At 38.1% G+C, this 61157-nt stretch overlaps 3 protein-coding genes and 1 non-coding gene across 4 annotated transcripts in view; 2 read left to right on the top strand and 2 right to left on the bottom strand.

Moving 5' to 3' along the window:
• Positions 1-11427: 11427 nt before the first annotated feature.
• Positions 11428-21923, bottom strand: LOC145786280 (succinate--CoA ligase [ADP-forming] subunit beta, mitochondrial-like). The gene is made up of 11 exons (XM_082597924.1): positions 21605-21923; positions 20861-21017; positions 20406-20505; positions 19921-20089; positions 17194-17296; positions 16490-16654; positions 16022-16183; positions 15416-15558; positions 14732-14852; positions 14205-14293; positions 11428-12883 (listed from the first exon to the last, which is right to left on the bottom strand). The coding sequence occupies exons 1-11, from the start codon at positions 21659-21661 to the stop codon at positions 12809-12811; spliced, it is 1341 nt and encodes a 446-aa protein (XP_082454050.1). The 5' UTR covers positions 21662-21923; the 3' UTR covers positions 11428-12808.
• Positions 18986-19092, top strand: LOC145765788 (U6 spliceosomal RNA). Its single transcript, XR_014288660.1, has one exon. It is a non-coding gene; the product is annotated as a U6 spliceosomal RNA (small nuclear RNA).
• A 32030-nt stretch (positions 21924-53953) lies between the features above and the next one.
• On the top strand, positions 53954-55534 carry LOC145764300 (uncharacterized). The gene is made up of 2 exons (XM_082575920.1): positions 53954-54356; positions 54522-55534. Exons 1-2 carry the CDS (start codon positions 53954-53956, stop codon positions 55532-55534), a joined length of 1416 nt encoding a protein of 471 aa, XP_082432046.1.
• Positions 55535-59425: 3891 nt separating this feature from the next.
• LOC145764299 (intelectin-2-like) overlaps positions 59426-61157 on the bottom strand; it is a 6541-nt gene continuing 4809 nt past the window's right edge. The window contains exon 6 of the mRNA XM_082575919.1: positions 59426-61157. This exon is cut by the window's right edge and continues 825 nt beyond it. The gene's annotated coding sequence lies outside the window, so the exon portion shown is untranslated.

Here is a 61157-nt window from a genome sequence, read left to right as displayed (position 1 = left end):
CCAGGGTCAAAGGTCAAAACCCAACAAAAATTTTTGGTTTACAAATATCAGTGAGCAAAATGGAACATTATTCCAAACTGACAAAAATTTTAAAGAACATCAAGGAAAATGAGCCACCCTAATAAGCAGTCATCAGTCAGCCACCACCCCATAACAGTAAATCTAGCTACACATTCATACACACTAGTGTGCAGAGGCAGGGGTAGGCCTACCTCTAAGTACCCATTGTCAGGCATTGTCAGGCATTGCCGCATTGTCAAGCATTGTCGGGCATTGTCTAGGCATTATCGGGCATTGTCGGGCATTGTCAGGCATTGTCGGGCATTGTCAAGCATTGTCGGCTTTTTGGGGGGTTGTGGAGCATTTCTAGAGGTTGTCGAGCATTTTCAGGGGTTGTCAAGCATTGTAGAATATAACTACTTTCAGGCATTGTTGGAAATTTCCAAGCATTGTCTAGGATTTCCAGGCATTGTTGATCATTACCAATGGTTGACGGGTTTGTTAGGCATTATAGAACATTTTCAGGCATTGTCGAACATTTTCAGGCGTTGTCGAGCATTTTCAAGGCTTGTCAGGCATTGTAGAGTATAGCTACTTTCAAGCATTGTTGAGAATTTCCAAGCATTGTCTAGGATTTCCAGGCATTGTTGATCATTATCATTGGTTGACAGGTTTGTTGGGCATTATAGAACATTTTCAGGCATTGTCGAACATTTTCAGGGGTTGTCGAGCATTTTCAGGGGTCGTCAGGCATTGTAGAGTAGTTACTTTCAGGCATTGTTGGGAATTTCCAAGCGTTGTCTAGGATTTCCAGGCATTGTCGATCATTATCAGTGGCTGACAGGTTTGTTAGTCGATCATTATAGAACATTTTCAGGCATTGTCGAATATTTTCAGGGCTTGTCAGGCATTGTAGAGTAGCTACTTTCAGGCATTGTCTAGGATTTCCAGGCATTGTCGATCATTATCAGTGGTTGACAGGCTTGTTAGGCATTGTCGGAAATTTTCAAGCATTGTCGAACATATTCAGGGATTGTCGAGCATTTTCAGGTGTCAGGGCTTGTCAGGCATTATAAAGTACTTTAGATTCTTTCTGGCAGGCATTGTCGGACATCTTCAGGCATTACACTTTGCTATAAGTCATGGTAAAAATATATAGTTTTTAGCTTTTAATTCATTGAAGCTTTAAAGTGTTTTATTTTATCACATCTGAAAAGAAAAAGAGGTATTTTTATTGATGAAATCCAAGCAAACAAGTTCTGCTCCTTCTTGTCTTGAGTCTCTTTCATTCCATCATATCTTTAACAATCAATTGATGTATCTAACAAAGTGTCCCATAGGACATACCCCCCTTGTCCCATTAGTCATGTATGTAAGCAACCTATGGAACAGTTGACTGACACTTTTAATGATGAAAAAAAACAATAAAGAATATTACATTCATCACTGTTTTGATTTGATGTTATGAAACAATGACTAAACTTTACAATGAAATTGCTTAAGTTCATAATTTGCTTTAAAATAGCGTTTTATTAGAAATAATGCCATTTTTGTCCCATAGGTGGCACATCTCCCCTACTACAACGAGTATTTAAAATACCCTTTTGCTACGAGATGCAATCTTAACGTAACTTGCATGAAAAACATCTTCATACTCGATAGAAAGGACCGCCAAATATCGAGTGCAATGTTTGTGGACAGATGATCACATTCATAATTTACATTGCATTGGCCACTTGAGGCTTAGCAGGTGCACTGCAACGAAAATACATAGCTTTTGTATTTGTAGATCTTTCTGAAATAAAACGTTTTTCAACAATTTTTTTATGTTTTGTGTTACCATTAACTAAAAAACCTAAAAAAACCTTTTTTGAATTGAATGATTCTGATTGGTCAAAATTTTTGATGACGTCATTGGCTGGCAAAACGGCATCCAAGGTCTATTGTTTTGCGTACAAACACAAGGAACAAATCGCGTAGGCTACCGAAACAGCGAATAATTTTGTGCTAAGGGAGTTTTTACACCCTTAAAATGGTGGCTACTTGTATGGCTCCCGGTTGTAGCCTACTAACCGGGAAATCGTCAAATCTTTCGTCGTTTACCTCTGAATAATGACGACAAGCTGAAGAAATGGATCTCAGCAATGAAACTCAAAAACCCACCTGTAAACAAGCACTGCCGTGTGTGCAGCAATCATTTTCTGGCCAGCGATTATTAACGCGATCTACAGGCAGAGCTACAAGGCACCAAGTCCAAACACCTGCTCATCCCTGAAGCTGTTTCTTCTGTCTTTGATTTTTCACGATATGTGAAAGCCACTGTCAATACAGTACCCACAAAACTCGATCGACCTAGGTACAGGTCTGTGAGTACGATCGGGCGTTTGGATCGAATAGCAAAGCGAGAAAACAACAAGACTTTGAAACAGGTCAGTAAGACAGTAAAACATTGGCAGGGTAGGCAAAGGCATATTAGGCAACTCTGAATACATAGGCTACTTTTACTTGATATAAACCACTTGGTTCAAGCAAATTATTTTCCTGCATTTTTTTCAATGCAAATTTTCCATCCGACTGCTGTCTGAACTGGTGTTGTCAGAGCACGAATCAGAATGATGTTCTTCGCTGTCAAGTCGCCGTCTTTTTGGTTCAAAGAGAAATCCTTGTCTTGTTTCAGACATCTTGTTTATGCTCATTATACAATGACCTATGCGACGTTTCTAAGGCAAATGCATGAAGCTGTTTACTTGGTTGCCAGCCGATCACGTCACAAGACACATAGCGCCATCAGGTGGCCGATTTTCATTTGGTTATATCTCCCAAACAAAAAGGCATATCAAAAAAAATTTTCGAAAAATATAATACTTAAACACTAAAGAATCACCAAAAAAATTTTAATTTTAAATTTCAGGTCCCCTTTAACTAACAAATGTACAAACTTTTAACAAAAAAACTGATGCTAATGAAGCTTGCTCGACCATCTCGACCTCTGAATATGTTCGACAATGGTTGAAAATTTCAGACAATGCCTAACAAGCCTGTGAACTAGCCTATTGATAATGATCGACAAAGCTTTGAAATTATAGACAATGCCTGAAAATAGCTACTCTACAATGCCTGACAACCCCTGAAAATGCTCGAAAATCCCTGAAAATGTTCGTAAATGCCTGAAAATGTTCTATAATGACTAACAAACCTGTCAACCACTGATAATGATCGACAATGCCTAGAAATCCTAGACAATGCCTTTAAATTATAGACAATGCCTGAAAGTAGCTACTCTACAATGCCTGACAAGCCTTGAAAATGCTCGACAATGCCTGAAAATGTTCGACAATGCCTGAAAATGTTCTATAATGTCTAACAAACCTGTCAAACCACTGATAATGATCGACAATGCCTGGAAATCCTAGACAATGCTTGAAAATTCCCAACAATGCTTGAAAGTAGCTACTCTACAATGCCTGACAACCCCTGAAAATGCTTGACAACCTCTGAAAATGTTCGACAATGCCTGAAAAAATGTTCTATAATGACTAACAAACCCGTCAACCACTGACAATGTTCGACAATGCCTGGAAATCCTAGACAATGCCTGGAAATTCCCAACAATGCCTGAAAGTAGCTACTCTACAATGCCTGACAACCCCTGAAAATGCTCGACAACCCTTGAAAATGTTCGACAATGCCTGAAAATGTTCTATAATGCCTAACAAACCTGTCAACTACTGATAATGATCGACAATGCCTGGAAATCCTAGACAATGCCTGGAAATTCCTGACAATGCCTGAAAGTAGCTCCTCTACAATGCCTGACAAGCCTTGAAAATGCTCGACAACCCCTGAAAATGTTCGACAATGCCTGAAAATGTTCTATAATGCCTAACAAACCTGTCAACTACTGATAATGATCGACAATGCCTGGAAATCCTAGACAATGCCTGGAAATTCCTGACAATGCCTGAAAGTAGCTCCTCTACAATGCCTGACAACCCCTTGAAAATGCTCGACAACCCCTGAAAATGTTCGACAATGCCTGAAAATGTTCTATAATGCCTAACAAACCCGTCAACCACTGATAATGAATAATGATCGACAATGCCTGGAAATCCTAGACAATGCCTTAAAATTCCCAACAATGCCTGAAAGTAGCTACTCTACAATGCCTGACAAGCCCTGAAAATGCTCGACAATGCCTGAAAATGTTCTATAATGACTAACAAACCTGTCAACCACTGATAATGATCGACAATGCCTGGACATCTTAAACAACGCCTGGAAATTCCCAACAATACCTAAAAGTAGCTACTCTACAATGCCTGACAACCCCTGAAAATGTTCGACAATGCCTGAAAATGTTCTATAAAGACTAACAAACCCGTCAACCACTGATAATGATTGACAATGCCTGGAAATTCCCGACAATGCCTGAAAGTAGCTACTCTACAATGCCTGACAAGCTCTGAAAATGCTCGACAACCCCTGAAAATGTTCGAAAATGCCTGAAAATGTCCTATAATGACTAACAAACCTGTCAACCACTGATAGTGATCGACAATGCCTGAACATCTTAGACAATGCCTGGAAATTCCCAACAATGCCTGAAAGTATCTACTCTACAATGCCTGACAACCCCTGAAAATGCTCGACAACCCCTGAAAATGTTCGGCAATGCCTGAAAATGTTCTATGATGACTAACAAACCAGTCAACCACTGATAATGATAGACAATGCCTGGAAATCCTAGACAACGCCTGAAAATGTCCAACAATGCCTGAAAGTAGCTACTCCACAATGCCTGACAACCCCTGAAAATGCTCGACAATGCCTGAAAATGCTCGACAACCCCTGAAAATGTTTGACAATGCCTGAAAATGTTTTATAATGACTAACAAACCCGTCAACCACTGATAATGATCGACAATGCCTGGAAATCCTAGACAATGCCTGAAAGTAGCTACTCTACAATGCCTGACAACCCCCGAAAATTTTCGACAATGCCTGGAAATCCTAGACAATGCCTTGAAATTCCCAACAATGCCGTGGCCGAGTGGTTAGCGCGTTGGGCTTGCGGTCGAGAGCCTGCATGTTCGACTCCAGCCACCTGCACTTGCTGTTGTTTCTCTGGGCAAGAAACTTTACGATAATTGCCTCTACCCAGTGATCGATTTCGAGTAATAGGTAGCCTAGTACCAAATTTAAGTCATAAGTAGAGTAGACAACCCGAAACATTCATTGCAGTCGGCTGCAGCGTGGGTCAGGTGTAGCCTACGTCGGAAGGCGTACACCAATGCATAGCGCTCAAGTCCGCTTTCCCGCAATGCAGGATAAAGATATGACAAACAAACAAACAAAAGTAGCTCCTCTAGCTTACAATGCCTGACAAGCCCTGAAAATGCTCGAAAACCCCCGAAAATGTTCGACAATGCCTGAAAATGTTCTATAATGACTAACAAACCTGTCAACCACAGATAGTGATCGACAATCCCTGGAAATCCTAGACAATGCCTGGAAATTCCTGACAATGTCTGAAAGTAGCTACTCTACAATGCCTGATAACCCCTGAAGATGCTCGACAACCCCTGAAAATGTTCGACAATGCCTGAAGATGTTCTATAATGATTAACAAACCTGTCAATCACTGACAATGATCGACAATGCCTGGAAATCCTAGACAATGCCTGGTAATTCCCAACAATGCCTGAAAGTAGCCACCGTACCGTACTCTACAATGCCAGACAAGCCCTGAAAATGCTCGACAACCCCTGAAAATGTTCGACAATGCCTGAAAATGTTCTATAATGACTAACAAACCTGTCAACTACTGATAATGATCGACAATGCCTGGAAATCCTAGACAATGCCTTGAAACTCCCGACAATGCCTGAAAGTAGCTACTGTACTCTACAATGCCTGACAACCCCTGAAAATGTTCGACAATGCCTGAAAATGTCCTATAATGACTAACAAACCTGTCAACCACTGATAATGATCGACAATGCCTGGAAATTCCCAACAATGCCTAAAAGTAGCTACCGTACTATGTACTCTACAATGCCTGACAACCCCTGAAAATGCTCGACAACCCCTGAAAATGTTCGACAATGCCTGAAAATGTTCTATAATGACTAACAAACCTGTCAACCACTGATAATGATCGACAATGCCTGGAAATCCTAGACAATGCTTGGAAATTCCCAACAATGCCTGAAAGTATCTACTCTACAATGCCTGACAACCCCTGAAAATGCTCGACAACCCCTGAAAATGTTCGACAATGCCTGAAAATGTTCTATAATGCCTAACAAACCCGTCAACTGCTGATAATGATCGATAATGCCTGGAAATCCTAGACAATGCTTGGAAATTCCCAACAATGCCTGAAAGTATCTACTCTACAATGCCTGACAACCCCTGAAAATGCTCGACAACCCGTAGAAATGCTTCACAACCCCCCGAAAAGCTGACAATGCCCGACAATGCCTGACAATGCCTATAACGCCTGACAATGGGTATTTAGAGGTACCGGAGGCAGACACACTACTTCAATGAATAAAAAAGGTTTGCCACTGAGATTGAGAAACAACTGCTTTTGGTTTGAATCTCAATTCTCACACTGAGTAAGCCGAGGATGAAGTCTCAAACCAGCGACCAGCAATTAACCAACAACCAATATGTGATTGTGTGCTAGAATAGGCTACAGCACTTGCGAAAGCTTTCCTGAAATAAAGGGGATAAACTTGAATACCTCCACCGAATTGCAACAATTATTATGCAAAACATACAAAAACAGGACAATCTGATACTACTGTACACTGTAGAGAACAAAGATTAAGAAGTACCGGTACGATACGATGATATACTGTAAAGGTAGGTTATCCTTTGTATTGAGCACTTAAGGTACGCATGTATATTCATGTAACAGCGATGAAACGGTAAAAAAAGGCCAAATGGATATTTACCTGTTTCTATCAAAGTAATATCTAATATTATCTATAATAGGCTATTCGTATTTATTGACAGCGGATTTTAATAAATTGTAGCAAAAATATTTCTGAAAGTAGCCCGAAGAATAACAAGTATAAAAGAACTGTAGAGGATGAGTTTTAATCCGCTACAGTGGTGACATGTGGCACCACTAGCTGGCTTAGAGGGTGAACGCAGTCTGACTCGGCGCTGGCGTCACATTACGAGTACGGCGTAGAACAGGGGTGACGAACCTTTGTGCGGTCGCGGGCCACTTTGTCAATTACACATGAGTTATCGGGCCACACAACTTTTTAATCGTAACCTACTATGAAAACTTTTAGAAGCGACTCAAGATATTATTCATGAAAAGTAACAAACTGCAGATGAAGGTAATAAAACCTACACAGTTGAAATTATCTTACGCAGAATCGAAACATACAACAGTAAAAAATAAAAACAAATCAACTTGAGCAAAAAGGATAGAGCAACAGTAGCCTACTTGCACTGATAATGAAGACAGTTTAATTTTCGAAGCGTTTGCTTTCATATGAGTATGATTTATTCTTTTTTTGGCTCTATCCTTTTTGCTTAAGTTGACTAAATGTTTCGACCATTATGCTCCGAAACAACAAATCGGTTAATGAAATTTCTTTTTCAAACAACAAATAAAAGCCCATGCGAATCATAGGCTACAGCTGAAGCTATCTCATGCAGCATTGAAGCATAAAATATTAAAAAATACCACTGAAGCATTGAATATTTTTGCTTAGTGGGATTTTTGGAAAGTATTTTGCTTGACTAAGCGTTCAATATTAGGTCAACCAGACGATGTGGCAACTCGCAACTGTATACTAAGATTTTCATCTGTCAGCCTCGACCTGTAACAATTTTTTGTAAAGTGCATTTTAGAAAAGAACTGTTCGCATAGGTACGTGCTGCCGAAAACAGATGACCATTTGAGAGCGTGAGCTCTCAAGTTTGGAAACTAGGGACAGTAGAACTCTTCCTTTGATAAACATACACGATAAAATTCAAGCAACGGCTTGTTCACATACATCGCTTTTAGCGTGTCATCATTCTGTAGTTTATGAGTTCAAGTTGGAGCTCATAGGGTGCAGAAGCAGGTGTAACATTGAAGGGGATAGAAAAGAAGGAAAGGTGTACCAGTAAAGGCATAAAACAGCTTTGAGATTTCTTTTGTCTTTAATGCATGAGCGATTGTCAAGTTGTTTTGCAGGCCGCACAAAATCCTTTGACGGGCCGCATCTGGTTTTCTGGCTTCGTCACCTCTGGTATAGAACAAGACAGTAGGCCTATAGAACATGCATTAAACAATGAACAATGGTGAATATGGTTTTCATCTGGTAAGGTTATGATATATGAGAAATATTGATTATTATGCATTTTGAAGAATAAGTTTAAAAAAGGCCAAATTTAAGGCCAATTCTAGAAAAAGGCCAAATGTATAATTTCTAAGGCCAACAGACTCTAAAAAAGGCCAAATTCGAGAAATTTGGCCTTAAAAAGGCCAATCTGGTAAGTTGTGGTAACCCTGAAAAACAAAGTAAAATTACACATGAAGAAACTCTGTTTTGTTTTATTGGGTAAAGTTTTCACTCGCAGTGAATTGACAAGTTTTCAGTCGGGTTAAACACAATGATCAATGATCATCTATGGGAGACTTTTTGCAACGTTGCCTCTCTCCAACCCTTCAATAAGCACTTTGTAGGCTACAAGTGCCGAATCGCACAGAAAGAAAACGAAAAACAATCCTGTCAAGTGTGTCTTTTCTCCGGGTGCAACCTAATTCGTACGGTACCATGAACAATTCGTACCGTCAGTTCGTACCTTGAAAAGATCGAGAGAAAAAATTAAAAAAAGCCGAAGTCGCTGATCGCAGTTTCGGCAAACATTTTAAAAGGGTTAGGGTATCGGAGTATCTATCACTATCAGTATCCACAAACAAACAAACTGAAAAGATCGATAGAAAAAAATAGAACATCGCTGATCGCAGTTTCCGCAAACATTTTAAAATTTCTTGTAGGCTAATGATCGTAAGAGATTGCCGAAGTCGCTGATCGCAGTTTCCGCAAACATTTTAAAAGGGTTAGGGTTGATCGGAGTTTCCGCAAACATTTTAAAAGGGATAGGGTTAGGGTGTTTCCGCAAACAAACAAACTGAAAAGATTGAGAAAAAAATAAAACAAAGCCGAAGTCGCTGATCGCAGTTTCCGCTTTTCCGCAATCATTTTTAATTTTCCGGTAATGATCCTAAGAGTTTGCCGAAGTCGCTGATCGCAGTTTGTGCAAAACATTTTAAAAGGGTTAGGGTTGATCGGAGTTTCCGCAAACATTTTAAAAGGGTTAGGGTTGATCGGAGTTTCCGCAAACATTTTAAAATTTCTGGTAATGATCCTAAGAGTTTTTGTTTGTTTGCGGAAAATTTTAAAATGTTTGCGGAAACTGCGATCAGCGACTTCGGCTTTTTTTAATTTTTTCTCTCGATCTTTTTAGGTACGAACTGACGGTACGAATTGTTCATGGTACGAATTAGGTTGCATCCGAATTTAAAACTAGAACATTGAGCAAAATACATCAGAACTAAAGGCTAGCATGCCCCGAAACCAGAAACTAAAAACAACGCTAAGATGCACTGCATTACTGAAATCTGAAGTCTAAAGTAGTAGTTTTGAATCCCAGTTTTGATTGGAAAAGTAGGCTACTGCTGGGAGCAATCGGAGCAATTCAATCACTATTTATGAACACACAATGTAAAGAGTAGTACGCAAAAAAACGTATGCGTGATGTACTGCAATTGATTGTAGCTTCGCTATAGTCAATAGGCTACTCAATAGGTATTTTATTTTCATGTGGTCAAGTGGTCTTTTGTTGGTTTCGTGAAAATGCTTCTCATGATGTGATTTTGAAAAGTGGTGACAATGTAACATTCCTGGGGTGGCTGACAACGACACTAGACTGTTGAGATCAGGAAGTACATCTTGTATTACGCCACGTGTTGAAGCGATCAAGGCGGATTCAGAAACGTCACGTCATTCCATCAGAAGACAACAGTCGGTACAACAACGAAAAACTGTGCTTGGAGTCAGACCGATTATAACAAAACAAAAATACAACTCGACACAGGCTACTGCACCGCTTGTTTTTGCAGCTCAATCTGAATCTACTAAATGTTGACTTGATCTTATAGGATATTTTTTTACCTTTGTCGTGTGATGTGAAGTTATAGCTTAGGGGAAGGGAACTATTGATTTTAGGCTGAAATGAAAGTCTGATCCCTTACACACTTTTTAAAAACATTTTCACTTTTCTATTTTTGTTCCTTTTTTTTAATTGAAGTTTCAAAAATGTCACTCAAATTTATCAATTTACCTTCCACGAAAGGTAAATTGATACACCCGGAAGGTAATTTGATACGGTACAGTAAAACTAATACAGAAATCCCCTTTGACAGCAAAGCAATAAATGAAAATTTAATATGTAGTTGGCGTGCTTGGATGCAAAGATGACTGTTGAGGTCCATGTGAGCGGCGAAGCTTCTGCTGCAGGGTGGACATGGGAAGGATGGTAGGCTGGAGTTCTTATTCAAGGTTCGGGCCTTACGTTATTCTCTTTTTTTGACAGGAGATAGCGTGTAGGCCTACAAAAGCCTATATAATAGCTGTTTCCCAAAGTAGCAGGTCTAGTTAAAAAAGAACTTATTTAAAGTAAACTATATCAATGACAACATTTATTACAGTGACAAAAGAGAATTTAACACACTGTATCAATTTACCTTCTGCACCGGGTTTAACATTTTTTTATTAACTTCACAATGTAGGCTAGATCTTAACGACCTGTTTTAGCCATGCTTTAGCCAGTCATGTGCAGTTATGCTGTGACATGACTAGGAAACAGCGTTGCGAAAGCTAGTGCAACTCGCTATTACCACAGCGAACTCGCAGCATCAGGCTAAAACAGGTTGTTAATATCAACATTGTGAAATAAGCAACGATCATGCTGCTAAAAACGAAATTCAATCTATTGCATTTTTTCATTAAAATGAGAATTAGCAGATAAATCTGACCATGCACAGTAATGGCAACACTTGTTGAGGTTGTGCTGTTCAGTCTGGAGTATCGTTGCATTCAGATTTACCTTCTAATTCTCATTGTTATGCATATGCAGATTTAAAGTAACTCCTGATGAGGACACAAGTACGTGTCGAAAACGTTTGAGTGTATTTTAATTAGGGCCTATGTTGTACTTCTTTGTGTAATCAAAATAATAAACCAGTTGAAGTCACCTTGTTTTGTGTGTGTCGTACAACAAAGCGAACACTCTACCAAAGATTTAACTTCTTAAAAAGTTTAACTTCGAAAATCAAATCGAAAATTGCAGTCGCTCTGTGTCTTATCACTGATGACTGTTTTTTACGCCACAGTACCACCAAAGTTTTCCGGTCTCACTTTATTGATAGCAATTTGAAAATAAATAATTGGTATACGGAGAGCTTTCTTTTATCTACTCCAAGGGTGGCCAAACATTAAGCTTCATCAAAGCAGTTGAAAGTGGCACAAACGCTTGAGTTTCGAAACAATTGAAAAAAAAGGATATTAATAAAAAGTTTTAGACAATTCCTATACATTTCACTTGTCGGCCACCCTTGAAAACGCTTTGACGTACAAACGTCAACAATGCTGCGTCATTCACACCACGCGAAGTTTCAACAAACGTAATATTACGTCAGAACGAAAGACAAGAACTGACGAAAGCAGTAGGCTTTCTCCAGCAAAAGTAACCACCGAAAACTTTCCTATTTCAATTACACATTACACAAATAATTATATGTTGAATAAAATAGAAAAGCAAGATACAGCAATTTTTATTTTGAGGCAGAATCGTCAGTTTACAAAAGGAAAATGTGCCAACCGTGAAACAAATCTTAATAAAATTTAGGTAGCTCAATGGGCAGTCGGCAAAATTTTGTGTAGACTACAATGCTTAATGCCATTAATCTGATTTAATGAAATAAAAATGTTACTTCTCTTATATTATGTTTCTGTTTTCAAACCTGGTGCCCGTAGCATTTCCATTTTTATCACATGCTTGCAATACAATTGAAAAACTCTGAAGACAACGTCAAATTTAAGAACGACCAAAATCTAGATCGTGAAGAAGCCCACGAGGCAGTAGACCTCCCGAGGACTTGTACCCGTAAAAGTACAGTGTTCAAGCAGTATTTACTTTCTTTTCCAGTGAAAACACCATGAGTACAATAACAACTCTGCATCACATCTGTCACCGAAAATTCAGGTTCTAATCAAGTCATGGATATTAAATATATCTACCGTCATATTGACATTCGCCACAACAGATATAGTGAGGATTTTGCAAAACGGCTCGACAAAAATGTATAGTAAGAAGCTACTGAGTTGAGCAGTGGTGTTGCACGTTGATAACGTGATCTGATAAAAACACAACTTTCCAGCAACAGCAAGCATGGGTGTCACAAGCTTTGACACAGCAAATCCCCATAAACGTCATTTGCGTGGATGCGTTGACGTATTAAGTGGTGCGTCAATGACGTACCTTATACCTATATGTATCATTGAAGTGCACCATTCGCAACAGCGGCGGATCCGTGAGACCTACGCTTGTGGTAGCATGCGATACAGTTCAAAGCGATTCATTGAACCTGGCAACTGAAGGACAATTGAAAACACTTCATAAAAATTTATCCTACGTCATCATAAGATAGTGACGTCGCACGCTGTAGTAAACGTCACTTCCGCATGATATCAGGGGGCAAAAATAAAAATAGAACATCTGAAGATAAATTTTAAATCGGAAGTTCAAACTTGACGTCAACCGAGGCTTCTCGGGCGAGACCGACAATGTCCGAAAGTTTGACGATCTGCAAATCAAAACAACTTTTGATTATTTCAGAATGATTAACCATTGACCATTGTGGTGTATACTTGGCGAGTGCGGAACTTTCAAACACTGCCTGGAAACCTATAGGTAGGTTTCTTTTAACTTTTAAGACAGTTGAATTACTTATAAAAACGTTCATTTGATTATTTTTTCTCATAAACTTTATTTGTGTTTGTACAATTTTTTTTCTTGCCAATAACAACAAATAAAGTGAACTACCTTCCTTGAAGAACCCTTTCAAAAATGTGTTATTTAAATAAAAATTTGTTAAACAATGAAGTTTTGCATTTGTTCAACGACATCACGTGTTATCACTCAATATTTGGTTGCATATTGACGAATAAACATGAAGGCAAAAGAAAATTCTAGTTGTGCTGATGAATCCTATTGGAAGAAAACCGGTTCATACAACATAAATTATAACTTTTATTGAAATACTGTTGTGCGTGTTAGCCTAGCCAAATGTTTTGAAGGTTTAAATTGTAGAAAAAAAAACTATTAATTTGTTTTCAAACATAAAGGCATTAAAGATTTAACAACATAATTGTTGAAGTCCTTCACCGAGCAAGATGAAGCACTTAGCTTGCTGTCATTGCATTTCCAGATGTTGGGACTAGAAGCTTGAGATAATGCCAAAGTTGTCAACAAAGTTTTATCAACAACTGTCATGTAAGTTCATCGCGCACTGAAGGTGTGTTTAAGGTTCGTTCGTTCAGACAGTCGGTTCTTATTGCGCCAATAAAACTGTGTATTCATTATGTTCCCACATATTAAATGAAAGCAGGGGCGGGCAACATACCGCCCACGGGCCGGGTCCGGCCCGCGACGGGATTTTGAGCGGCCCGCAGACAGTTTCCGGTGTTTACATGATAATGTGGCCCGCGGCCACACTCTTCCGCAATCCCACACTACTTGCTTATTACGTCAAATAATAGTGACTGTTATTCTTTAGTTCTTTGTTTTCGGTTTTTAGTCAAGTGACAAGCATATTATGTTCAGTCATAAACGGGCCCTTCCATCATTTTTCTTTGTCTCTTGTAACAATCTTCTTCAGCTTGAAGCCGGAAAATAGATCTAAGTGAAATTTGGCTGGTTAGTGTAGGCCTAATAATTAAATGGGGAACGTATACAAATAGTAGTGATTGTTGGTTATTCTCTGGTTGTTGGTTTGTCTAGGTAAATAAATACGCGATTAATGTAGCGATTCATGAATCCGGCCCGCCAAGTACTTTATTTTCCCATATCAGGCCCGCCAACTGGAGAAGTTGCTCGCCCCTGAATGAAAGCATAATTTTCCTCACCATCTTAGCCGCTTCATTTAAACTGTCGCAAGTTAATATCTTCATAGGAGATTGCGCAATTAATGCTTTAGCGTCTTCAACCTTTGTACCTGAAAAGGTCGTACAAGGTCAAGTTGGAGCAGGCCACAAGCTACATCATGCCATATACCAGGCAATGAATGAAAAAGATGTGAGGTCAATTAGCTCCTACTTAACTTTCTATCTTGCAACATGTACGCAAAGAGTCAGAGAAACGTGTTGCAGTACAAATAAATAACAATAACGATAAAGTGATAATGTAAATTTTTAACATACCGTTAAAGTAATCACACAGATATGAAACTTGTAATATGACTACAAAAAGATCGTTTCTATTGAGAAAGTATTGCGGATTTATGTCGCTACAGGTCGTTAATATCTACACTGTAAAGAAAGTATTGCGGGTTCGACCTATTTGTGTATTCGTTGCTGCATTAATATTTTGCTAACTAGACTAAAAACTTAATCCAGTCCAAAGAATGATGATAACCACCACTCCAAAAACTCACCTTGTAACCTGACAATAATAGGAATCTTTAATTCAAGTTGTTCGGCGGCCTGGATAATACCCTGCGCTATAACGTCACAACGCATGATGCCCCCGAATATATTGACCAGAATGGAGTTGACCTAATAAGAAGTTTAAGTGTGTCGTTAATAAGCAAAACCTACATACAACAAGGTGAATTGTCGGTAGCTCACTAAGCGAATAATATAACTGAAGGTTCTGTAGGCTGCCTGGCGGAGACGAGTGGGCTGGTACGACGTTTAAAAGGGCGTCGGTGCCACACCTACCAAAACTATTTTTCTTTTTTGTTCTCTCATTGTAATTGCCTCTTATTTCTGTAGTTTTTCCTTATTCGTATGAAGGTGGCAATAGATTTCGTTGACCCTATGGTCTTTCGCTGTCATCCTAGTGCCAGCACCATACTCAAAGTATTCATGCATATTGTATACTGTATATCTGTGTAGCTTAATTGATGTATATTGTATACGTACTGTAGTACTAAAACAAATAAAAAAGAATCTGAATCTATGCGGCTGTGTCTTTGGCAAGACACTTCGAAACATGCTCGTAGAAAATGAGTTTTAACTACTTGGAAACAAAATAAAAGTTTCGTGAACCACGTTAAAAAAGTCAGAAGACTAATTTTAATTTGTAAAAGATGAAAATCCGAAACAAAATTCTTTACCCTCGGGTCGGCGGTGATTAACTTAAATGCTTCCGTGACTTGATCAGCCGTGGCTCCTCCACCAACATCCAGGAAGTTGGCAGGAGTTCCTCCGTGAAGCTTGATGATGTCCATGGTCGCCATGGCAAGTCCGGCTCCGTTCACTGAAAGATGTAAAGGAAGTCAGGCGTTAATATAGTCTACAAAAATATTTCATTAAAAATACAGCAGAAAAATAAGCACTCTGTTCGTCAGATGCTGCGAAGAGTGGTCAAATGTTCTGAACTAGCTTGGCATTGAACTATTCGATTTCTGTTTTGGTCAATTGGTGCATACGTTTGTAGCGGCACAGTTAATGGTAATCCGCCCATACAGAGCATAATATGCAGGGTTACACATATTCAAGAACGAATTAATGAGTGACGTCAGAGAACGTAGAAACGACGTATGTAAAGTTCGCAGGAGCTACACGTTAAACCACCACAAGAAATTTGTCTCTGATTTAAATCAGTTGCGTCTGGTCCCAAACTTCCATGACACAAGAAAACTTTACAATGCCCTTTATTAAAAAGCAGATTATTGAAAATGCCTCCGCAACTCCCTTTAGGTGGGTTTTGCCACAGTTACCTAGGCAACCGATATTTCCATCCAGGCCGATGTAGTTGAGATCGGATTGGGCGGCTTTGATGTCCCTCTCGTCCTCCTGAGACCAGTCACGTTGGTCGAATATTTCTTTCTGTCGGTGTGCTGCGTTGTCATCGAAGTTGAACTTTGCGTCCATGCAAACCACTGAAACGATCGAGAGGTTACTGGTTCGAACATCGGTGGCGGCGCGACAAGGTGAGGCAAAAGAATGCACGCTACAAAGAATGTAGTTGTCTTTTGAATCTGCGCCTCTGTAGGCGCTTGATTCAAAATCGCGCCATAACAAACGTTTCCTCATTGTTGTTTCGATGTGAAATACGATGTTGTTCACGTTGAATTAAATTACCATGGAAAAATATAAAAGCAATAGTGGGGCCACGAAAGCTACGTCAGCTGAAAGAATAAAAAATACAAAGCCAATCAACAAAACGCTGATAGTCACCAACGTACCATCCCCATTGGCATCCTCGCACATTGGATTGATCTCGATTAATGTCGCATCCTTCTCTATGAAAAGGTTGTACATCTTGATTATGTAGTCGGCAGCTTGCTTCCTGTTTGTCTCAGAGAACCCCATCTTGGTTGCCATGGTCAAAGCTTGTTCTTCCGTTATCCCTGATGCATCACCACAAACTTTTTTTCACTAAACGGTTGGTTTATTTCAGCAGAGAGCAGCTAAACCTGGTATGAGCTGATCGGATTTCTTAAAAACGAACCTATCCCAAAAATTAAGCTTTTGTGTTCACCAGAAGTGGAAACCAAATGTTAAACACCTGGATATCCAGCACAGGGACACCAGAGTTGGATCAATTACAACTGTATACAATTAAACGAAATAGAGACTTTTTGTTGTTGTGTGATTGTAAATACTGTAATTTTTTGACAGTGCAATATTGTAATGTAATTGGTGGACACGTATCTGCCCTTCGCACAATAGGATAGCTAAGTGGCCTAGTAGTACGAACGTCTGGCCGATTCTTAAAGGGGCGTCAGTTTGAGACCGGTCGAAAGCAAGCGATTGCATGTTGGCAAAACTTCGTGTTACTTCTATTTTGAAATAAGTTGTAGGACAGAAGTTGGAAATAAGTTGAAATTGTTGGGGACTGGTGTGATTAAGTTACGAAAAATGTGGACAAGAGCGTACAAATCCCCACCTTTGTTGATATCAACAAATTCTTTCACAATTGCATCAGGAGTCTTTTCGGCAACGGCCTCTATGTCCATTCCACCTTGCGAGCTGCCGATCAGTACAGGGCCCTGTGAATTCGAAGTTTATTAAACTATGACAGATAAATGCAGCACGCAGCAACTGTTTTGCATTCTCTAAGTGATTTTTAAGCTTTGTTGAAGCTCTGAATCACTGCCGTTGGTTGCAACAATAGCTTAATGATTTAGTGGCCGAGTAGTGACGTTCGAAAGGATGTCGGTTCGACACCGCTCTAGAGCAAATGGCTGCGGGTTTCGACAAGACACGTAATGACATGCCGAAATAATAGCAGCAGCTGACTTGATGACTACCTGTCCCTTCGCTGCTTCCAGTTGTTTGTTGTGTTGCATCTACAGTCGCAGTGAACTTTGCGTAGTCACAATGGGTGCAAAATGAAATATGATAAATAGTAAATTATTCAACCACCTTAAGGTTTACTTGTTATTTAACTGTTGTAGTTCCACAATAAACATATAACTAGATAACGTCTTATACTGTGTGCATTATAAAAGAAGAGTAATGTGTATGAGTACCTTCAATCTTGTAGCGTATGTGTTCAGTTCACACTTCGCAGGGGTGACGAACCTTTTTGCGGTCGCGGGCCACTTTGTCAATTACACATGAGTTTTTTAATCGTAACCTACTATGAAATCTTTTAGAAGCGACTCAAGATATTATTTATGAAAAGTAACAAACGGCAGATGAAAGTAATAAAACCCACACAGTTGAAATTATCTTACGCAGAATCAAAACATACAACAGTAAAAAATAAAAACAAATCAACTTGAGCAAAAAAGATAGAGCAACAGTACTTGCACTGATAATGAAGACAGTTCAATTTTCGAAGCGTTTGCTTTCATATGAGTATGATTTCTTCTTTTTTTGGCTGTATCCTTTTTGCTCAAGTTGACTAAATGTTTCGACCATTATGCTCCAAAACAACAACTCAGTTAATGAAATTTCTTTTTCAAACAACAAATAAAAGCCCATGTGAATCATACAGCTGAATCTATCTAATGCAGCATTGAAGCATAAAATATTAAAAAATAACATGAAAGCAGGGGTCACCAACCTTTTTTGCATGCGGGCCACTTTGGCACTAAAAAGAGCTCTGGCGGGCCGCACTAATAAAATGTTAGGTAGGTTAACTCTTATGTTAGAAAAGAACGCATTTCGTACTCAGTATTTAGCGTTACATGTTGTTCATATTTATGTTAGAATACCGCTGCAACAAATTTAATCGAACAACGCTACTGTCAGGCCAAGCTCCTTTTACAACACTTTTGACTTTTTTAACAATGCCTAATAAACGAGGCCACTTGTTTTGCGCACTTATGGCGAGGCGAGCGGTTTCATCAGAATATTCATCGCCAAGCAAGAGTGGTGTTGTCACTTCGCTTCACAAAAGATGTCTTGCAATTAACAATTTCAGTAAACAAGGAAATATTTGACACATCGCAATACAGGCAACAATAGTGACCTGCAAACATATCAGCGAAAAATAGGCTCCAATAACAGGGTAAAAGAACCAGGCACCATGAAACAAACGCTTGTGGAAATCACCGAAATATCGTAATTCTATCGTAATTCATCAACAGTCTTCCCTCTAAAATAGCAATGAGTTGGTGTTTCATCCTTTTTGTGAGAGTCTTTCAAACCGTCTTTCTTTTATTATAGACAACTGTCACTTGCGGTGCTTATCAGCATTGCAAGAATTTGTTGATTAACAACATTTTGCAGTACTTGCTTCGGCAGTACATATACTAAAATTGGAAAGATACAAAGAAGATTAGCATGGCCCATGCGCAAGGATGACACGCAAAATCGTGAAGCGCTCCATATTACAAAAAAAACAAAAAAACATTTTGCATTACTAAGTTAAATATTTTCATAATACAATCAGAAAAAGTCTTTAAATTTGTATATAATATATTGCCAATTTATTATAAATTGAGTTGGACACCGACTTATTTTGCCAACAAAAACTTGCATAAAGGGAACACTGCTCGTGAAACACAATAACGGTGAAACGCACACTAGTGTTTACATGACATTCACAAACTTAAAATAAGCAACCCTATGCTCACAGACAATTTCGAAATTCAAAAACAGACGTTTTAATCAACCACTGGGACAGTGTGGCTGGACATCGCATTGGAATAACTTTAAGCAACCCCCACCTAGAACTATAATCTGATTGGTCGGTCGGTGGAATGATCGTAACTTATGCAAAGCGAAAATATGCTTCCCGGAAAGTATTTTTTGCCTTCGTGCTTTTTAACTCCTCAAGAAAAGTAGTTTTGGTGATACTTGTATGCTGATGCCTTCCGCGGCCCGCCAGTTGGTGACCCCTGCATTAAAGCATTGAATGTTTTTGCTTAGCGGGATTTTTGGAAAGTTTTTTGCTTGACTAAGCGTTCAATATTAAGTCGAACAGACGATGTGGCAACTCTCAACTGCATACTACTAAGATTTTCATTTGTCAGCCTCGACCTGTAATGACTTTTTGTAAGGTGCATTTTAGAAAAGAACTGTTCGCATAGGTACGTGCTGCCGAAAACAGATCACCATTTGAGATTGTCAAACTGTTTTGCGGGCCACACAAAATTCTTTGACAGGCCGCAGGTTCGTCACCTCTGCTTTAGAGCATGGAATAAGACAATTTCAAACTTACAAAAGACTTAGTCCCTCTCTCCAAGGTAATGGCAAAGTAATATTCCCGGCGTAAATATTTCCTCTCTACAACAAACACTTTATTGCATGGGATACCAGTCTCACCGGTCTGTTTAGTAATCAACCGATTACCCAGCATCTGACTTGCAATCTCCTTTGCTTCTTCAGGCCTAAATGTTAAAGATTTAAATAGAGAAAGGTCAGTGGAATTTTATTTAAGTTGCAGTGTTGGATTTGGATATCAGTAAATAATAAATATGCACAATGTAAAAAAAAACTTTGAAAATCTCAGTTATACTTCAACTGCATGGCATGCGATACATATGATTGAATAGAATAATCAAATAATAAATAACAGCTACGGTACCTTGTTGAGTGATGTTCACAACAACTCCAGTAAGTTTTATACACAGCTACTCAAAGCCAAATTAACGATCAACAACTAGTCTGTTTGCCCTGATTAATATGCAACAGATTTTTACTTACGAGTAGACAAGCTTGACTCCACCCTGTAGGCCACTGTCAAACTTGCCTTTGCCACGACCACCAGCGAGTACTTGAGCTTTCACAACGCAATCCTTTGTAGCTGTGAAAAGCTGAATTTTTATCGAATTTGAACAATGAAGTTGGACGGAATATACTCAACTTCACAATATATTTACAACACTTAACTAGCCTGGTTAGGAATTGAGTGGTTCAGTTGTTTCTGTGGTAAAGCATTGAGGTTTCTACAGACAGTAGGCCTACTATATTAAAATTATGGAATATTTCGAAGGGCTTTAAGTGTAAAAACCAAGTTAACATTAATTACAATATCCAGTTCATACAAATCACATCAAAAATTTTCTTGTTAAAGCAACAACTTTAAACTTTTCAGAAAAACGTTTACATGTGTAGTTTAAAACCAACACAGCAGCAAATAACATAAAGTATATTCTTACGTAGTTTCTTGGCAATTTCATAAACTTCATCTGATGTTGAAGCAACTTCACCATCAGGAATCTTGACTCCAGATTTTTTTAACAGTCCAAGACTGATGTATTCATGAATGTTAAGGTTTCGAGTTTGTTGTACCCATGCTGGGCTTCTTGATACAATCTGTACAAGAAATAACAACCACACACAGTAAAATATTAATCAAATGTTTTCCCTTTTTTTATTGCATAAAATGTTACCAAACAAAGTTTTATCAACAACATAAGACAATTTTCAAAATTAAACTAAGCTGTTGTACAGAAAGCATGGCCATGTTCTTTGGTTTAAACAAGTTAAATTATCATACAATGCCACAAGTGACAAACTGCTTTTGTTTTAATGTTTATCAATCAGACATTATAGAGTTCTTCAAAGAGCTAGGTAATGTAATAACTACTTGTCTTGTGTCTAGCATGGAGTAGAGCATAAAACCATCGAGCTACACAAGTAAAAAATCAACAGCACAAATTGAAAAAAAAAGAAGATTAGCTTTGGCGATTTACACCAAAGTAAAAAAAAACAACATTAATGCAGATAAACATGCAATAAGCCGATAACAAATAAAAAGAGTCAACATATAATCTTATTTTTATCACTTAAACATGTTGACAAGAGTGTAAAAAGTGTAATGAAACGTAACCTTTTTATGTATATAAAGCATCTGTTTACAGGCATAGCAAAACAAATTGGTTAGCCTATATTGGTATTACCTTCAATACACTGGTTGCACGATGTCTTGCTAAAATTCTCTGAGTAACAGATGCCATGCCAATTGGAAACTTGTGTGCTTCGTCAATGTATCATGTAACAATGCTCAAACAAAAAATTATGTTAAAACGTCAAAACAATTGCTTCAGCAACCAAACTGTAGCCTACCAAATAATGTGATAAAAAGCTGCGTTTATAACTTCTAAACTCGACAGTTTTTAGCATGAATGTCTGTTGCTCACAGCGATTGTATCGGTCTCAGATTCCAAGGGTGTCGGTTAGATAGCCCACCGCCCAGGAGCATTTTTTTTCCGGAATGGCCCATTTTAGTGAGTCCGATTCGGTGAGAGCCTTTTTCGGTGAGAGCCCTATTTGGTGTTTTTTTTTTTTTAAATTATCGGGTACCGTAGCCTAATTATCATTGCCGTTTTAGGGTTAGGGGTTAAGGTCTTATTTCAATGTTTAGCGACGTTAAAACGATGTAAAAGTGGCAATGATAATTAGGCTACGGTACCCCATAATTTTCAAAAAAAAATTCAAAAAATCACCGAATAGGAAACTCTCCGAAAAAGGCTCTCACCAAAAAGGCTCTCACCGAATTGGACTCACTGAATAGTAGCAGACCCTTTTTTTTCGATCTCCCTTGTGCGAATTATTTGTGTTTATTGTGTTTTTGTATATTGTTGTTTTTTTCTTTCTTTTTTGCCAACAAAATTAACTGAACTTTAATAAAGTGCTTGTTTGCTGCTGCCAGCTACAGTATGAACGAGTTTAGTTGTTGGAGTTCTTTTAATTTTGTTTGAGTTAGAGAATTTCCCTTAGTAAATATTCGTTCACCAAAAAAGGTTGACCATGTTTGTCAAACAAACTTGTAGGTGATCTTTACCGCACAACTGTTTGCTCCGGGTCACTGAGTCAAATTTGTTTTCATGTTATTTACAAAAATGACTGATTTTATGAACTCTATTTTTACTGTCAAAGAGTAAGTTTGGTGGCTGCAAAAATTAACAATACTTGTTTTAAGAAAATGGTTTTAATACATTATGTATTATTTAAGAGTTTTAGTTTTGCCATTTTCTTAATGCTGTCACCTCCATACGTTTATTAAAGCATGCATGGCTTTATGTTTCGGACTTGGTGCTATGGTTATGCAAAAAGATACAGAGCCAGCGTAACAACATGCCTGAGTCTTTGTCAATTGAGGTCATTGTCTTACTTGAGTAAATAGGGAAATATAGCTTCTGGTGTTTTTATAAAGTGAAAATATTAGCCAACACAGACATGAAAAAAAGAAAACAAACCATCCTAAAGGCAACTGCCGAACTATCTCATTGCTGCATTTAAATGCGTTCAGTTGTTTTTTATTTCTGACCATCACAATGAATACAATACACCTCAACATGGCAGAGATCTAGAAAAGGTAGAAGTGACAAAACGCAAATGCTAAAACATGGTTGATACGAAAATATGTAGTATTAGGCTAAAAAAATTGGCATGGTCACAACACCTTTAGAAGAATTTAAAATGAAAATAATATAAGAAAAGAGTTCTTAAAACAAAACATATGCTACAGTACCAAGCCTATATCAGAAACGGATATTTTCAAAATTTGTATAAATAGACCCTGGCTATATTAACGGTCGAAAACAAAAAAGTCGTAAGTGCATTTTTACACTTTGGAGGAAAAGGCTTAAAAAACAAATTTCTTTTTCTTTTTTAAATTTCTTTAATGCTTTTACTTTGAGCATTAATATCTGTGACTATAGTAGTAAAACAATAGTAGATAGCCCAAAGTGCATAGGTTTTAAAAATGCAAAAAAGGGAATTTCTCAAAATGTCACTTACAACTTTTTTGTTATCGACCGTCGATATGTGTGATTGATTGTGCAATGTGCAATTGTGCATATTGTCCATTCCATGTGCGTATTTGCAACCAAGTTTTGCAAGGACCTCTGAAAATAGTATGCTGTTAACTTAAATATGTATGAAAGTGGCTATTTTTACCCACTTGTTGCCATGGTTACAATCAGGTGTTGCCAGAGTTAGCATTAAAGTTAGGAAGGGTTAAGGTAAAGGTTAGAGTTTTGATTTTTACTCAGGACTAAAAAAAAATTCCAAAATACAGTACAAGTTTTTGTTTTCAACAGCTTTAAACTTATCTCAAATTAAGGTAGAATTCCTTATCTGGCAACGCTATTGAGGCTATATTTACACAGCCAATATGTATAGGCTATACTCTTCTTTATTACAAAGATATTTTTATACTCTTAAGAATGCAATAATTTGTTGGTATTGTTGTGTGTATTAAAATTACAATAGCACATTTTGTGATTGCTGTTCTAATTCCAAAATGCATCCATACACCACTGTCAGTTTGGTGGAAAATAATTCTGTGCGATCTGCCTAATAAAATGATCTGTAAAAAAACAGCAGTAAATAATGCGATGACAGCAACAACAAGCTGACTCTAATAAAAGCACTTCTTGACATATATTCATTTTTATGCCAATTAAAAGTCAGGACATGCCATTTTTTATTTTTATATATAAATAATGGAGTTTTTCTGAAAGCGTAATTTGAAAACCAAAAAACAAGTCACACAGTTAGCGTAAAAAGATAGAACTTACACAAGTTGTGAAAATATTATTGATAAATTAATTTTTTCTGTCAAATTATTTTCAATTGCAAATACAATAATAGAGCTTCGGTAGAGAGTTTGTCTTGTTGAACCATAGGCATACGAAGCCGAGCAACGTGATCAAGTTTAACATCTTCAAAGAAGATGTCAAAGTACAATAATATTTGCGATGGTTGCAAATACACATTATTATATAGATCCAACTTGATTGAGTCTTTATCCTCAGAGTGAAAAAGCTTTTTTTAGAAAACTGTTGTTTTTAGAAAGCTTAGCCTGTTTTAGAAAACTGTTGCACATTCACAATAAACTTACAATTTAGGTCGTGAGGGGCAAAATAAACTCTTCACCTTGCAAGGCGCACACAAACATATATATAAGCGGAAACATTAGGTGCTGGCATGAAATCATGAATCATATTTGAAAAAATTTACAAGTCATCAGTTGAGTCTTGCACGATTTAACTTTTCGTGTAGGCCTACATTAAGGTGGCTCTTAAAATTGAATTTTACTTGGGACACCCTTTCAAATGGTGAGATTGTCAGAAAAAATAACTCTTACAAACTTTTTTTTAATTTGAAGTTGATTTAGGGGTGGCGGTGGCCTTCCCCCTAAAGTAGGTTACTGTGCTCTCCCTCAAAATACCAAATCTGCGTATCTCAAAAACCACTTGAGCAAGAGATAGTCTACTGTAGGCTACGGTTTTGTGTCAAAAAATGCAGAAAACACAGTTTCCTATCTGAACATTAAATGCATCTATCTTAAGCAGAAAAGCAGTTATTTAGAAAAAACACATTTTAACACAAAAGGTATGATAGCATTAGCTCTATAAAAAATATGTGACGATCAGTGTTCCCTCTAAGAAATTAGGACTCGTGAAATCTGTCCAAATCTTGATTTCACAATCTTTTTTGTGACCACCAAACAGTCTACAGAATTTCGTTTATTTTCTCAATTTTTGAACCTTAAGGAACACTGGTGCCGATATTCATTTCAAAATGCAATTCTGGTAAGCGATATTATCGACAATATTGTTCTTGTTGCAATTTGGAAAACAGTTTCCTGTATTCAGTAACAACTTGCAAAAGAAACTGAAATTGGACATCATCTTTAGTTTGAGTTTGTTAAAATCCTAGATTACAGCAACTCCTCTCTCTGCTCTGTCATTGACTGGTGAAAGTCCCTTTGCTATGTGTAAAGCTTGAATAAATGCACCATATTCAGTCCAATGAGCAGGATCCTTCGAAAGTATTGCTTTATCTACACCCAACAGCTGAAGAAGCCGTTTTGAATTTAGAGTTGCAAAACTGTTCTAGACCTTTATTGCCAAGAAACGCATCTACTTTGACGCTTCATCTCCTTGATGGACGTTCTGCTGTTTCATCTAACATGTTTGCCGTCATTAGCTTTTTACTTTCCAGACAATCGGGGGATTAAACAAGGCTGGTCAGTAGTCACCCTAGGGTACATCCCAAACAACAAAATCCTTCATTTTTACATCGATTTATTGTCTGCAGATGTTGAGTCAACATAAATATGGCGGATTTTGCTGTCTGGGATGTTCACATTTAGTCAGGATTTTACGGAATTACCAACGAGAAAAATTACAGATGTAGCCTTTATGTTCAGTACTTAAAAAGTTAAAAAAAATCTATAACTTAACTGGTTAAAAAGCCAAACTTAAAAAAAAGCCAAAAAGAAGCCAAATTACAAAAAAAAGCCAAACCGTAAATCTTCCAGCCAAAGGCCTTAAAAAAGAGCCAGATTTGAGAAATTTGGCTTGAAAAAAGCCAACCTGGTAAGTGGTAACCCTGATTCAGCAACGATCTTGCAAACAGCAAACTGCAGTTTAGCAAATCAAGGCTCAAACCAGTGTTGCCAAACGCCGCTTAATTAATTTTTATGCGACTGTTTTTCAAACTTCCTAATTGCAACTTCATTTCACTATCAACTTGTGCGTTATCTTTAAAAAAAAATTTTACATATTGCAGAAAAACAAACAAAGCTTCACATTCTGAAACGGTGTTTTTTTTCCGGGCTTCTAATGCAGGTTTCATTTCGCATAAAATATTTAATTTTTATAATGAAAAAACAAACAAGCAAACAACCATACGAAAAATATGTGAATATAGGCTACGAAAACAAAAACAGTATCAATAGACGCCTCATTTACATTTTACCAAACAAGTGTTCGTTCAACTCTATCTGACCGACGAACGTATGTGCGCTTGAAGTTTATATTTCACCAACAGATAGCTTCGGCTAGCGTACCTTAAACCTTGGTCAGACTATAAAGTTGCATTAGGCTGCTCTTAATAAAAAAAATGTTGTAATATCGAACGCTCATCTCCCCCTGTAAGAAAATCCTGCACACGCCAGTTACCCCGCTGAACGTACCTTCAATACGCGTGATTCATTGGGTCAAGTAAGCTAACTACGTCGTATACGTTAACATTATGCTCATATGCGACGTCGAGTGTTATATCACATTTTTTTTTATTTTCAATACAAAATCTATCGTTACGAGTAGGTAAGCTAGTTGCTGAAAACTAAAAAAATATCGTCAATGCAAGCTGAGTGTGGTAGATTAAGTTCACACAATATGAGTTAGTGATTGTTATTAGCAAATGGGCGTTTTTTCAATTTATTTTCGTTTTGATACAAAAAAAATTTCGAATGCTTCTTCTTGAGAAAATTCTGCGTAGCCTACGCCACTGAATATATAGGCTATCTTTCTTCCTTGGATATCCTAAAAACTGCAATGAAGTCAAGCAAGTATGCTTGGGTTTTGCTTAACTTTACATGAAGAAATCTTCCTAAAGCTACGAAAGGTCTTGACCATTCGTGAAAATGTGAAAATCCACGAAAAAAGTGTCCTTACTACAATTTTTTTTTTAATCTATTTGGACCTCTTCTCAACGTTACTGACAAGCCTACAAGGGATGTAGGTAAAAAATTGTTTGCTTGATTTCCCACTGGTTGAACTTGTCAGGTTGCCAAACTAAAAATAATAAATAAGTTACTAAACATTAGTGATGCAAGCCGCGCCGCGTACGCGGCCGCTTTTGACTTTTTCGCCGCGTCCCACGCCGCGTGGAAGGTTGAAATGACAAAGCCGCGCCGCTTGCCGCATAAACTTTCAAAAAATTAAACTTTTGTAAAGGTAAACTTTCAACTTTTCAAGAAAATCAGTTATGAAACTTCAAATTTGAATTGGAAACACAGATCAGTTTTTTTTCCTTCGAAAACCCTAAGCTGGAAAGACCACCGTCATTCTGGCAGAATAATTCTGCGCGATCCGCCTAAAAAAATGATCCGTAAAAATTTGCGCGATAAACAATGCGATGAAAGTAGCAACACTCGGAAGCTGATAAAATCACTTCTCGTTACCACATCAAAGCAAATCTTATATTTTTTCCATAGCCAAATGAACAGTGAACACAGAAATTTAAATAAAAAACTCGACTTGTCAAAGATAAAGCAACTGCAATTGCGAAAAGTTAGACAAAAAATCGTATCTATTAAGACTGCTATATGTGATATGGCAAGAAAAGTAAGCATCACAAAAACGACTATAAAAATACTTTCCCGAAATATTTTTCGGAATTTTATTTTTGAATCGTGTTCAGAATTAAATTTCCTTTCCAGGGATGGCAAGCTCGTGGTGGGGCAGACGAAGGAAACGCGAGCAGAATGGTTTAAAAATGGGGGAAATGTCTTATGTATTTAAAAATAAATAGAGTTTTTGACGTATATAGACGCCTTCAATTAGGCGCCTATAAAAATATTTTCCCGAAATATTTTTCGGAATTTTATTTTTGAATCGTGTTCAGAATTAAATTTACTTTCCAGGGGTGGCAAGCTCGTGGTGGGGCAGACGAAGGAAACGCGAGCAGAATGGTTTAAAAATGGGGGAAATGTCTTACGTATTTAAAAATAGATATTTTAACGTTTATAGACGCCTTCAATTAGGCGCCTATAAAAATATTTTCCCGAAATATTTTTCGGAATTTTATTTTTGAATCGTGTTCAGAATTAAATTTCCTTTCCAGGGGTGGCAAGCTCGTGGTGGGGCAGACGAAGGAAACGCGAGCAGAATGGTTTAAAAATGGGGTAAATGTCTTACGTATTTAAAAATAAATAGAGATTTTAACGTTTATAGACGCCTTCAATCAAGCGCCTATAAAAATATTTTCCCGAAATATTTTTCGGAATTTTATTTTTGAATCGTGTTCAGAATTAAATTTTCTTTCCAGGGATGGCAAGCTCGTGGTGGGGCAGACGAAGGAAACGCGAGCAGAATGGTTTAAAAATGGGGGAAATGTCTTACGTATTTAAAAATAAATAGAGTTTTTAACGTATATGCACGCCTTTAATTAAGCGTCTATAAAAATATTTTCCCGATATATTTTTCGGAATTTTATTTTTGAATCGTGTTCAGAATTAAATTTCCTTTCCAGGGATGGCAAGCTCGTGGTGGGGCAGACGAAGGAAACGCGAGCAGAATGGTTTAAAAATGGGGGAAATGTCTTACGTATTTAAAAATAAATAGAGATTTTAACGTTGATAAACGCCTTCAATTAGGCGCCTATAAAAATATTTTCCCGAAATATTTTTCGGAATTTTATTTTTGAATCGTGTTCAGAATTAAATTTCCTTTCCAGGGATGGCAAGCTCGTGGTGGGGCAGATGAAGGAAACGCGAGCAGAATGGTTTAAAAATGGAAGAAATGTCTTACGTATTTAAAAATAGAGATTTTAACGTTTATAGACGCCTTCAATCAAGCGCCTATAAAAATATTTTCCCGATATATTTTTTGGAATTTTATTTTTGAATCGTGTTCAGAATTAAATTTCCTTTCCAGGGGTGGCAAGCTCGTGGTGGGGCAGACGAAGGAAACGCGAGCAGAATGGTTTAAAAATGGGGGAAATGTCTTACGTATTTAAAAATAAATAGAGATTTTAACGTTGATAAACGCCTTCAATTAGGCGCCTATAAAAATATTTTCCCGAAATATTTTTCGGAATTTTATTTTTGAATCGTGTTCAGAATTAAATTTGCTTTCCAAGGATGGCAAGCTCGTGGTGGGGCAGACGAAGGAAACGCGAGCAGAATGGTTTAAAAATGGGGGAAATGTCTTACGTATTTAAAAATAAATAGAGTTTTTAACGTATATGCACGCTTTCAATTAAGCGTCTATAAAAATATTTTCCCGATATATTTTTCGGAATTTTATTTTTGAATCGTGTTCAGAATTAAATTTCCTTTCCAGGGATGGCAAGCTCGTGGTGGGGCAGACGAAGGAAACGCGAGCAGAATGGTTTAAAAATGGAAGAAATGTCTTACGTATTTAAAAATAAATAGAGATTTTAACGTTTATAGACGCCTTCAATTGACCGTCTATAAAAATATTTTCCCGATATATTTTTCGGAATTTTATTTTTGAGTCGTGTTCAAAATTAAATTTCCTTTCCAGGGATGGCAAGCTCGTGGTGGGGCAGACGAAGGAAACGCGAGCAGAATGGTTTAAAAATGGGGGAAATGTCTTACGTATTTAAAAATAAATAGAGATTTTAACGTTGATAAACGCCTTCAATTAGGCGCCTATAAAAATATTTTCCCGAAATATTTTTCGGAATTTTATTTTTGAATCGTGTTCAGAATTAAATTTCCTTTTCAGGGGTGGCAAGCTCGTGGTGAGGCAGACGAAGGAAACGCGAGCAGAATGGTTTAAAAATGGGGTAAATGTCTTACGTATTTAAAAATAGAGATTTTAACGTTTATAGACGCCTTCAATCAAGCGCCTATAAAAATATTTTCCCGATATATTTTTCGGAATTTTATTTTTGAATCGTGTTCAGAATTAAATTTCCTTTCCAGGGGTGGCAAGCTCGTGGTGGGGCAGACGAAGGAAACGCGAGCAGAATGGTTTAAAAATGGGGGAAATGTCTTACGTATTTAAAAATAAATAGAGATTTTAACGTTGATAAACGCCTTCAATTAGGCGCCTATAAAAATATTTTCCCGAAATATTTTTCGGAATTTTATTTTTGAATCGTGTTCAGAATTAAATTTCCTTTCCAGGGGTGGCAAGCTCGTGGTGGGGCAGACGAAGGAAACGCGAGCAGAATGGTTTAAAAATGGGGTAAATGTCTTACGTATTTAAAAATAAATAGAGATTTTAACGTATATGCACGCCTTCAATTAAGCGTCTATAAAAATATTTTCCCGATATATTTTTCGGAATTTTATTTTTGAATCGTGTTCAGAATTAAATTTCCTTTCCAGGGGTGGCAAGCTCGTGGTGGGGCAGACGAAGGAAACGCGAGCAGAATGGTTTAAAAATGGGGGAAATGTCTTACGTATTTAAAAATAAATAGAGATTTTAACGTTTATAGACACCTTCAATTAGGCGCCTATAAAAATACTTTCCCGAAATATTTTTCGGAATTTTATTTTTGAATCGTGTTCAGAATTAAATTTCCTTTCCAGGGATGGCAAGCTTGGGGTGGGGCAGACGAAGGAAACGCGAGCAGAATGGTTTAAAAATGGGGGAAATGTCTTACGTATTTAAAAATAAATAGAGTTTTTAACGTATATGCACGCCTTCAATTAAGCGTCTATAAAAATATTTTCCCGATATATTTTTCGGAATTTTATTTTTGAATCGTGTTCAGAATTAAATTTCCTTTCCAGGGGTGGCAAGCTCGTGGTGGGGCAGACGAAGGAAACGCGAGCAGAATGGTTTAAAAATGGGGGAAATGTCTTACAAAGTTAAAAATAAATAGAGATTTTAACGTTTATAGACACCTTCAATTAGGCGCCTATAAAAATACTTTCCCAAAATATTTTTTGGAATTTTATTTTTGAATCGTGTTCAGAATTAAATTTCCTTTCCAGGGATGGCAAGCTCGTGGTGGGGCAGACGAAGGAAACGCGAGCAGAATGGTTTAAAAATGGGGTAAATGTCTTACGTATTTAAAAATAAATAGAGATTTTAACGTATATGCACGCCTTCAATTAAGCGTCTATAAAAATATTTTCCCGATATATTTTTCGGAATTTTATTTTTGAATCGTGTTCAGAATTAAATTTCCTTTCCAGGGATGGCAAGCTCGTGGTGGGGCAGACGAAGGAAACGCGAGCAGAATGGTTTAAAAATGGAAGAAATGTCTTACGTATTTAAAAATAAATAGAGATTTTAACGTTTATAGACGCCTTCAATTGACCGTCTATAAAAATATTTTCCCGATATATTTTTCGGAATTTTATTTTTGAGTCGTGTTCAAAATTAAATTTCCTTTCCAGGGATGGCAAGCTCGTGGTGGGGCAGACGAAGGAAACGCGAGCAGAATGGTTTAAAAATGGGGGAAATGTCTTACGTATTTAAAAATAAATAGAGATTTTAACGTTGATAAACGCCTTCAATTAGGCGCCTATAAAAATATTTTCCCGAAATATTTTTCGGAATTTTATTTTTGAATCGTGTTCAGAATTAAATTTCCTTTTCAGGGGTGGCAAGCTCGTGGTGAGGCAGACGAAGGAAACGCGAGCAGAATGGTTTAAAAATGGGGTAAATGTCTTACGTATTTAAAAATAGAGATTTTAACGTTTATAGACGCCTTCAATCAAGCGCCTATAAAAATATTTTCCCGATATATTTTTCGGAATTTTATTTTTGAATCGTGTTCAGAATTAAATTTCCTTTCCAGGGGTGGCAAGCTCGTGGTGGGGCAGACGAAGGAAACGCGAGCAGAATGGTTTAAAAATGGGGGAAATGTCTTACGTATTTAAAAATAAATAGAGATTTTAACGTTGATAAACGCCTTCAATTAGGCGCCTATAAAAATATTTTCCCGAAATATTTTTCGGAATTTTATTTTTGAATCGTGTTCAGAATTAAATTTCCTTTCCAGGGGTGGCAAGCTCGTGGTGGGGCAGACGAAGGAAACGCGAGCAGAATGGTTTAAAAATGGGGTAAATGTCTTACGTATTTAAAAATAAATAGAGATTTTAACGTATATGCACGCCTTCAATTAAGCGTCTATAAAAATATTTTCCCGATATATTTTTCGGAATTTTATTTTTGAATCGTGTTCAGAATTAAATTTCCTTTCCAGGGGTGGCAAGCTCGTGGTGGGGCAGACGAAGGAAACGCGAGCAGAATGGTTTAAAAATGGGGGAAATGTCTTACGTATTTAAAACTAAATAGAGATTTTAACGTTTATAGACACCTTCAATTAGGCGCCTATAAAAATACTTTCCCGAAATATTTTTCGGAATTTTATTTTTGAATCGTGTTCAGAATTAAATTTCCTTTCCAGGGATGGCAAGCTTGGGGTGGGGCAGACGAAGGAAACGCGAGCAGAATGGTTTAAAAATGGGGGAAATGTCTTACGTATTTAAAAATAAATAGAGTTTTTAACGTATATGCACGCCTTCAATTAAGCGTCTATAAAAATATTTTCCCGATATATTTTTCGGAATTTTATTTTTGAATCGTGTTCAGAATTAAATTTCCTTTCCAGGGGTGGCAAGCTCGTGGTGGGGCAGACGAAGGAAACGCGAGCAGAATGGTTTAAAAATGGGGGAAATGTCTTACAAAGTTAAAAATAAATAGAGATTTTAACGTTTATAGACACCTTCAATTAGGCGCCTATAAAAATACTTTCCCAAAATATTTTTTGGAATTTTATTTTTGAATCGTGTTCAGAATTAAATTTCCTTTCCAGGGATGGCAAGCTCGTGGTGGGGCAGACGAAGGAAACGCGAGCAGAATGGTTTAAAAATGGGGTAAATGTCTTACGTATTTAAAAATAAATAGAGATTTTAACGTATATGCACGCCTTCAATTAAGCGTCTATAAAAATATTTTCCCGATATATTTTTCGGAATTTTATTTTTGAATCGTGTTCAGAATTAAATTTCCTTCCCTTCTTAAATTGTGCCGTAGACACTAAACACATCTTGATGCAACCAGACAACAATACTTGTGGAGTGGCCGTTTGCATGACAGCGGATATTCTTTGCAACAACAGCAATGAAAAGCTTAACCAAAGAAATTTGGATGTTGATTTTTTCACAACCTATCGACATTGGATGATATATTACATCGTTACAAACGCTATCAAAGCTCATCCTGATTTAATGATTCTATCTGGAACTCCTAATAGCAATCTTCCTCCTGGCTTAGTAAATGTAGGTAACTCCTGTTGGTTGAACGTTGCATTGCAAGCGCTTAAATTTGTAATTATAACATGTGATGTGCCAATATCGTGGCTGGAAAACGACAAAGGTATTGCAAAACTAGACAGAAATTTATTTCTTATAATGCATAATCTTATTGTTAACAGAAACGTAGAAGAAAAACTACTTAAAAACACGTTGAATGATATAAGAAGTAAATTTCCACTGGATTTGCAACATGACCCTGCCGAATTTTTTAGCGAATCGTCATTGCCATTGTTATTAGAGCGGTCTGATATAACATTGGCACTGGAATACGTCACGTATCACCAGTGTATTGAATGCGGTTCAAAAAGTGAGCTTCATAGAAATAACGAAAAAGTATTATTTCTACCAATGTACCACTGGATTTCGGAAAATAATCTTTTATCCTTATATCTAAAGAACTTGCTCGTTGACAACGAAATGTCACCATGTTGTAAATGTACAAGTGTGAACTGCACTACGAGTAAACAAATATTTAGTTTCCCCAAAGTTTTGGTTCTGTCTTTAGGTAGAAATACTGGTGTAATCAAATCCAAAAGATGTGTCACAGCAGATGAAACTTTTACTCTTGAGGATGCAAATGGCGTTGAATGTAATTACAAATTCGTAAGTGCCATTGCACATTTTGGTGAAGGGAAGGAAAACGGCCATTACATTTGTTATTGTCTAGAAGGAGCCAATGTAGTTTGGGAATTTAATGACAAAAAAGTTCGATGTATTTCGTTCTGCGAAATGACAAAGGTAATACAGGATCGCGGATACTTGTTTTTCTACGTAAAAGCTAAAGACTGAAAACAGCAAAAGAATCCGCAGCATCCTACTCGATTTGCTGAACAAATGTTTAGAAGTTTATGTTGTGCTCAGAGAATACAAATTATTCTTCATTAACTGATACCTACTACATAGCCGAGTGGTGAGGTCGGCTGCATAGCCGAGTGGTGAGAACTTGGAAAGGCAATCGAAAGAGCACCGGGTTCGACACCGTTCAAGAGCATGCGGGTGTGTCTTTGGCAGGACACTTAAAGGCATGCCTGAAAGTGGACACGAAGATTGGCTTCATTGCTTTCGTGTCCACTTAATTCAAATCTTCAACCACCAGGTGTAAGTCTGGATACGACAAACAAACCTAGTGATTTCTAAATCAAATCATTGTAGATGCTGTAATCTATTAAAACTTAAAAAAATACCCATTCGAAATGTATAGCCTATAATCGCTTTCTAGAGAAATTTAAGTTTTCAAATTAGGATCTCTTCAATTTACACATCATTTTGTCAAATTCTGAAAAGTTCAATATTGATAAAGCATTACCTATTCTGTACAATTTTTTTGCACTACTCAAGATGTGCTGTATAAGCAGGTGTAATATGGCTACTGGCGACAGGTCCTGCGTTAACAAAAAACCTAACGACCCTATAAGGTTGCCTCAAAGGTGCGGTGGGAAAACCTTACAACAATACAGAACTTAATGAACAAATGTAACACAAGGAATTTATTTTTGTACAGGTCTTTTCCATTATTTTCTGTAATTTCCAATTTTTCAACTATCTTTTATAAACGCTCAATTGAAGGCTTGCCAAAACGTCAAAATCCTTATTTAATTTTAAATACGCAAGATATTTCCACCAACTTTAAATCATTCTGCTCGCGTTTCCTTCGTCTGCCCCACCACGAGCTTGCCACCCCTGGAAAGGAAATTTAATTCTGAACACGATTCAAAAATAAAATTCCGAAAAATATTTCGGGAAAATATTTTTATAGACGGTCAATTGAAGGCGTCTATAAACGTTAAAATCTCTATTTATTTTTAAATACGCAAGACATTTCTTCCATTTTTAAACTATTCTGCTCGCGTTTCCTTCGTCTGCCCCACCACGAGCTTGCCACCCCTGGAAAGGAAATTTAATTCTGAACACGATTCAAAAATAAAATTCCGAAAAATATATCGGGAAAATATTTTTATAGACGCTTAATTGAAGGCGTGCATATACGTTAAAATCTCTATTTATTTTTAAATACGTAAGACATTTACCCCATTTTTAAACCATTCTGCTCGCGTTTCCTTCGTCTGCCCCACCACGAGCTTGCCATCCCTGGAAAGGAAATTTAATTCTGAACACGATTTAAAAATAAAATTCCGAAAAATATTTCGGGAAAATATTTTTATAGACGGTCAATTGAAGGCGTCTATAAACGTTAAAATCTCTATTTATTTTTAAATACGTAAGACATTTCTTCCATTTTTAAACCATTCTGCTCGCGTTTCCTTCGTCTGCCCCACCACGAGCTTGCCACCCCTGGAAAGGAAATTTAATTCTGAACACGATTCAAAAATAAAATTCCAAAAAATATGTCGGGAAAATATTTTTATAGACGCTTAATTGAAGGCGTGCATATACGTTAAAATCTCTATTTATTTTTAAATACGTAAGACATTTACCCCATTTTTAAACCATTCTGCTCGCGTTTCCTTCGTCTGCCCCACCACGAGCTTGCCATCCCTGGAAAGGAAATTTAATTCTGAACACGATTCAAAAATAAAATTCCGAAAAATATTTCGGGAAAATATTTTTATAGGCGCCTAATTGAAGGCGTTTATCAACGTTAAAATCTCTATTTATTTTTAAATACGTAAGACATTTCTCCCATTTTTAAACCATTCTGCTTGCGTTTCCTTCGTCTGCCCCACCACGAGCTTGCCATCCCTGGAAAGGAAATTTAATTCTGAACACGATTCAAAAATAAAATTCCGAAAAATATATCGGGAAAATATTTTTATAGGCGCTTGATTGAAGGCGTCTATAAACGTTAAAATCTCTATTTTTAAATACGTAAGACATTTCCCCCATTTTTAAACCATTCTGCTCGCGTTTCCTTCGTCTGCCCCACCACGAGCTTGCCACCCCTGGAAAGGAAATTTAATTCTGAACACGATTCAAAAATAAAATTCCGAAAAATATTTCGGAAAATATTTTTATAGGCGCCTAATTGAAGGCGTTTATCAACGTTAAAATCTCTATTTATTTTTAAATACGTAAGACATTTACCCCATTTTTAAACCATTCTGCTCGCGTTTCCTTCGTCTGCCCCACCACGAGCTTGCCATCCCTGGAAAGGAAATTTAATTCTGAACACGATTTAAAAATAAAATTCCGAAAAATATTTCGGGAAAATATTTTTATAGACGGTCAATTGAAGGCGTCTATAAACGTTAAAATCTCTATTTATTTTTAAATACGTAAGACATTTCTTCCATTTTTAAACCATTCTGCTCGCGTTTCCTTCGTCTGCCCCACCACGAGCTTGCCACCCCTGGAAAGGAAATTTAATTTTGAAAACGATTCAAAAATAAAATTCCGAAAAATATATCGGGAAAATATTTTTATAGACGCTTAATTGAAGGCGTGCATATACGTTAAAATCTCTATTTATTTTTAAATACGTAAGACATTTACCCCATTTTTAAACCATTCTGCTCGCGTTTCCTTCGTCTGCCCCACCACGAGCTTGCCATCCCTGGAAAGGAAATTTAATTCTGAACACGATTCAAAAATAAAATTCCGAAAAATATTTCGGAAAATATTTTTATAGGCGCTTAATTGAAGGCGTTTATCAACGTTAAAATCTCTATTTATTTTTAAATACGTAAGACATTTACCCCATTTTTAAACCATTCTGCTCGCGTTTCCTTCGTCTGCCCCACCACGAGCTTGCCATCCCTGGAAAGGAAATTTAATTCTGAACACGATTCAAAAATAAAATTCCGAAAAATATATCGGGAAAATATTTTTATAGACGGTCAATTGAAGGCGTCTATAAACGTTAAAATCTCTATTTATTTTTAAATACGTAAGACATTTCCTCCATTTTTAAACCATTCTGCTCGCGTTTCCTTCGTCTGCCCCACCACGAGCTTGCCACCCCTGGAAAGGAAATTTAATTCTGAACACGATTCAAAAATAAAATTCCGAAAAATATATCGGGAAAATATTTTTATAGACGCTTAATTGAAGGCGTGCATATACGTTAAAAACTCTATTTATTTTTAAATACGTAAGACATTTCCCCCATTTTTAAACCATTCTGCTCGCGTTTCCTTCGTCTGCCCCACCACGAGCTTGCCATCCCTGGAAAGCAAATTTAATTCTGAACACGATTCAAAAATAAAATTCCGAAAAATATTTCGGGAAAATATTTTTATAGGCGCTTGATTGAAGGCGTCTATAAACGTTAAAAACTCTATTTATTTTTAAATACGTAAGACATTTCCCCCATTTTTAAACCATTCTGCTCGCGTTTCCTTCGTCTGCCCCACCACGAGCTTGCCACCCCTGGAAAGGAAATTTAATTCTGAACACGATTCAAAAATAAAATTCCGAAAAATATTTCGGGAAAATATTTTTATAGGCGCCTAATTGAAGGCGTCTATAAACGTTAAAATCTCTATTTGTTTTTAAATACGCAAGACATTTCTTCCATTTTTAAACCATTCTGCTCGCGTTTCCTTCGTCTGCCCCACCACGAGCTTGCCATCCCTGGAAAGGAAATTTAATTCTGAACACGATTCAAAAATAAAATTCCGAAAAATATTTCGGGAAAGTATTTTATAGTCGTTTTTGTGATGCTTACTTTTCTTGCCATATCACATATAGCAGTCTTAATAGATACGATTTTTTGTCTAACTTTTCGCAATTGCAGTTGCTTTATCTTTGACAAGTCGAGTTTTTTATTTAAATTTCTGTGTTTACTGTTCATTTGGCTATGGAAAAAATATAAGATTTGCTTTGATGTGGTAACGAGAAGTGATTTTATCAGCTTCCGAGTGTTGCTACTTTCATCGCATTGTTTATCGCGCAAATTTTTACGGATCATTTTTTTAGGCGGATCGCGCAGAATTATTCTGCCAGAATGACGGTGGTGCTGGAAAGCTATGCAGTATGCAAATGGCTTGCAGTTGACAGGGTTTTGGGGCTGACTTGTCAAGGAAGCTGTACGAATGTTTTTGGTTAATAGCCTAGCTGATAAGCTCAGCTCCCAGTTACCAGGCTATAGGCCTAGCACAACTACCGCATTAGTTACCATAACAGTTAGCCCAGTGAGTTCAGGCTATAAGTTTTAATCTTGTGTGTGTACGGTAAGCCACTGACATTAAAATTGCATTATTGCTTACAAAAAGTGTTCAAAAGTCCTGATTTTGGATCCAGGAACATTCTATTTGTCTTAGTTTGTATTATGTCGTAGAACTTAGATGCATTGCTGATAAGAAAATATATGATCTGGTTAGCCTAGCCCAGTTGTTCCCAACTTTTTTTATCCGGTGGACCCTTTTAGTCGATATTCAAATCTAAATTCCCCCCTATAAATTTAGTTTGTTAAAAACTCATTTACATTAATATTTTAATTTAAGTCTTGGAAAATAAACTAAACTTTCGCTAGTATGGTAATAAGCTTTTAGCATGTACGCCTAATATTCTTTTTTATGCTAAAATAATTTAATTAATGAATAACGGTATTGAAACGTATTTTACTCAAAAAATACACTGAAACATAAGAGTCAATGCATTTAATCTCCACGTCTAATCTGTTTCTCTGTTTTGTTTTCATTTCCAAGAGTTGAAAAACCTGATTCGCATAGATAAGTGAAAGCAAACAGGAGGATACTTCGAATAGCTTTCTCTGCCACTTTGGGATAGGAATTACACATTAATGGCCAAAATCCAGTGATTGATTTTTCTCTGAATAAGTCTCTTGCACAAGAATCCGTTTTGAGTTCTAAAAGTTCATTTTGCAATTTATCAGGAAGGTTTTCCCCAGGTAGCAACAGTCGACGTGCAGCTGGCGTCATCAGGGCGGCGAGCGCTCACATTGGCGACATCGAAAATCGTTAGCGGTAAGCCAGCGCTTGAATGGCGAATCTCGTCATGACTTTTTTTCTTTAAAGTTTATCGCTTTCTGCTGGCTTCACGCCATCGACTTTCGCACGAGAGGCGCTCTTTCGATATTCCCTCGTTTTCCGCAGACAATGCGCCGTCGAGTTTCCTGAGAAAGGCCTGGCTTCGCGCTTGATTAAAAAAAATTATCATACCGTTTTAGTTGCGCTTGATTGAAGTCACGTGCCATTTCAAACAAGCAGTTGATATGAGTTGAAGCCTGTTTGTCCTTTGTTTAACTGTCAGTGGTGCCACTCCTAGTGTTTTTTCACCAGATCTAGTGATTTTGGATTGCATCTAGTGTTCTAGTGTTTTTTTTAGCGATTTAGCTTTATGTTTGTGTACATAAATTTGGACAGTGTTTAAAGTAGCCCCACCTATTTTTTGTTTGGCTGCATCAATGTGTTTGTAGTGCTTTTTAAAGTGGACAGCAAGTTTTTTTGTCTGGTTACACCCAATGATGACCAAATTTGAGATATTTAGCATAAATACTTTAAAGAATACACACAAAATTTGTGTTCGATCTTAACGCTAGTCCTTAACGCTAGCCAATGGCTAGTGAAAATTTGCGCGGACTAGTAGAAATGTTGCAGTAGGCTATCTAGTCCGATTGGCTAATAAAAATATTCGCCGGTGAAAAGTTGTGGTTTACAAAATTGCGGTTGGTGACGTCACTCTGAAATACTGCAAAAATTTGCTTGCCAGAGGCGAAATTCGACGAAGAAGGCTGTAAAGTGGGTCAATGAGCACGTGACTGCGTTTTTCTCGCAACTTTGCTCGACACGACACGTGTTGAGGACTCCTGCACGCCACAGAGGTCAGAGAAGCCAGCAAGCCAAAACACTTATCTTAATACGTCATCAGACAAGTGAAAAGTCAGTAGGCTAAACTGGTCGGACTAGTGAAAAAAAAAGTTAAGATCGACTCCTTGAAATTTTCAAATAAATGTGAAAAGTGTTTAAAGTAGCTATAGCGTAGCCTACCGTACCTTATGGTAGGCTTGCATTTTGTCGGCTTACATTTGATGAGTACTACACTACCTCAGAGATTGTGAGTAATATTGCGTTTTTGACAATATATTTGGGCAAATTTTTTTCGCTCCCCCAAAAATGTTTTACTCTCCTGCGGCGATGATTTCAGGGCTCTCTATATCAAGGAAATTCAGTTCTATTTCGAAATTTTAAGGACTTTTAACACTCACTAACGCCATTGGCTGTCATTTTAGATTTAAGCTTTGTCTGTCTCCTGATTTATATTTTAGTGAAAAATTGCTCATGCGTCTGAATATCAACCTGGTGCATCAAAACGTGGAGCTGCTGCTTGCCTGCTACTTCAGAAAGTGAGTTAATGGTACATTACAGATGTTCATGTTTTTTTTCGCTTTGCAGGTGGTAACTACGGCAAATCATACATAAAAAAGATTAGAACCTTCTAATTATTCAACTGCTCAGTTTTAATTTTTAAAACTTCTTTGTTTTGCTCTAAACGCTTCCACATACATTTTGTGTGCAGAAATACTTTAGTTTGTAAAATAGAATCATGTTTATTAGACCGATTTATGATGATTTTTAAAGCATAACCTAATGATTAACCAATATATAGAACGTGTAGTTTGGTTTAAGTTCACAATCTAGACTTGGCTTGTTACCTTGTTCAGTTTTAAATTGACTATTGCGTAATGTGTTGATGTTCATTTAACAGCGATGGAAAATAACAACGGTTGGAGGAAATGATTGTACGGAAACATTGTGGAGAGTTATGCGACCTTAAGTGAATGAAGATCTGGCCGCTCAGTTTAATTGGACTGGAAAAAATGTAAAAACTGCCTTTCTTGATCTGAAAATAAAAAAGTGTTATTTGGTAAGTTTGTATTTATATAATTAATTGTATATTTACGTAGTTTTACGAGCTATCGTCAGTAGGCTAATAAGTGCTACCAATGCTAACACCATGCATACTACAGAACGATGGTGGAAAATGCCAGGCCTCTTTGTTTTTATGAATGTAAGTTAAATATAAATCAAATCAACTGAGGATTAACAAATTGGAAGTTTTATCAGGGAATGGAATATTTTTCTGTAATATAAAGATTAAAATGTGACAACGTCCAGTATTAGATCAGCTTCTACTATTTAGCCCTCCCTTTCCAATATCACATGCGTGGTTGTTGTTGCAGGATAAAACACAGGTTTCGGCAGCACCTTATCACAAAAGATGTTTTAATAATGCTGAGTTTATCACTGATGAATTACCAGTATATTATACTGTATATATCACTTATATTATCGAAAGCGTTACGTAACGTTTGGCTTGAACCTCCTCTCCCCAATATGACGCTAACATAACGCTTTGCATAACCCCCCGTCCAAGGCGTTACGTAATATTTGAACGTTCCCTAATTACAATTTTTTGACGTATTTTTTATATTACTACCCGTCTTGCATTGGAGGTTTATACCAATATACAGTACATTTAATTGTAGTGAACCCCGCTCATGTCCAGATTAAGGACACTTGCCATCGGTTGGATCCCTAATAATGAGGTAGTAGTGGAATTAAGTTGTTGTGAGCGAAATTGTTTTCACAGAGAGCTCATTTTGTATTATTACAGATGTGATTCGAAGGCAAGCCAAGGCGACGGACAAAGATATCGAATCTGCAATAAAGCAATATTTGAAGGCAGCTGGTGACAGAAACAAAAAAAAAAAAAACCGGGCAAACAAAACTTCCGGCGCAAATAAAAATTCCGACAATGGCCTACATGAACTCTATCTGTTTTTTGATTGTTTGTTGACCTTTTAGTGTTCACTTTTAATATGTTTACTGTTGAAAATTGAATGAGGCTGTTCACCAGGCATTAAATTAAATGATATGAGATGTTCTACTGGTGCAAATTAAGCTAAACTATCACAAGATGTATACAGTGACAATCTGCTTTTATTCCGACGTTTCGTCAATCAGACACGACTGACTTCTTCAGGGGGCTAGACCAGGTAGTGACTACCTGTCTAGCATGGCAAAACACAGGACATATTGCTGAAAACAACTAAACATGCAAAATGAAAATTCAACTTCTGGACAAAAAAGTTTTGCCATGCTAGACAGGTAGTCACTACCTGGTCTAGCCCCCTGAAGAAGTCAGTCGTGTCTGATTGACGAAACGTCGGAATAAAAGCAGATTGTCACTGTATACATCTTGTGATAGTTTAGCTTAATTTGCACCAGTAGAACATCTCATATCATTTAATGTTTACTGTTGTTATTCAAACGTGTTTTCGGAGGGGTGTTTTTCCGCCAGTCCTAATCCCTAACATTGCCCCGAACCCAAGCTCTTTGGCGTCAAAACGACCTGTTCCCAGTTTTTTTTTCATATTTACCTAATGGATGTCGAAACGCAATAATCACTCATGATTGTTGATATACTGCATATATCCTACGTGAGTTTACGTTTTTTTCATGCAATGGTAGACTATGTTATGAGGGTTTGAATTTTGTGTTATCTGGCTTTGAAGGTTGCCAGCATGACAGCCACAACAAATGTGCAAACGAAAATGCGTTGTGGTCGTCGTTCAGGCGGCTCTTCCCCATAATTGTGGTTGCCGTGCTGGCAACCATCAAAGCCAGATAGCACAAAAAACTTATTAATTTGAATTTCTCTGCTGGCTATGGCTTTCGTTATTACATCATAAAGTACAGTGGAAGCAATAAGTGTTCTTGATGTTGCTGTGTATTTTCTTCCAGTGCTGTGATTTTGACGTATTGGAATACCTACCATATATGCTTATTGCTTATTTGTAAAAACCCCACAGCTGTTAAGTGAATTTTGACAGTTTTCGCGCAAACACTAATTTTTAAGAAAGAAATTCTATTAAAAAAAACTTTCTTGGTTTTCGAAACTAGTTATATAACTGTACAGTTATATATGACTATATATAGTCATATATAACTAAATATAACTATATGCACTTATAGTTATGATAGTGTAGTATGTAGTACACAATTGGTTTCTAATCGGGAGTAAACTTTACTTACCCTTACCCTAGGGTAAATCTTGCAAGCAAAAATTTGAATCACACCCATTGTAGTTTCGAAAACCAAGAAAGTTTTTTTTAATAGAATTTCTTCCTTAAAAATTATTGTTTGCCCGATAACTGTCAAAATTCACTTAACAGCTGTTGGGCTTTTATTAAATAACCTCGTGTTTATAGTCTATCTATGCTCTCACATGGCTTGGACGTGTAAATTGTTTTGTTATTTGTATTACAAATGATCATAAAAACCGCCATTCATTAATTACTGAATCAGTTTTTAGCATTGTAGGCTATCACGAAAATGGAGCTGTGGGAAGACAGTGTATCAAAAATCTTCATTGTTTTCGTTGTTTTACATTCTTGAATTGCGTCTCGCTTTAATCACAAAAAGACTATTAATACACAAATGCTTCCAAAACTTTTACTGTTTTGTTTTGGTAATTTCGCAAAACAACAGCTGCTGATGGTGGCCGAAAAAAAGGGCTTCAGCAGGGCGGCATTCGTCAGCCAAGCGACAGCGCGCGCAGCCAGAAAAACGTGCCAGTAAGTTTAGCGAAGCGAAATTCGTTGACATACAGACAGCGCGCCGTTAACTGACTTGAGCGACTTTCGTGTTCGGGGCGTTTACGCGCCGCCAACTTTATTGTCGATTTTCGCCAGCGTTACGCCGGTTAAACGATGAGCAGATCGGTGGCGGCTGGCTGGCGATTATCGCTGGCGCGTCGCCAATAACTTCGCTAGCGTGTAGCTGGCTAGACGCCAATCTTTGCTACTTGGGTCCTTCAACAATGTGAATGAATTTCGTATTAAATCAAGCTCATCGTCATAAACTTCAGGAAAATAGCGAATGAATTCTAGTTCTAATACTATGAGATGTTGCAAAATCAATTCTTTTTCCAACTATGGAAGAACTTGTTCTTTGTCGTCAACAACCAGCACCGATGATAATTCTTTAAACATGGTAACATGTTCAATTGTTTGTAACAGATGTGATGAATACAGATGTCATTGTGACAGAAGTGGTTAAGCTAACATTCTGTATACATAGATCAAGCACTACAGTTGCTTCTCAAAAGGTCTTCTTTATTGATTACGCAGCATTTGTGTCGATGTTCCCAGATATCCAGGACAAAAGCACAATAGACGCCAAGTTGTGTCACTTTGAAAAGGAAGGAAAAAGAGAAAGGACGAATCTAGCCACGCTAGTCTCTTTTATACGCGAAAGTATTCATCCGCCTGAGTGCTGCCAGGCCCAATGCTAATGAATTAATAAAACTTGAAAGAGTTGAATTGTGAGAACGCTGGATTGCCGAATATTGGCTAGTGATGAATATAAGACAACAGTCGGTACATGTTCATTCTAACTTTTCTCTTTCAATTATCAAGCTTTCTGTTGAAAGCTTCCAAAGCATCTTTAAATGCTGAGTGGTACTAGCATCTGCTTCTTGAAGGGCCACCCAAGCCAGGCTGGTCGAAAGGTAGAGGCCAGACAAAACACAGTCCCCCTCGACCAGGACAGAAGAGCCTTCTAGCAGCTTAAGACAATCTCCTAATAATAGTGACATAAATCAATCACTCTCCTTCAACCTGCCTTGAGCCAGCATGGAAGCAGCACAATTGGTGTGTTTCCCTTGCATTTTTAGATTTAGTTTATTCAATGGACCAAACAAACCAAATAAATAAGCAAATCCATTTGTTATCATTCAGCAATGAAACAAGTTTTAATTTTTATTTAAAGGTCAAAAAATAATTTAAGCTCGTCTCTGAGCTCAAGTACTCGCTTGGTTGCGTTTCCTCTTGAAAGCCATCGTGTATTTGAATGAAAAAGAATTAGGCCTACGTGATGACCTGCATCCATGTCAGTGCCCAGTTGCTTAAATAATCGGGAGTTCATCTAATAATAATTTCCTCTTTAACGCTCTAGTGTAGGCCAACTTACTAGGCTTAAAAAGGTATACAATCCTAAAACCAAATTCCCCCCTGAAAATTGCAGAATTCCCCCCTAGTGGGGAACTCCCCCCCGGTTGGGAACCACTGGCCTAGCCGATTGGTGCACAACTGTACTGGTACGGTAGGTTACCAGTTACATGCCATGGGTGCTTTTTGCTGCAATTGACTTTCTAAAAAATAACGCGTTAAAATATTTTTTAAAATTTTTGTAATTTGCGGTGCGGTGCAGTGTCAAAGTTCCAGATAAATTGCGGTGCGCGGATAGATGAGTCAGTTGCGGTGCGGTGTGCGGATAAAAATTTTGGGTTTGCTGCATCTCTACTAAACATTGCAAACTTGAGACAAATTTTATTATCTGAAATTGTAGTAGGGCAGGCGCGAATCTAAGAGTTTTTTTCGGGGGAGGCCAGAAAATTTGAAAATCAATTAAAAAGAAAGAAAAAGCTAAACAGATATGAACAATGATACTACGACATATACGATATGCTATAAAATAGACATTAAAACAACCATTTTCATCAATTGTGATGCCGAGGGACTAATATCAGCTGTTTAGAAGCATATCAAACCATTTGATGCGGAAACATACAATTTCTACAATTTTTCACAAAATTTCGGGGGGGGCCCGGGCCCCCCCCCGTAAATCCGCGCCTGTATTGTTGAACTCGCGACGCACTTATGACGATTGATGTTGTAGCGATCCATTATTGTGTCAGATCAGTTTCTCTTTCTTTAACTATAGTAAACTAGTTTAACCTAATTTTATTTCTTAATTCTTCTGTAATTTTCCATGCAATCTGCTCCCAAAGTAAATAAGAAAAAGGGCGCACAAAATAAAATGATTTGTTTGCATTTGGTGAGAGCTCAGACTCAATCAGACCATCTCAAGCTGAGCTCAGTTCCGAAAAGATTAAATAGATTTTATAGTATGTAACTATTTGGACAACTGTTAAAATGTGTAATCTTTTGTTCGTTATTCTATAATGTCTAAATTCATTTTTGTTATAAATCTACAATATTATATGAACACCTTCTGATCAGGGGCGGCTCGCTAGTGTGTGCTGCGGTGCTGCAGCACTCCCATTAAAATTTTCACAAAAAGTTTCTCAAATATCTTAGCGTTTATTCTGCCCAAAATGTATTTTATGTTCTCTGTTCACAGAATTGCTGACTGTTATAAGTGTAAATTATACTTGGAAACTCTGCGTGCTAGGAAATATGTGCTGTTTTGAAAGGTAGGCACTTTAACATGCAGATATCCAATCCACCACGAACCAATCAGTTGTTACGTTGTCTGTTCAATTGTGACCATTCCAGCATTCAGCCAGAGACTTGATTATTACTTTGAACTTTGTTCGGTAATTACAGAAGAAAAAAGAGCTATAGCAGTGGTGAGAATCAAACCCACGTCTATGAAATGACTGGTCTACCACCGCCCTAACCCTCTGCGCCAAGCCAAGCGATGGCAAAGCGATGACTTAATTCAGCTAGAATTTGCGTTTTTCCTTTGTTCTTTCTAAACGCAACCTTGATGACGTCATGAACAGCGTAGCTTCTGATTGGTTCGTGCTGGATTGGATATCTGCATGTTTTGAAAGGTAGCCACTTTAACAAGTCGAAATTATGCCACTGAAATTGACTAGAATGCAACCGCCAACCAATCATAAGCTACGGTTAAAGTGACGCAAAAAAGGAAAAAAGACACAGAGTGAAAAGTCGATGCACTGTGTCTGGCTTCGTGGTGACGTCAAAAGTAGTTTACGACGCAATAGCGACAACAGTGTGAATCCACCTTTCGCTGTGTAATTACGCATAGTTATATATTACGCAATAAACCAATCAGTAGTTTACATTTTTGCTGATTAGTATTAGGGTAGTTTTAGAGAAGAACGCAAATACGGAGGCACTAAAAAAACTGATACTTTTTAGGATAAGTCTACTGTACTTCCCATCCGTGAAAAAAACTACTTAAATTTAATATGTCATGCAACAAGCAACGTATCTACATCCAAATGTAAAGTGACATAGGCCACGGGAGAATTTTTTGTCGAGTAGGTCATGAAAAAAAACAAGCATTTTCTCTTTTATCATTAAGAACGTGTTATTTACATATGTTTGTTGATCGTCCCCTTCAAAATATTACACATTTGCAAATCCTATAAGCCAAGTTTTACCTTAAACTTGTATCACAATTTAGAGCTAAAATATGCTCAGAATGCACCAAATCAAATGTAATTTTCTGAAGGAGACCTCCTCCCCCCGCTGTTATAGGCTCTTCGGCAGACACGCGGTCGAGCGAAGCCGGCCGCAGCACCTCCATTTCTAGGACTCACCAGCCGCCACTGCTTCTGACAACTAAAAATTATTAAGTTATAACTGGAGTAATAATTGTGTCGAAGCAAAGTTGTGAAGCAAAGTCTTCACAATGATGTTTCCTTGTTGGAGATTCTCCTTGTCGGAGTAAAAAGACGCACAAACTCACGGATGGTTGCTTGGAAGCGACACCATAACGCTTTGCAGAGCTGTGCCTGCACGTCTGTATAAAAATGAGATTGAGGCTCGAACCTCGCAATCTCCCATGCTGGTTGCATGTAGGTTAAGGCAAAAAAAAAATTAAAATGAGCTAAGTAACTTATTTAAGTTAGCCTACATTTGACACTGCGATTATTCTACAAAAAATTACATGATTATGTTTCACTGCAAAGGCAACTTGTTGGCATTTAGTATATCTAAACAACGTTTAAAAAAAACATTAACATTGGCGAATGGCGCTTCGGCATAAAATAAAATTGTAGACATCGGCAGTTTGAATTAGATATCTGCCGCTGAACAATGCGTTTGGTTACATCCATTGATCGTACAACAACAAAAATCAGTTACCTTTGACAAGCAATAAATTGCCAGCATGGTGCTTTAAAAATTAGCTAAAACCTCAATTGCTAAGGTAACAGGGATCAGTAGTCAGTAGATATAACAGAAAATATATTTCGCACTTGTTAGTGCATCGTCAGTTCTCTGAACTGACGCTGGTCGCATATTTAACTGTTTGCTTAGTGCTTGCCAGCTGGACGAAAATTCCGTCTTTATCTAAGTAGTTTGTTGTAGTGACAAGTTTTAGTGGCGTATCGTGTTGCGTCCCAATTTCGACAGCTTTGAGGCTATTTTTACAGAAATACAATTCTCGAATAGACGTTTCCAGAAGAGTGTTTCTTTCGGTCATTACCTTACAGACGAACGGATCCGGGAAGCTTATGTTGCAATTTTCCCACGAAGAAATTATGGTTTAGGCCTACCACTGTGACCATAAATAATAAAGACGTGGCTTGTTAGTTGGTAGGCCAAGAAGCACTTAAAGCATAAATAATAAAGACGTGGCTTGTTAGTTTGTAGGCCGAAAATCACTTAAAGCATAAATAATAAAGACGAAGTTGTTGGTTGGTAGGCTGCAGAAGCAAAAAAATAATAATAAAAGACGAGTTCTTGTTGGTTGGTAGTCTACAGAAGCAAAAGATTAATGCCGTTTTATTCTCAGTTGGTGCAGAAGAACTTAAAGCACAAGAAAATTCAAGACTTTTCTTCTCAGTTGGTACAGAAGAACTTCAAGCTAAAAATTAAAGGCGTTTCTTTGTTGGTTCTGAAGAAAAAACAACATTGACATTCATTGGCAAGATAGAAGATTAAGACAATCGATCTGTGCTTGAAGATTCAAGTGGACGAATCCAAGCAAGTTTTGTGGAACTTTAGGACTTCATATATCCCTACAACTACAGTATTGTGCATTTAAATTCTTTTTGTATTTTTACGGTCTTTGCAATTAAGTTTTTTATAACTTAATATTTTGTGTGTTTGTGTAACTTAATTTTCTAATTGTTAAATTCAGCCCCAACATTTAATATGTCTACACTTGGTGGCGACAGGGACTCAACCGCCGTAGACTCAACTGAGTTTAAGCCTGATGATGTTCTTTGCGGTCGGGCAGACCATTCTGGGGAGGGACCCAGTAACAATGAGGCTAAGTCAGTTCGAGAGGCCCGGCATCTTACAGTAAAAGGGGTATTTTGACTCAAATTGGGGAACTTTCTGTAGCCCTAGGTTCTTTGAGTGATAAGCAGAAACTGTTAATTTTTCGATCTAACTTATCTACTTTAGAAGAGGAATTACGGCATTTCCATGCACTTTTGAGTAAAATTTTTAACTCTGCAATTTTGGCAAAACTTCGTGATAGGGTAGATCCGGAATTTAACTCGTTAAAAAATTCCTTCGAACAAAAAGTAAGTGAGTACTCCGAAATGTTGAATGCTGACATACATCCTGAGGATAGCGCCTCAAATGTATGCACTAGGATGTCTAAGAGCTCGTCACGGATAGTTGCACAAATTAACCTGCAGCTAAAACGAGAGGAGCTCCAGATACAAGCTGAGGCCGAAGCAAGAGCTGCTGAGGCCATGGCGAGAGCTGAGGCTGCTGCGAGAGCTGCTGAGGCCGCCGCGAGAGCCGAAGCTAGAGCTGCTGAGGAGACGCTCAGTTGAGGGCTGAACAACGTAAAGAGGTAGTTTTAGCTGAATATCGTTCAGAGTTGGGCTCCCGGCGTAGTTCTAAGACGGGCTCTTCTAGCCATTCCAGAAGTGAACATCAATCGCAGTTTAATTTACCTAACCTTTTCCAGACGCCTGTTCAATCCGTAAGTGAACCTGTACAATCCAAATGTTTTCCAGCTGTTTCAGGAGGTCTCGGGGCCGCGGCTAAGGGTCTTACGAAGGCTCTGGAGCCAAGGCCTGCGATTAATAACCGAACTCCTCCCCCAGAGCGTACAGGTCACGGGGCCGCCATTAGCAGTAATGCTTTGCCCCCTTCACAGTTTTCTGCGCCGCTAGTTTTTGATCGCCCAGCTACACGTAATTTGAGTGGTTGTGAGTGGCGTATCGTGCTGCGTCCCAATTTCGACAGCTTTGAGGCTATTTTTACAGAAATGCAATTCTTGAATAGACGTTTCCAGAAGAGTGTTTCTTTCGGTCATTACCTACAGACAAACGGACCCGGGAATCTTATGTTACAATTTTCCCACGAAGAGATTATGGTTTACCGCTGTGACCAGTTAGTGTTGCCATTTCAAAATTGAAAAAGCTTTCTGTGGTAATCTAGCCTACGACTGTATCCGGGACTGTATATCAACGCATGACAAAAATGACTAAAATTCGTTTACATTTCTGTTTTGTGTATTTTAAAAATTTGTTTGCTTTCGTTCATCCAATCTTAGATGTTTGAAAAGTTTAGGTTGGCGATGCTACAAAAATGGACTCTAATTTAGTCGACTTTGGTCATGTGAAGTGGCTTATTGCAGACTGCAGTGAACCAACCAGACTGAGAATTGTTTAGGATATAGGCTAAGAATAAAAAAATAGTATATAGCCTACATAAAATGTGTAAATAGATGCTATTCCTTTTTTGTGTAGTTTTTGATTTTATTTGAAACGGTTTATCTGAACTCAGATCTCTGAACTTTTTTGTTAGCTAATAGCCAGATACGGCAGTACCAAGGTTCCCAGATGGGTAACTAGTGCGATTAATGTTGATATAATCCAATGAAAATTTGCGACAACTACTTTGCAATACGAATAAAAGCTTTGAATATTAATCAGACAATAACTTGATGAAAAATGGTGTAGCCTGCCTAGTTCAAAAGTGTTATTCCGATTATTCCCTTTTCCCTTTTTCACGATGTAGTCAATTATTCGGTAATAGCAAATCAATAGCATTCGCACGAGGAGCCCGGATATTTCCGAAAGAGTAAAGTTTCTGATTGTTGTGGTTGTTGGCAGTTAATCATTCCATTCACTAGGTGCCGCTGAGAGCTGTCTTTGAAATGCTTAGTTAAGCACATACCCCGAGAGCCGAATCAGCGCCGTTCGATCTTGAGGTTTCTTTGTCAAGTGATCAATTGGGGAACTATTCCATTGAATGCAAATCAAGGCAGTCATCTGCGCCTACCTCTATCAGAGCTGGATGGTCTGAAAGCTCTTGTTTCTCTTGTTCTCACTTGCTGTTGTTTCTCTGGGCAAGAAACTTTACGATAATTGCCTCTACCTAGTGATCGATTTCGAGTAATGGGTAGTACCAAATTTAAGTCATAAGTAAAGTAGACAACCGGAAACAGACATTGCCGTCGGCTGCAGCGTGGGTCAGGTGTATGTCGGAAGGCGTACACCGATGCATAGCGCTCAAGTCCGCTTTCCCGCAATGCAGGATAAAGATAAACAAACAAACAAAAAAAAACTCTTGATGAAGATAGTCTATAACTGTATAGCAGTTCAAATTATGCGCAGGCATCCAATACGGGTCGACTATACCATAGGCGTAGCCAGGGGGGGGCGAAAGGGGCCATGGCCCCCCCCAAATTTTCCAAGTTTGTATTCTGAACTTGAGCCCTTTGTTGAAAATATAATAAAATTTGTAGAAATTTATAACGTTTTCCAAGACATCTGGCTATTAACACCTCCAAGGACTTGTTTTAGACACAGAAAGACACCAATAGGCTAAATTTTGCAAATCGTAAATCGCGCAAAATTTACGCGATTTACGTTTGTTTGAACTAATTTGTGAAAGCAATTTCAGAAAGGCTTACTCTGTTGGGTTTTTGTGTAGTTATTGAGTTTTTGTATAGCTGAGTTTTTGGTGTTCTCTAATTTTAGCCGCAGTGTTTGCCCGTTCGTGTGTAAGAACTACCTTTAATAAGTTAATAGCTGTTTATCTGCTAATAAATTTCATACAAATATTACCCTAAAAGTGTTTCTAGAAAGCGCTATACTCCATTATTTGAGTGTAATTTTTCAAAAATTTTTCGGGGGAGCATGCCCCCGGACCCCCCTAGATTACGCGTGCCTTCGGCACGCTCTAATCCCCCACCACTTTCATTGCTTCCCTTGCTCAACCCACCAGGATACGCCACTGCACATCAAGTGGCGATGGCTTAAATCAAACACTTTGTTGTTCTCTTCAGATCATCAAATATTTGGCCCCCCCCCAATTTTTTTCCTGGCTACGCCACTGGACTATACACGACCGAAGTGGTCGAAAAATAATCCTCGGCCTTGAGGTTGCAAACTTACGATCCTACTCAAACTACAGCAACGGTTGATAATAGCAACAGTCATTAACTTTCTACAACTTTTAGGCCAGCGTTAAAGTAGTTAAAAACAAAAGTTTGCTATAGCCTGCCAATTACCTTCAACCAGGTTGCTTACGAGTAACGTTTGTTTTTATTGCACCCTCATCGATAAAGAACTGCATTTTTTCAAGTACCCAAAAAGTGATCTTGAAAGTGATCTTGATCTTCTTGATCTTGATCTTCAAGATCACACTGTTGGGTGATCTTGATCTTCAAGATCACTTATTCTTGGAGATCTTGATCTTCAAGATCACCCAAACAGATGATACTGCCCATCTTTGGGCCTAAGTGGAGAAAAAATTATAAGCACACAATACCGTACAAGCAATGAAAATAGCTCAATAAAGCATTCTATCCATTCAGACCTTTTGCAATGTAAAGTTGCAGGTCACACTTTGAAGTAATAAAGATTTTGCAAAGTCTGATTTGCATACCATGCATAGGCTGTTCAGTGTTCAATCAATTTTTGCCCTAATATTAGGTTTGCAACTCGCAACCGTTGGAGGTACCAGTTTACATCAAAATTTTTCAAAACAACAAAAATATTTGGAAAAGTGTTTCCAAAGTTGCGTTCAATAATTTCTTTGAGTAGAGATCATGGAGTGGTGTATAGCCTACCGTGTGTTCCGGTTTGCAGCTCAATTTTGCTGTGTAGCTGCTGTTTGTTTAGTTGGTTAGTTTGGTTTTGAATTTTTATCCTTGGGTTGAAAAAGCCTTGAATAGGTTATTCCTGGTAGTTTCGCACACTTGTAGAGGCTTTTGACGCAGTGCAGGTTTCCAAGATTGACCGAGTGAAGTTTTCTGATTAGTGTTGTTGCCGGGAAATTATCCATTTCATTAGGTGCCGCTGAATTGAGAGCAGTCCTCAGAATGCGTTGCTCAAGCGCACGCTCAGAGAGTTGGACTAGCGCCGCTTGATCTTGAAGCTTCTTCGTGCACGAAGTCACACTTGCTAATCAACTGAGCTATCTGGGCGGACATCTATCCATTGAATTTCTAGCTATCCATTGAACAGTTCTATACCACTGTATGAATAGGTTAGTCGAGTGAATATTGTTTAGAACTGCAAACCACAAAATGCAAAGAAGCATAGATTTGAAACTGCTCAAGTAGACTGTTTGGATGAGACAGCACTTTCTTAAGAATTTCCAATCTGGCCGGGTTACAATTGAAAATGACACAAGCTTAGCCTACATTCGATCAATTACTTCAAACCAAACTTCAAATCTTCAAACAGCGGAAGATGAAGACAGCCTCTACGTGGCCTTCCCTACAAGTAACTTCGACAAGAGCTAACAAGCACCAGAAGTGAAACCAATGTCTTCACCACGCCACACGACAACCGTGCCTACTGTAGCGCCTAGCCAGCCACCCACCGAAGTGCTACACACCAAAGGCCAAGAATACCCGGAATGGACCTCGTCAACGAAATCTGTCATGGGAAACATGGCAGTGCTATGCACGTAAGATCTGGATCACACATTAACTCAGTTTCGTCCGATGATAGCAATAACACTGAAAGCCTAATTCTCCACCTCGATGGAATAAACGTAACATCTGTCTATAAGCCCCCAAATGAACCCTTCATACCAAACGATCTGATGGTGCAAAATGGCAGTACGCCTGGCTTGTTTATTGGTGATTTCAACAGCCATAGCTCGAGCTGGGACTGTAGAAACACCACTAAGGATGGAGAAGATGTTGAAAAATGGGCTGACGATAATAACTTGCACCTCATACATGACCCCAAGTTGCCCCCTTCCTTTAACAGCGGAAGATGGAAACGAGGCTCAAACCCGGACCTCATCTTTGCAAGTGACTCCATCACTATGGGCTGTGTGAAGCACATATTGGATCCAATCCCACATACTCAACATCGCCCAATCCACCTCCGAATCAAGGCAGTTGTTACTCCAAAGGATGTCCCATACCAACGACGATACAACTTTCGAAAAGCTAACTGAAAGGGATTTACTTCAGATCTGGACTTCCACATCGCCAATTTACACACGTCATCAGATAAATACCCTGACTTCGTAAAAGCTGTACGAAGAGCATCAAGAAAAAACATTCCTAGAGGCTGTAGGACACGTTACATCCCTGGTCTGAATTCAGACTCAGCAGACCTCTATGAAGACTATAAAGAAAAGCTTCAATCAGATCCTTTCTCTCACTCTACAGTTGAAACAGGAGAAAACGTGATGGCAGCTATCACCAGCGAAAAGAGAAGAATGTGGCAAGATATGATCAAATTCACAGATCTGTCTCATAGCAGTCGGAAAGCCTGGAAAACAATCAAATTACTGTCGGCCGACTACACTAAACCAGACCACCACTACACTGTATCTGCCAATCAAATTGCCAATCAACTCCTTCTAACTGGCAAAAGCAAAAATAACATGAAAAAGCAGTCTAAACCCCGGCTAATAAGACCTCAAAATGAACGCAACCCTCGTCTAACATCTCCTTTCTCAATTGAAGAACTGAAGAAGGGCATTGAATTTCTGAAACAAGGTAAATCTGCTGGATTAGATGGAATTCGAACTGAACAAATTAAACATTTCGGTTCAATCGCTCTCGGATGGCTGCTAAAGTTTTACAACAACTGCCTCAGCTTTTACCAAATTCCTAAGTTATGGAGAAAAGCCAAAATTATTGCATTGTTGAAACCAGGAAAAGACCCAACTGACCCTAAAAGCTTTCGTCCTATATCTTTGCTGTGTCATTTGTTCAAGTTGTTTGAAAGGCTGCTTTTAAACCGATTGCAACCTCTCATAGAAGACCAACTCATTAATGGTTTCCGACCTGGTAAATCCTGCACAGGACAACTCTTGAATCTAACACAGCACATAGAAAATGGGTTTGAAGAGGGTTCCGTCACTGAAGCTGTCTTTGTAGATCTATCTGCAGCGTATGACACTGTCAACCATCGTCTCCTTATATCAAAGATCCTCGATATCACCGAGAACTTTCGATTCACTAAGCTGATATAATCATTGCTTAGCAATCGCCGTTTCTATGTTTATTTTGTGGCAAAAATAGCAGATGGAGACAGTAGAAAAATGGTCTACCACAAGGGAGTGTTTTAGCCCCCATCTTGTACAACATTTATACAAACGACTAACCAATCCATCCTGGTACAAGAAGCTTCATATACGCTGACGATTTGTGTATAACACAACACAAATACTTCACTTCCACGGAGAGAGTATACTCAGCGATGCTTTGGATGGGCTGACAACATACTACACGGACAACCACCTGCGTGCCAACCCCAATAAAACCCAAGTCTGCGCATTCCACCTTAGATCCCGGGATGCATCACGCCAACTAAACATTTCCTGGAATGGAACCAAACTGGCACACTATATCAATCCCACATACCTCGGTGTCAAATTAGATAGGTCCCTCACATACAAATCCCATATCGAAAAAGTAATAGCTAAGGTGGCTTCTAGAAATAATATTTTACAGAAACTCGGAAACTCTGATTGGGTTGCCCTCCCTGACACAATACGGTCAACTGCTTTAGCCTTATGCTGTTCGGTTGCAGAATATGCTTGCTCAGTGTGGGAACGCTCAGCACATGCCAAGAAAATTGACCCCATATTGAACCAAAGCTGCCGTCTGATTACAGGTTGTCTCAAACCAACCAACATCACGTCGCTGCACATTCTGTCTGGAATTGCTCCCCCCAACATCAGAAGAAGCGTGACTAGCAGAAAGGAAAGATCTTTTCAGGACAAAGATTTGAGACACCCACTGTATGGCCAAACTCCAGCACACAGGCGCCTGAAGTCAAGAAAAAGTTTCCTTGCTTCAGTTGTCCCATTAGGTCAAATCGATGTCGCCGCCAATGTGCGGTTCAACTATGGCAGGAGGGACTGGCAGCCGGACTGACATTGGCCAATATGGAGCTCACACCCATAGAGAGCCTTCCTCCCGGAAAACGTGAACCGTGGAAGTATTGGCGATGCCTCAACCGCTTAAGAACTGGTATTGGCAGGTGTAAAACCTTGATGAGACACTGGGGGTATTCCATGGGGAGCACAAGTTGCAAATGCGGACATGAGCAAACGATGCAACATCTACTCGAATGCCCTGACTTAAAAGCAAGGTGCTCTGCACAGGATTTGGCCGAGTTCAACGATAGAGCAAGAGCCTGCGCGATGCTCTGGGATACGGCCGTGTGACACACAATGAAGAAGAATTACTTCAAAAATGATATGACATCTGGACATTGGACAACACTATGAACTCCAACCAGATTTGAGCAATAACATCCATAAGCAGACAATAGGCAAAAAGGGTTTATTTCCCTTAAATTGAATCTTGCTTGAACATTTTTAATCTTTCCAGACATTTTAGATCAATATGCCTGGCCAACGCAGTTTTTGAAATCAAGGTTCAGTAAGTCAAGCAAAAATAGAAGGCTACACGCTTAGCCAAACGCAGCAGCACCAGTTTTCAAGTTAAAACAATAAAAACCCTTTAATGATGCAGAAATCAGTGGACTTGACAGCATCAAATTTTACGTCTTAAAGCAGTTTAACATAGCCTACCTTAATACAAGAATGATTTGTTCTTGATGAGAAACATCTGAAGTAGCAATTACCATGATCGAAAAATACTTGGAACTGCCTATTTCATTCAAAAATTTGTTTATTTTTCAAGTTGGTACTTATTTTAGTAGCAAAAATGGGCCCCCCTCAAACGTTAAAAAATGAAAAACTACTCGTTTTTCCTTTACAGTACAATGTTATGGTCAGTGTTGTACGCGTCAATGAAATAAATTGACGGTGTCAGGCTGTCAGCGTCAGACGAATTGCGTAAAAACTTTACGGCGTAAAGTACTGCGTAAGCTCTTAAAGAAATTGACGGCGTCAGCGCTAATTTCTAGCGCTTTTTTAGCCAGGGTCTCACAAAACGGAAGTATTTCAACCAAGTTTATAGGCTAATAATAGCTATAAATAAAGAGCAGGTTTTATGTTTTGAGACTGTATTGTAATTAGCTGCTTTAGCTTATTAGTTATTTCTTTGTAGAAACATAAGCATTTCAAAACGTTTGTCTGACAATCTGCTGCGTTTGGGACGCATAATGTCCTTTCCAAGTGAAAACATGCGTTCCACTTCCACAGCAGCGCTGGATGGTATTGGTGTGTTGTATTTCAAAAACAAGTCTTGGAAACGTTTACTCGGAAATGTATCGCTGTTCCAAGCGTGCTGTGATGGCTTAGCATATATAAATCTTTTAACGAGGTCCACTGCACCAACATCGCTCTTTTCAGGGGCATTTATAGCTCTCTTGAAATAAAGTACTTTCAACCACCGCGATGACATTCATTGCTTTTTTGCTTTCTCTCTCTGACCCCTCGTTCTCGATAATGCTCACGATATGAGTGATCACCATTTGGCGAACTTCTTCCGCTTGTATTCCAGGTAGCTATTCCAACCAACCCGAAAGCGGGTAATTAGTATGAGTCGCGCTGGTCAGAATACCTTGTGAAACTCTTGTTGTGAAACGAGATTTTCCATAAAAACAAAAAATGACGCATAGCGCGTGAGCGTGACGTTTAAAATCGGCAAAATAATTGACGCGCTATCACTTCCGTCAACTAAAAAATAAACTGACTGCGCTAGCCTCAACGTAAACAAAAAGTTGACGCCGTCAATTTGACGGCGTCAACGTACAACACTGGTTATGCTAGGGGGAAAAGTTGCCCGACTTCCCCCCTCTCGGAGCCTCTGGGCCCGATAACTCATGTGTAATTGACAAAGTGGCCCGCGACCGCAAAAAGGTTCATCACCCCTGTTTTAGGAGAAGCCTCATCTCCTTAACCAACCTGCCCATCGTTGCAACTGTGGACTACCTCTAACGTTACAAATTTTATAGAAAACTAATAAAAAAAATTTCAACTTTTCTAAAGAAATTCTCCATTTGTATTGTTTGTATTCACAGTCATGGCAAAACTGTGGTGCTATAGGCTGCTACGTAGCATTTCAATTTCTGGATTAATCATTGATCAACAATTTACTGTCTCAAAAGAATTAAGTTGAACGTATCCTTTTATATGAATTTTTTTGGATAGGAAGGTGTGCGACGGCTATTGAAATGTCAAACGGCTCACCCACTCGGCAGCAGTGGCCGAGTGGTTAGCACGTTTGGCTCGCAGTCGAGAGCCTGCATGTTCGACTCCAACCACCCGCACTTGTTGTTGTTTCTCTGGGCAAGAAACTTTACGATAATTGCCACTACCCAGTGATCGATTTCGAGTAATGAGTAGTACCAAATTTAAGTCATAAGCAGAGTAGACAATCAGAAACAGACATTGCCGTCGGCTGCAGCGTGGGTCAGATGTACGTCGGAAGGCGCACACCGATGCATAGCACTCAAGTCCGCTTTCCCGCAATGCAGGATAAAGATAAACAAACAAACAAACCAAGGCGTCGCGACGCACAGTTTGAGAATCACTATAACACGCAAATAAAGCACAGCCAACTTAAAAAACGCATGTGCAACTGTGCAACCTTTTTCACTGGAAGGCCAAATACGAAATGATTTAGATCTAGCTGATCGAAATCGATTTTTAGCTGTTTATGATTGAACTGACTCGTGTAAAAATAAATTCTTTTGTAAGTTATTGCAAGACATGTAACCGAGTCGTTCATATCAAGCATTGTTGTTGATTTGACACCTGTCAGAAGATATTTCATTTCCTTGATCTATAGGCTATATTATTGACAAAACGCGATCAATGACCAGTCCTGCTTAAAAACTTTTGAATGTTGCTCCCAAAATTGTTAAGTCAAATGCAAAGCGATTTTTCTATTAAAACAGACGCAAAAGTCTTTCGAACATAAATCATAAAATACTTGGGCGTGTGGGTTCCTTTGAGTGACTTTTGGTCCGGGTGTTCCACCACAGTTTAAAAGGTTTTTAGTGTGCCACGAGTAAAAAAGAAAGTTGTGAAGCACTGATTTATTGCCAGTACCTTCGAGATCGAGACACATGTACCTTTACTACAAAACCTTAGCGTAACATCAACGCAGCTGAAATATGGTTTTACAAAAGCATGTTCAAGATCTCATATAGGCTACAAACCGTGTTACAAATGTTTAGAAGGTTAGGGCTAGTTACAACAAAACATAAAACTTATAAACATCATAGTTCAAACACAAAGAAGATTCTTCGGACATGTTACCAGGGTAAAGAGATATAAAGATTTTTGACTAGTTGGTCGCTTCCTCTGGAGAAGTTACCGTGGCAGATGGCAAGCAACACTTTTATCAAATTTACAACAGGATAATTCACTTGGTCTACATACGAACACTTTGGACATTGCACGACGACGGGTAGCCTACGCTGGCAAGGCATAACATCTAGATTTTAGTTCACAACAAAGTTGGCTAAAAGAAGGATTAAGCTTTTGACCTTCACCTTCAGATTAAAATTTTATATATTATGTTTTGATGTTTATTCTATTTCTTCTTTAAGAGTTACATCTTTTAGTTCAACTTAACAAAGAGTTCAACAGAAAAAAACGAGTTTTTAAAGTTTTGTTTCAATTTTGAGTCACAGGCTTGGTTTGGATACACTTGTTCTGTTGATACAGATGTCGCCTATAGGCTATGGTGTGCACTGTGCAGTAATAAATTAACAAACAAACACAACGTCTTCAAACAATAAGCAAGAAAATACACCATAAAAAGAACAATAATACTGTAGGTCTTCCACGGTACCGTAGGTCTATATTTTGCCCGTTAGGCTTTAAAAAGGGAAGTTTATAATTTGTATCAATTTAGGACCATTCAAAGTATGAAATCATTGTCTTTTAAATTAGAAGGAAACTCATCACTGGAAAGTGCTTTGAGAACTAAAGTTCTTCTACACTACTGTAGCCTATAAACTATACAGTAGAACTCGGTTAATCCGGATCTTCGCCTAATCCGGATAAAACTGGAAGTACAAATGATTTTATTATTTAATCCGGATCTTCGCCTATTCCGGACAAAAGTTGCGCTTTCTTTATCGCTTTATCCGGATTTGCCTCACAGTTTTGCCATTTTATGCTAAAACGTAACGTGGCTTATTGCTAGAAATTTCTTATCTATTGTTCCGTTAATGTGACGCAATAAATTATTACGGATCTCTTCCGTTCATGAACAGTATTCCCTACTAACGCAAAATTTGTGCGCAAATGCCCAAACTCGTACTGTAACTTGAAAAGATGTCGGAGGAATTTTCGGTCGTAATGTCGGTGACGTTTTTCCAATAGAAGACTTTGTTTGACCGTGATTTTTTGTAAGTTTTCCATAGAAAGTCGTCTTCCGTAACTGTTTTCAAAAGTTTTGCGTGACTACCACTACAGATTATTCCGACACGCATGTCTGAAGATATAACTTTTGCTAGTGTGTTCTTGCGTTAGACGCAGAGTCTACAAATACATTCATTTTACATGCATACTGCATTTCAAAAGAACTCTATCGCTAATGTGGTGATCGCGCGTCTCAGAATTGGCAGATGACCACACTAATGCATTCAATTTCGGTGATTTTTACCAATACCCTTCTATCTAGGTAACATCAGGCTTGATAGAACCGTCATCGGTTAATCCG

This window comes from Aplidium turbinatum, chromosome 2, assembly GCF_918807975.1.
Source record: "Aplidium turbinatum chromosome 2, kaAplTurb1.1, whole genome shotgun sequence".
NCBI classification, from domain to species: Eukaryota; Metazoa; Chordata; class Ascidiacea; order Aplousobranchia; family Polyclinidae; genus Aplidium; species Aplidium turbinatum.
Note: the sequence above shows the minus strand (reverse complement) of the source record. Positions and strands in the feature narration are given on the sequence as shown.

Coding starts and splice junctions, on each gene's coding strand:
- LOC145786280 (XM_082597924.1), bottom strand. CDS start 21,661: ATGGCATCTGTTACTCAGAGAATTTTAGCAAGACATCGTGCAACCAGT. Junction 16,184..16,489: donor CGAGGATGCCAATGGGGATG/GTACGTTGGTGA, acceptor CGATCGTTTCAG/TGGTTTGCATGGACGCAAAG. Junction 12,884..14,204: donor TAAATGAAGCGGCTAAGATG/GTGAGGAAAATT, acceptor TTTGATTTGCAG/ATCGTCAAACTTTCGGACAT.
- LOC145764300 (XM_082575920.1), top strand. CDS start 53,954: ATGGACCTCGTCAACGAAATCTGTCATGGGAAACATGGCAGTGCTATG. Junction 54,357..54,521: donor CCCGGACCTCATCTTTGCAA/GTGACTCCATCA, acceptor GATTTACTTCAG/ATCTGGACTTCCACATCGCC.